This window comes from Spinacia oleracea, chromosome 3 (genome assembly GCF_020520425.1).
Source record: "Spinacia oleracea cultivar Varoflay chromosome 3, BTI_SOV_V1, whole genome shotgun sequence".
NCBI classification, from domain to species: domain Eukaryota; kingdom Viridiplantae; phylum Streptophyta; class Magnoliopsida; order Caryophyllales; family Amaranthaceae; genus Spinacia; species Spinacia oleracea.
In genome coordinates this window covers 90,906,676-90,978,764 of record NC_079489.1, presented here as the reverse complement: position 1 = coordinate 90,978,764, position 72,089 = coordinate 90,906,676, and the positions used below count along the sequence as shown (strand labels likewise).

Here is a 72,089-nt window from a genome sequence, read left to right as displayed (position 1 = left end):
CTGGGTTTTATCGTGGATGTGCAACTAATCTAATGAGAACTGTCCCAAATGCTGTCATTACATTTACTAGTTATGAGATGATTAATAGGTTTTTGACGCAAGTAGTAACTCCTCCAACAAAGACACCATTAGCCCAATCTAAAATTGAAAGATCATAGCAAGCCTCTCTGTAATGCAAAGGGTAAAAAAGAGAATGGCTGCGGTTCTGAGCACTCACATGACCAATCTAGTAGTATAGAACCATCCATCCCTCTGAGTAAAGATCAGTTGACTGCAAGATAATGATAGTTTCAACTCTGTAATGCAGGAAAGAAACATTTTCCAGTATAGAAAGTAAAACAGAAAACAGTTAAAATTGAGGAACAGTTTCAATTTGACAATGAGAATATTTCTCTTTGGATGAATTGTGTTATTCTGCTGGCAGGGAAGCCCTGGTTGAGTTTATATTTGTACTGGATTCCGACTGATGCATAGTTCGCTGAATCCCTGTAAGTCTTCTGTGTATATGATGATGAAGAAATCACATAGAACCATGTAACATATGTTCGGCTTAAAACATTAAGTCTGGCATTCATGTATGTTCGTTTATTGTGTTTGAGCACTTGCACATATGCGGATAGTTTGTTTTATGCAACGTCTTGAAAGTACCTTCAGTCTGAGTTTAACATTTTGCTTGGTTTCCGATGTTGGAAAATTTCTACTTCGTATTAACATTCTTGCTTCATGTTAAATGTTGGAGATTTTCTACTTTATTTTGGTAAAGGGAAGGTATGTGAAATCTTACTTAGCTGACAATACTTGCATAGTATTGCGTTTGTACATGAGATTTCAAAAACAGTTTCACTTCAGAGACTTGACCCTGATGTTGGTAATCTTTTTCATTAAAAGTTGACATTTCATGCAAGATTTCTGCTATGATGAACCTTTAGTTCAAAACGGTAAATCTGGAAATTCAGAACAGGCATATCTGTTCAATGTTAATGTTGATAGAATTAGTGAATGAGCCTTCCTACGTTGTTGTTGATATAAATATATGATTATGCTGTTGTCTGTTGCATATAGGAACGGACTGATATTTTTTCGCATCCACCACCTTCCTTTGTTTTTTGACATCGAGTTTCAGTCCCAACCTTCAATAGATCCTTCTTTCTTGGTTTGTTTTGTTTTGTTATATACTTCGTTGTAAACTTTGTTAACTTTTGTAATCAATTTAGAATTAATTTGTTGACTATTTTCGGAATGTTATTATAAGCTTAGCTATATGTTGCTGTATATTAATTACAGTGTGTTTACACGAATTTTCTAGTCCAGGCAAATAAGATAGAAAATAATGTAAAAAAGTAATTTTATTAATATTTTAATGTTTGGGTACAATCTCTGTATTTGACAGTTTACAAGAAAATAAACTAAGTCCTCTGATTCTGTTCCGCAACTGACGGTGACACGTGTATGACACCTGGATTTGGTTTTGGGTGATAGTCGTCTGATGACGTCAACCTGAGTTTGAGTTTAGAGTGACAGTCGTCTGATGACGTCAACCTGAGTTTAAGTTTAGGGTGACAGTCGTCTGATGACGTCAACCTGAGTTTGAGTTTAGGATGACAGTCGTTTGATGACGTCAACCTGAGTTTGAGTTTAGGGTGACAGTCGTTTGATGATGTCAATCTGAGTTTGAGTTTAGGGTGGCGTCCGCTTGATGATGTCAACCTGAATTTGAGTTTGGCTAAGCAGTGGACACAGATTTGATGTGTTTATTGACTACTTTCAGAGAGAATTCTAAGAGAGTTTTTATGAGCTCTCGAGAATAATAATTTTCTGATCCTCGCTCCTGAAATAGATGAGTAGTATTTATAGGAGATGGAGACATCTTTAATGGACTTGATAGGTTTGGACTCGCGCCCATTTTGTGACTTGAGAGTCTTTAACCCGGTCCACTCGATTTGTTTATTTTGGGCTAACAATACGATCTAGCCCAAATATTTATGACCCAAATTACATTTGATAACTTGGGTATTTAACTTAAGTGGGCCAAAAATAATTAAAATAGATTAATAATATGATATCGGTCCAAATTAATTAATTTGTAATATACTACAAATTTTTATTGTCTACAAATTGCTCCCTCGAGACCATGTCACATACACGACTTGAAGTGTTTGAGCGTGATGGGGTCTCGAACCATCATGACTTGACAGTCTCTCACAATTTTTTTGCTCGACTCGACAGTCTCGAAGTTGCCCGTCGACAAAAACAACTCAACCCTTGGATTGATGAAAGTAGAGTTACATTAGGAATCAAATACTTGGTAATTAATCCAAATAAGGTAGAATTTGCCCAAAGTATATCTTCCTTAAATTTGCTCTTGTTAGATTGTGTGTATATAATCTTTTATGATTGATTTCATACACATAATATAACACGCATAACCTAACAGGTTTGGGTTAGACTATCTATGTTTATTTGATTGATTGAATATTTGATTTATTTCCTAAGTTAGGGTTTGTCTTAGGTAAACTTCTGTACTATAAACCTAGCCGTGGTGCCATGAAAAGGAAAGCAACAGAGAGAAAGAAATCTAACTCCTCCTTGATGTATCTCGCTTAGCCGACAGGTATTTCACGCACTCCTCTTTCAATCTTTCATGCACGCAAATCATAGTGGCTTCCTTTATTTTCATCATAAGATGAAGATTTATTTTTTTTAATTTGCAGCGCCGACCCTTTCTTGATATCAATCCCAAGCAGAGTAACCATCGAGCGGGAACCGTAATTCTAAATCCTGGTTTATCCTTCCGCAACATCTCTTTCCTTGTAAATTTTAAAGTTTATTTCGCCATTGATTGGAATGCAACATTCTGTATGTAGTATGGTAATATCTCCAAAGATGAGTCTGACTTACAATAGAGATTAGAGTAATAGCTGAGCTTCCCTTCCCTTCTTTCATGCCAATCTCAAGCTATACTAGTAGTTCAATACCAGAGAACCGAAATTGATCTTGTCCTATGGTGTGTGCTTTTCTGTAGGTCTTTTGACAAAATATGTTAACCTTAGCTTGTTTATATGATAAAGCAGCCAGTTTCATGTTTTCTATATTTTGCTCGTAGAACAATTCCACCCTTCTTTTTTTAGGCTCTATCATTCTATCTATGATTACGGGTTTAACCCCTTGAGTTCATAATATGCGGACAAATTACTAAGAAAATATCTAACTCTATGAATCATGATGGCTATCTTTAGAGTTTAATCCCCTGAGTTCGTAATATGCGAAACAAATTACTAAGAAGGAATCTGATATTTTGGATAGTGATGGCTCTCTTCTTTTTAGTCGCAAAATCAACAATTAGTTCATTAAGTGATTAAGACTAATCTTCCTTTTCTTCTATTTTGTACAAGGTCTTAGCATGGTTATTAAAATCGCGATTCAAATCATAGAATCTTACGATTCTATGATTACGATTCAATTTACGATTTTACACGATTCTACACTTTTTTCTCGACTAGCGAAAACCTCGTAAATTTGAATCATGTAGAGAAAGTAATTAATAGAAAAATATTGTTAATTATTGCTTATATAACTATTAAACAACTAAATATTTCAATTATTAAGTTTTTTCTTATAATATAAGCACTTTAAATTAAATTTGAGAATAAAATCTTGATTATATCTGCTTGTAGAATCTTACGATTCTACGATTCGATTTTACGATTCGATTCTAAAAGCCCCTACCAATTTAAAGTAGACTCACTATTTTGATAACTTTGGGTCTTAGTACACTCTTTGTTGATATCGACTGCAAGCAGAGTTCCTTAAGAAGAATATCAATTGTTCGACTCGCAATCGGTAAGTATTTTACTCCTTTGATACCGCCTGTGTATGCATCTTTGCTTTTTTTTTTTTTTGAAACAATTGAGACTTATTTACTGGCCTGGCATGGTTATTGTGTTGATCATAGTTTGTCGGACTTTGTATTTTTTATTTTTTGAACCGCCAAACCAAATTCTCTGAAAGTTGAAACCAAGTGTGCCAACATTCCATGGCAATAAACATAGCATATTTGTTTGTGTTGCATTTCAGTTAAGTGCGTCAGCATTATCATCTTCATGGGTTTAATTAAATCAAAAAAATAATGATCCCTTTTTCCTTTGATCAGAGTGTCGGAACTAAACCTTTGACATACGAAATATATCCACGCCCATACATGAACTCTTAATGCCATATATGCTTCCTTGGTTATGCATATTAGTATATTGTTGTTACTTGACTACAAATTGCTCAATTAAGTATCACTTGTATGCCGTTTGTCGCATGAACTTCAAATAGCTAGAGCTTTCCATTAGTTCGACATATTAACTTAAATTTGGCATTACGTACTTTGTATATTTTTTAATTGAGGTGGGAAATGGTGTATCCTTGATACGTTTGACTTTTGTGTGTGCAGGTCTTCAATTTTGACAGACCTATTGTTTCGTCGCCTCGTACTCGAGATACAGTCAGGGATATAGACTAAGTAAGGTGATTGTTGTACACCCTTTTAGACTATATATTTTTTTTTACTTCTACTTTTTTTTTGTATATGTGTTATTTTTTTTTTTTTTTTTGTAGCTTAGTGGAGGCTCAAATGGAAAGAAGGAGGATTTATCGTGATGGGTCATCGTGTTTGCACAGTGAACCCGTCAGGGGTGTCAGGTCATCGTGTTTGCACAGTAAACCTGTCATCCTCAGATGATCCGTTTGAAGACCTGGATGCTTTTTGAAGGAGGATTTATCGTGATGGGTCATCGTGTTTGCACAGTGAACCCATCAGGGGTGTCACGTCATCGTGTTTGCACAGTGAACCTGTCATCCCAGATGATTCGTTTGAAGACCTGGAGACTTTTTGAAGAAGGATTTATCGTGTTTGCACAATGAACCCATCAGAGATGTCAGACCATCGTGTTTCCACAGTGAGCCTGACATCTTCAGATGATCCTTGGTCTCTAAAGGGGAGTTGCATTGCATGTCTTGACGGTATGTCTCCAAAACCTATGTCATGTTGTCAATCTCCTATTTTATTAAAGTGATATACTTCAGTTTGATACTTGTTCAAAATCACTTAATCGTTGTCCAACAAAACAAGTTTGTTTTATTATTTTGCCGTTCACATTTTAGACTCTTGCGGGCCAGGAGTGTAGCAATGAATAATTATTTTGCCGTTCACAGTTTAGACTCTTGCGGGCCAGGAGTGTAACAATGTTTGTGATTTTTTTTTTTTGGTGTGGCTGCACTTGAATGGTTTTTTTTTTTCTTGCTACTCAAGCTGCCTACGTATTTGCAAAATAATTGATAATTTACTTTGCAAGATCAAGCCAACGTAGTTCAACATCCATCTTTTGGTTTTTTTTTTTTCCGAGCGAGCAGTTTATCCTCTTACTTAGGAGTTTACAAAGATTTCACTTTTCGTTAGTAGTACCACTTCAGAACTTGTCTTTGATAGGCTCCATGTGTCCTTCTGCGTCAACGACTTTGTAGGTCATCTAACTACAAGAACTATGTATTTCGCTTGAAAGGAGCATGGTTGAACTTTTTATTGAATACGCATGACAGACGAGCGTTTCTCTAGATCTCTAGGAAAGAGTTGGTGCTTTTGAACTTACTCCAATCTCCAAGCTCTTTTTTTTTTTGGCGAAACTTCGGTACTTGACAGCTTTCTCCAAAATTTCTAGGAATGAGTTGGTGCTTTTGAGCTTACTCCAATCACACAGAATGTTTGTTGAGGGTTGGTGCTCGGAAGCTTTCTCCAATCTTCATGTTTACCATTTTCTCGAATCCCTGATGCTTGATAGCTTTTTCCAGGTCTTCGAATGATGAATTTCATGAAATTCATTCTCCCAATTTGATTTGCGAGGGTAAAGGGATATAATGTGAGTGTTTTCCCATGCCCCCGTCTTCCAGTGTCTTGGGAGCCTCATTGATTTCCTTTTTTTTATCTTATGTCTTATTTTGGTTGGTAAACACCAAAGTACGAACTCTTGCTTTAAGAGGTTGTTGTTCAGTGATGTCTATGTCCTGAGTACGCTTCATGCGGGAGGGAACCACACTTCTTGTGTCATCACTTTCCCTTGTGTCATCATTTTTTCTTGCATCCTCATTTCTCTTCCTGATGCGACTAAGTGCTGACCGTCTTGGTTGGTCGTCAAACATGGATGACGCGCCGACACGACTAAAGAAGAATCCTTTCTTCTTTGTGTGAGGACTTGATAATATTTTCCTCGCATTATTATGTTCACCAAGCCTGTCGAATACAAATGACTGGTTCCTAGTTGCAGGCGAACGCAGTCGATCAAAAACAGAAATCTTTTCTGGCTGATCATCAATTTCAACTTCATTTTCTTCAACCTCTTCTGCAGTTATATACTGTGAAGATGAGGTGTTCACTTTTCGTTATATCGAGATTTTGACTGGTGTGGCGCATTTAAATCCTACCCCCGTCTTGGTTTCTTGAAACCCGTCACCATACTGAAGCAATTTCTTTTGTGTGTCCTTAAGACCACGAGGTTTAGCATCAATGACCTTACCCATAGGTGTTGGGTTTTCAAAATCATATCCCGACTTCGCCAAGAGATTATATGCATTCGGGTCAAACTTCTCTTTATTTAGCTCTTTGATTCCTGCAGAATCCTCAATGGTAGGCGACTTAATGATTTGACTCCTCTTGTCCTTACCAGGGGAATTTTTTTTTTTACTCTTCAAGTCTTGGAGAGCGACTTCATCAAATTTCTTCTCCACCTTTCCTTCGAGTTGAGCGTCTTGACATCCCGCAAATGGCGATTCTCCTTCTTTACGACGCGACTTTGGGATGTACCGCAAGACACGGGCGATCGATGATGCTTTTGTCTTTTGGATGGGTTGAGCGACAACCTCTTTAGTTACCTTTTCCTTCTGAAGTTCTTTCTTCTGAATTGGCGGCTCCTTAGGGATTAAGGATGAATCAACCTTCTTCTTATCACCCTTCTTGCCCGTAGAGTGAATCTGAGACGGTAAAATCTCACTTGACGCTCCTTCATCTTCGAAGAATTTGGCGTCAGCAAAGTAAGAATCAACCTTGGTGAAAGGTTTAACATCCCCGTTTATTTTCTTTTTACCTCCACGATAGTATTTGAGACATTGATGGAGGGTTGATGCGACGACGCCATTTTCATGAAGCCAAGGGCGTCCAAGCAACATCTTATAAGACGTTTTTGTGTCAATCACATGGAAAAGGGTAGATGATGTCAATTCCCCCATGGTGAGTTCAAGGCGTATAATACCTATCGCCCGCTGACTGTTAAGGTTGAATCCTTGGATGACGATCCGACTGGTTGACAACTCATTCGTTTTGATCCCTAAATCAACCATCGTGGACTTCGGCATAATTTTGACAGCGGATCCACCATCGACTAAGATGCGGCCAACTTTTTGTTCACGAATATAGCCAGGCACAAATAATGGTCGATTGTGGGGCTTTGACCCCATGAGCAAGTCATCATCTGTAAAGGCTAAAGATGTGTTGCAAGATAGACACTTAGGCGAATTTTCCGCAGGCTCCCCAGCATCCTTTATCTTGTCAACATATAATTACGGGTGTTGGAGCGCAAGGGCCACCTGTTGACACATTTCCTTAGGCAAACGGAAAATTTGCTTCCAGCCCATATGTGATGACAACACTGCTAATATAGCGGCAACTTTTGAGTCTACCACTGGTTTAGAATGTTGTAAGGTTAATTTTATGGACGTCTCCTCTTCACCGACTAGTTCTTCCTCACCCTCAACAAATGAGACTGTATTGACAGTCACTGCAGTGAAATAATCTTCTTGAAAAAATTGTTCCAAAGTTACAGGATCCAAAGGCTCCTGTTCAAGCATATCGATAGGGAGCACCGTATGTTTGTTAGCACTCCTTGACTTTCTTTTTCCTTTTGAGCGTTTGACGCTCTTCTTGTAATACCCTGAATTTTTAAAACTCGATTAATTATGCTCAAATTATTTTTATTTAGCTTAAAACCACTTTAAATCCTAATTTCGAACCTTATTTTGATTAACGAAGTTTTATTTTACTTGAATTTTTAATATTGTTACACGATTTATTATTTTTAAGGTTTTATAATCTATTTTCATATTTACGAGCTTATCTATATTTTATATCTTATTTTGTCATTTATAAAATAAGTTAACGTTTTTACTATAAAAAAATTTATTCGAAAGCTAAATTTATTTTTATTTGCACTTCAAAGAATTATTTTTGATAATTAATTTTACTCAAGGAAATTATTTTATTTTCAGATTAATGTCCAAAATAAGTAATTAAAGTCTGAAAATTTATTAAATTCCTAAAATACCCTTATTCACTCAAGAAACCAAGAAATCAGTTTCTTCATCCTCTTCTTCTCCTTCACATATCTCCTTGCCATGAAAGTCAAAACTTAACTTTCCATTTGTCATCTCCATTTTCATTCTCAAAGTGATTCAGCAAATTCATTGACACTAATCTGAAATTTAAAGCCTTAGTCACCATGTTTTTGATATTCCTTTGACATTTGTCAACAAAACTTTGCAAATGAGCTCACCTACATACATCAATGGACAATTCCCCATTTCTATAAATAGTTGTTCAGTTAGACTGAAATTTCAAGCAAAAACAACCATCAACGAACAATAAACATCTCAATTTCAATTTCAATTTCAATTTTAATTTTAATTTCAATTTCAATTCTTGCACTCACCACCACCGAATGCCTCGCCGGAAACCACCACCAACGCAACCACCCAGCATCACCCTGACCTCCCAACACCACTTCGACCACCCAGAACCACCGTGCCCAACCTTCCCTTCATCGTCTCTCCCTTCGCGTCCATCCTCTCCTGTCTCCCTCTCCCTCCGCGGCTCCGCGCTCCACCTCCCTCTCCTCCACCACAGCCGCAGCCACCTCCAACACCCACCTCCGACGCGCAGAACCGCCCAGCGCACTGTGCCGTCCCGACCATGCCGCCACCCTTCCTCCTTCCCCTGTTCCGTCGTTCCTGTCCCTGCCCTCCTTTCTGTTCTTTCTTGCGTGAGTTTTAGGAACTGTGTTCCTATAAAGAAGCTTTGGGTTTTATTCTACAATTCAAGTAAGCCCAACTCCTATCTTGGCCCACTTTCTTTACTAAGTTGTTTTACTCATTCTAATATTGTTAGTATGTTTTACTTATTTATTCTAAATTTGTTAATATGTTTTACTTAATATGTATTATTCAAATAAAATTAATATGTTTTAGTTATTTATTCTAATACTGTTATTTTATACAAATTTGGTAATTATTCTAGATTTAAATTTTACCTAAAACTTGAATTTAACTATACGTTTTATTTAATTATTTCATATTTAATTGATTTATGAACTATAAACTAACAACGTTATTTAGAAAATATTAACTTTATAGTATTTGTCGTTTTAACATTAATCCAATAATTTAATCTTTTAAAAGAATTCGGACTCGGAGCTCAGGACGAACGAATCAAGGAAAAAGGCTTAGCAAATTGCGGAATTGAGGTAACGGTTATTGCTAGTACCCGCAATCCCTTCGAAATGTTTTTATGTACTAATGATGTTATGAAAGATTGATGTTTTATGATTTGCGGGATTACAAGTATGATTAGATTGAATTGTTTTATGATAATGCAGCTTTATGCAAAGTATTGATTTAATGAATTATTATTCCTGAAAGAAATGATTTTATGAAATAACGAGATTTAATGGTTTTATTGAACCATCCTGAATGAATGAAATTTTCCCGATTAATGTTCAACGAAAAGAAATGTAAACATGATAAATGAAAGTGTAAGAACTGGTCAAGTTCCCCTGTTATGGAGCCCAGGCTCCCCCTGATAAGAAGCACTGGCTTCCCCTGATATGGAACCAAGGTTCCCCCTGATAAGAAGCACTGGCTTCCCCTGATATGGAACCAAGGTTCCCCCTGATAAGAAGCAATGGCTTCCCCTGTTATGGAGCACTGGCTCCCCCTGTTATGAAGCACTAGCTTCCCCTGATTTGGAACCAAGGTTCCCCTGATAAGAAGCAATGGCTTCCCCTGTTATGGAGCACTGGCTCCCCCCTGTTATGAAGCACTAGCTTCCCCTGTTCGTAGGAGACGTCCTACCATGTTTTCCTGTAATGTCATGACGACCAAAATAATATTATTAAAAGGAAAAAGATTAATGAAATGATGTTCCTGAAAAGATGTTCCTGAAATTATGTTCCTAAAATGATATTTCTGAAATGACGTCTCTGAAATTATGTTTCTGAAATGATGTTTTATTAAATGTTTTACTATATTCTATTCTCCCTGTGTTATTAAATAAAATGAATTGAAATGATGTTACGATGCTAGGGTAACTCGTTACTGATTCTTCGGCTCACCGTTTTGTTTTCTGTTTTAGGTACTGCTGGGGACCACGGAAACGAGTAGTGGCGAGGATTTCACTATTACATTGTTCACCTAAGTTAATGTTAAGTTGTAACAAGTTTAAGTAAAGATTCTTGATTAAGTTACGTACTTTTATTAAGGATTTAAAAAGGATTATTATGTTAATTTTGGAGTTTAATAGCTTATGATTGATGGTTGCCTTGTAATTCCCAAGAGGGAGTTACGACCGTAATGTCCCGACCGAATTAGGTAAATTTCGCTGCTAAGTATGCTTTAATAAGTGAATTAGAGGTCGGGGCGTTACACTTCTTCTTTTGTTGTTTCTTCTTGCGACGAGGGGGTTGCGGTTGTGGCTGGTGTACTTGTTTTCTCGGCCTCTTCCTTGTGACAACCGTCCACCCTTTGTCATCCTCATCATGCGGGGTGACAATGATGCTATGATGTTCAACTGATAACACATCCTCGTGTTGAACTGCTTATCTCATCACCTAAACAATTACTGGCTCCAAACTTTAATTGTACGGTTTGAGCCTGTAGAAGTGATTCACAAGCTGTTGAAGCGTGATTAGTCGTAACCACCTCATCCAGATCAAGAACAATCTTCCCATCCTTAGCAAGTTGCATAATCTTCTCATTAAGAGTTATTCATTTTTCGATGGGATGACTCAGCAATTTATGATACGGGCAGTATTTAGAATTAGAAGTTCTTCCCATTTGCTCGGGTCGCTTGGACTCAGTTAGTTATATGACTTTGTTTTTAAGAAATTCATCTAACATGTCAGGAAAGTCTGAGTCTGGGAAGGGATATTTCTTAGCCTGCAGCTCCTTCAAAGTGGGCTTGTCGCTCTTGGAAAACCTGGAAGACGAGGCTTTTTATTCCTCCTTCGCCTTTCCAGAAATCTTGATAGGCGCTGAACTAGCAGTTAATGACATCGTCTCCTTAGTCAGACTTTTGAAAGGTTTCTCAACCTTAGTGTATTCCTTCTTCTCTTTCTTTGCTTCTGAAGAAGTTCCCTTTTTCTTGTTGTTGAGTGAAATCTCCATATCATGAGCCCTCGTAGCCAGCTCTTGAAATGATCTTGGCTTTATACCCTGTAATATATAAAGAAGATCCCAATCCATTCCATTGATGCACATTTCGACAGCAGAAGTTTCAGTCAGACAATCTTTGCATTCCAGACTCAACACGCACCAACGGTTGATGTACTCAAGGACCGGCTTATCCTTCCATTGTTCAGTTTGCGTCAGCTCAACCATGCTAACTATGCGTTGAGTGATGAAGAATATTGTATAAAATTATGTCTCCATTTGATTCCAACTATCAATGGATTGTGCAGACAGACCATTGTACCAATCAAAGGCAGTCCCTTTGAGAGAACGGACTAATTGCTTAACAAGCAAGTCGTCTGTTGTACCACCATAGTTGCATGTCTCTATGAAGTGTGAGACAAGTTGTTTGGGATTACCCTTCCCATCGAATTGGTTGAATATTGGTGGATGGTAACCTGTTGGCATCCGCAGCTTGTCAATTCTCTTTGTATAAAGTTTGACGTAACGCTGATTGCCATGAGAGCCTCCTTCCAGTTCACTTTTGATAGCTTTGGCTATAATGTCTTGTATTTTTTGAGCACTGACCTTGACAGAGCCACTTGAGTGACTACTAGAGTCTGAGCTATCACCATCACTCTCAGAACTCCCGTGACTTGAAGTGGCGTCTGTATGGCGTTTGTTAAGCTTCTTAGTTAGATGCTTGATTTTAGCATATTTTTCTTCTTCGTCTGTCTTTAGACGTTCGAGAAGAACCCTCATCTCAGCAAGTTTCTCCTCCACATTTTTCGCATTAATCACCATTACAGACGCAATGTATGCATGTGAGAATTCATAGGGGTCTTCAAAACCAGGTGCCTCTTCGAATGTCGCAGTTGGAGAAACACTACCAGTTTCAGAGTTGTTATCTCCGTCATAAAATTCAAAGAGTGGGCTATTGTGGATGACCGTCTTGTCAAAATCCCCAAGGAAGCTTTGCTTCAATTCAAGAGAAGCAACATGATGTTATTCTGATTCAACTGGAAACAGTGAACCGAATACACGGGCTTCATGCGACCATTGAGAGGAAGGTGTGACAAACACCTTAGGAACTGCGGGAAAAGCATGGTGTTTGCGCGCCTTGGTAGGAACACATGCAGTTTGCAGATCTGCTACAGCAGAGGCAGTATTCTTCTTCCTCATTCCTCTTGTAATTATGCCAGTGTTTTGGAACATTGCAACCAATGCTGCAACTCGCTCCTGAACTGTGACAGTTGTCACGTGGGTTGAGAGTCAATTTTCTTTGGATCCATGGAAACAGAGATGAGAGGCAGAGATTGTCCCACCGGGCGTGCCAAAATTTGTTTACACGAATTTTCTAGTCTAGGAAAATAAGATAGAAAATAATGTAACAAAGTAATTTTATTAATATTTGAATGTTTGGGTACAATCTCTGTATTTGACAGTTTACAAGAAAATAAACTAAGTCCTCTGATTCTATTCCGCAGCTGACGGTGACACGTGTATGACACCTGGATTTGGTTTTAGGGTGATAGTCGTTTGATGACGTCAACCTGAGTTTGAGTTTAGAGTGACAGTCGTCTGATGAGGTCAACCTGAGAGTTTAGGGTGACAGTCGTCTGATGACGTCAACTTGAGTTTGAGTTTAGGGTGACAGTCGTCTGATGACGTCAACCTGAGTTTGAGTTTAGGGTGATAGTCGTCTGATGACGTCAACCTGAGTTTGAGTTTAGGGTGTGATGAGTTAAAAAGTGATAACGCAAGTGCACGGCGTCTGTTGTTAGCAGATACTTAGCAAATACGGGTCGATCCCACAGGGAGACAAGTTCTATTCGTTTTTGCCCAATTAAATAAACTATTTCAATAACGAAAGTTGATTTTGAGTATTAACTAGTAAAAATAAAGCAATAATGTAAATGAGAATTTATCGATGAATTAAAGGTCTAGGGCATCTGTTCGATTCACCATGCTTATACCAATCCACGAACACAAATCATTTCGGAAATGAATAAACTAAGCCGAGTAATTAAAGTACATGCTAATCCTACGGTCGGGTCTTAACACTTTCAATTCAACATATGCAATACGATCGCTAACATAATCAGAATTGCCAATTGCACTAGGCCTCTAAAAATATGATCTTTCAATTCTAATTCCTATTAGCTAGATAATCAATCCATGAAATTGGCCAATAACATGAATCAACAATTAGGAACAAATCAATTGGAATTACTCAAGCATAATCTAGAAATTTGCAAACTTTAATGCATAACAATCATGGTATAAACATGTCTTCCCTTACTTAGCCGTAGAAAATGACTACTCGCTCATAATTGAATTAACAAACATGATAGAAATAATAAGCATGAATTTCACGATCAAAGGAAAAATTAAACTTAAGGAACGAAAACATTAGTAATAAATTAAAGCAAAAACAATTCTTGAATTACCTCTAGATTGATGAATTGAAAATTGAAAAGCTAGGGTTCAACAATGGAAAAGGGAAGAATAGAAACTAACGTGAAAAGGAGTTCTAGGAATTCTGAAGGAATTAAAACATTAGGAAAAATAAAAGCATAAGGGAAAATAAATTAATTCCCTTGAATATTTATATGCTTCCTAAATTCTAAACAAAATAGGAAATAATAATAATTACATAAGTTATCATTTAACTGAACGATCGCGAGAAGTGACGCAACGAACCCGCACGGAAGTCAGTTGGGCGGAGAAACCAGCGGCCCCGCTGGTTGGTCACTGGTTTTCGCGCCCAAGGAGAAGAGTTGGGCCTGCGTTGTGAGCCGTGGGCGAATCGGATAGTCGAGCCATCTTGTTTATGTCATAACTCTTGTTCTATAATGCCTATAAGGACGTGTGACCTGTCGTTGGAAAGCTCTTGAAGCCTACTTTCTAGCTCAATCAAAATCGTCTCATTCTGACATGTAGAACTTGAGATCTCATCAAAAGAGTGAACGCTTGTCCGTTTTGATGCTTAGAAAAATAGCGTTTAGCTTCGTTGTTGACTCAAAATTATCCCTAGAGACATGCAATGATCCTTGAGTCAACATTCCATCCGTTCATCATCCAAATCAACTCATAACACTCCGAAAGCGTCCAAATGACCGTGAAATCACCTGAAACATTAAAGAAAACACAAACGGGGCGTAATAGAGTACGACAACGATAACTTATGCAAATGTGACCCTAAATGCAACTAAAATGATATAAATGCCTAATAATGCAACCTAAATGTGCCTAAAATACCCTGTACAAATATGACTCATCAGGGTGATGTCCGCTTGATGATGTCAATTTGAGTTTGGCTAAGCAGTCGACACAGATTTGATGCGTTTATTGACTACTTTCAGAGAGAATTCTAAGAGATTTTTTATGAGCTCTCGAGAATAATAATTTTCTGGTCCTCGCTCCTAAAATAGAGTAGTATTTATAGGAGACGGAGACTCCTTTAATGGACTTGATAGGTTTGGACTCGCGCCCATTTTGTGACTTGAGAGTCTTTAACCCGGTCCACTCGATTTGTTTATTTTGGGCTAACAATACGATCTAGCCCAAATATTTATGACCCAAATTACATTTGATAACTTGGGTATTTAACTTAGGTGGGCCAAAAATAATTAAAATGGATTAATAATATGATATCGGTCCAAATTAATTAATTTAATTAATTTGTAATACACTACAAATTTTTTGTGTCTACAGAGTGTATTGTTTGTTTTGTTAGGTTTATATATGACCTATCTTGTAAACATTTTTGGTTTGACATAAATTTGAATGGTATTTGCATCAGAATTTGTTGTTTTTGTGGTGGAAAGCTTGTATATGCTATGTAAATGTTATTCTGTAAAGTAGTCTTAACAGCCTGTTTGGTAGCCGGTAATAAATGGTGGGTATTGAAATATGTACATGTACTCCGTACCAAGTCCACACCGAGGATTCATACTTGATCTACAATTAGTTAAAGGTTACAGGTAATGGGCCGAAAATGCAGCTGAGAAGGCCCTATTACATCCTCACGACCTAATTGGAATTTGGGATCCATCAAGTATATGCAATTTCTGGATAATATCTTACAGAAACAGAGAAGCAAGTGTCTTTCCCTAGCACAAAATCTCAATTTTCATCCAACTTATACACTTTCATATCCACTCTATGACGACCTCGTCCTCTACCATACGTGCCTGCAACCTCCTCATCCTCCAAATAAAAAATGGAAAGCGTAAAGATCTCCATCCGATTAGATCAAGTGTTTCAAATGTCCCAAACCACACGGAGGGGGTGATACTGAATTAGATTCATGTATTTATCGATCCATGACATGATTCTTCGCCCTCTCACATAAAATTGATTCTTGTTAACAATAATATTTAAATAAATAAATGTGCGGCTAAAATCTCTTTATATTTATTTAGCGTAGTCGACTATAGTCGCCGACCATGCTAAAGCTTTGCATCACCCAAATTAGTCAATTTTATATAATTCCCGAATCCCAAATACTTGAGTTTCCCTGAATCATAATACCAGATGTATCAAACAAAACTGCTGTCCTGATACTAAAACATCTGAAACAGGGAGTTTGATAAGTAGAAGTTGTAACGTTTTAGAAATTTCAATCAAGCGCAAATTCAACTTCGAAGTCGACACAACTCTGAAACGAAAAACATCAATATGGGGTTCTAGGTGTTTTCCGTTGTTCGCCACCAATTCCTTAGACAGGTCTGCCCATTTGTAGCACCCAATGTTTTTGCTTCTCACCTATCTCCCTATCTTTAACCTTGTATCGGGTATGAAACAATTAGCCGAGGTTGATTCATTGTATGGAGAAGACCTTTCCTGAATGCGTATTGGGCTCAAATGCACGTGCACACAACCTGGATTAACAGGTCATTATGATTTTATTTGATTCAAAATTTAAAATTTAACAGAAAAATTAAAACAGCTAAATAAATGGAGATTAGGCTGAAAGTCAAGTACCAACTTAGAAGCACGAAATGACAATCTAACTGTACCGGTGTGCTACCAGCCTGCTGGTAACACCCTCACCCGCGTAAGGTCTGCATACAAACAAGCCTTATCAGCATCTACTGTTCTTACCAGCTACCCTATAATGCTGGTAGCAATAGAATACGTGGCCCATCAAGGAGTCAACGGGTCGCTATCCCTCGGGTAGGACCCATATGATCCGTACACCCGACCCACGCCTATATATACGGGCCTCATTTATTGTAAAAGGTACGCAATCCCAATCATTTTACCCCACCATAAATACGTATCCAACTTAATATCTGACTTAGGCATCCGAGGGAGGATCCTCGAATCACCTCCAAGGCTAGTTTACCAGTGTCATCTGTGCAGGAGTATTCCAAGACAACCACAGATCATACAACCAGCAAGGCCTCTCCAGCCGTTCCTAATCTATACCGGAACAATTGGCGCTAGAAGGAGGGGACTTCCCAATCTTGTGAAAACAACAATCATGGATCGATCTCTCTCCAGTCATCACTCCAGTCAGTAACAAGAAATCAAAAAAGAGTACGAATATTCCCCAATCGGTAGAAACCAACTCCACAACTAAAATTACATCCAAACCGGTCCAAGCGAGTACCGTTGTGGCAGCAGTCAGTTCTGCCTTACCAATACTCAAATCTAAAATAACAGCTCCCTCAGGTTTTGAGAACCCCAATGATGTAGTCATAGAAGACGAAACTTCGCAAGAGGGAGAATAGCAAACCACCCCATCTCCCCCACCCCAGCAAAGCCACATCTCGTCCCTGTCCCAGATGTTTACTCGTCAACAGTTTCTAGACGCCTTAGCATTTATGAAAGCTATGGCAGAGTTGTCCTCGGGAGGCAAGGAGGGAGTTCAGACCATTGCTATTGGCAATAAACGTCCAAGGCCACCGGGACGAAATCTCTTGGTAACCATGGAGCAAGAGATAGTTCTACCGGTAGAGGAGGAACCGATACCTATCCGCAGTGAGCATCCATCTAGGCGTCAGAGACATACTTCCAGGAGAGAAAGAGCATCCAGGCATGAGGAGGCAAGACCCGATCTTTAAGAGCCCCCATCGATGAGTAGAGAGCCCACGCCCTACCACCGCGAGGAGTACATTGTACAATCTCCTCAACCGGATTGGAATAGGTACGACGGATACATATCTCATCAGAACCCAGCTAGACGTACCATCCATCCTAAAGATTCGCCGCTATGCCGAGGCATCCTGGAGCAGCCCATGGAAAAGGTGAAAATGCCGACATGCAAGTGTAACGACACCACAGACCCCGAGAACCACTATAAGGTAATAACGACATGATAGTAAGGTAATAAAATATTAGTGAGCCCATTCCATAAACAAAAGTATGACAATTGAAATGAGACGGACGAAAAACAAAATTGCGATGATTAATTTGGGATAGAGGGTGTAATTTCCTCCCTCCTCCTTCTCTCTCCTAACACTCACGTCAGTAGGTCTCTCTCTCTCTCTCTCTCTCTCTCTCTCTCTCTCTCTCTCTCTCTCTCTCTCTCTCTCTCTCTCTCCCTCTCTCTCTCCTTCATTTTCTTGCGTTGTGAGCCACCAGTAGCACCGCCGGTAGCAATTGTGTCGTCGCTCCCTCCCTCGCGATCCTCCTTCCCCGTGATCGTGCATTTGTCTCTTTCTCTTTTTGTTTTATTTATTTTCTGAATTCATTTCATGATTAATGTTTATTGTTTTTATTATTATAATAATCATGATTTAATTTCATAATTATTATTCAAATATACAAAACAAAATTTCAGATTTATATTTCATGTTTAAAATTAGGGTTTTGCATGAAAATTAAGTATGGTTTTTAGGGATTTTAAAAGCTAAAGCCTGTTAAGGTTTATGATGGGGATATTATAAATGACTCGATAATCAAGTTTGGTTATTTAAATGATTTGTACAGAGGTTTGTATATGATTAAAGTACTACTATTACTACTACTACTAATAATAATAATAAATTAATAATATTTTTTTTTGGCAAGTAAGTGATAATTTTATTGCACACCAAACAACCATTTACAACAAGGCACCAGAAAGCCCCATCAGGCCAAACAGGAGCCAAAGCAACAAAAGGCTAGACACACCTAGCCAGAACAGACCCTAACCCCTAAAGGCTAGAAAACCAATCCATATCTCTATTACAAATTTTCTTGCTAAGTAAGTTTGAAACTCTACTCTTTACTTCAAACTGGATAGTGTTGACAGTGTGCTTGATAACTGGAACATGAGCATTCCAAACTGAGGAGTTCCTTGCCCTCCAAATGTGATAAACCAGGCAAGCTACTGCAGTGTACATAGTTGCCTTCTGAAATTTGCTCTTAGCATATCTGTGGATCCATTTGAGAAGTGCTGCAACTGAGTTCCTGCTGTTTTGGAACCCCAACCAGTTCATAATCTGAGTTTTACAGTGTGCACCAAAGTGACATTCAAAGAATACATGGTTGGTAGTTTCAGTCATTGAACCACAGAGGGGGCAAAGGTCATCAAACCCTACCTTTAACTTATACAATCTGTCTTTTGTTTTCAGCCTATCAAGCATAGTGAGCCAAAGAATAAATCTGTGTTTAGGTACAGAAAGTCTGTTCCACACATAATATTGCCACTGAACTTTGTCAACTTGGTGACACAGAGTAGTGTAGGTTCCTTTGATAGAGTATTTAGTTGCCCTCAACCATTGATGAGACTGGAAATGGGTGTTGCAGTAGTTCTTCACCTTGCATACAAACTTCACAACCCAACTTGCAGCAGCAGGGGGAATGAAGTCATCCCAATTCTTGTCTTTCACATAAACAGCATGGATCCACCTCACCCATAGATTATCTTGTTTTTTAGAGACAGCCCAAGACAACTTTCTGTTAGGTTATGATACATATGACAATTCATAAATCATGCGGAAAAACCATTTAGCCAGGAATACATATTATTTACACATAATCATATAGCATAGTTTAGATGCATACTCTTTGTTGCGTGCCTTCCCTAGCTGCGCCCGAACCGAACAAGAACAAGTCTTTAGGACTCCAAGTGTCGTCCCTCCGTAGATAGTCCACAGCACGTCCGGATCCGCCTTAAGATTGACCAACTAGAATCGCCCTTAAGGTACTAAAGATTTTCGGCACTCTTAGGTAAGAAATGTGTCTGAATTTTCTCTCAAAAACTCACTTTGAATACTTGAATAATCTATGAAAATATGTGACCCTAGGCACGTATTTATAGAGTTATGGAAAGGGTTTTGGAATCCTATTAGGATACTAATTTATTTAATTATAACCCTACTAGGACTCTAATTAAATAATCATTATCTAATAGTTTTAGGATTTAATCACACTTCGAATTCTGATTGCTTCAGGATTCCCGCACATGCAATGCACGAGCACCGTACACCCGCGCAAGCCTTGCGGCCCACGCTAGGCGCACAGCGCTCGGCCCGTTGCTGCGCTCCGCGCGCGCGCGCCCAAGGCCTTGGCTGGGCCTGGCCTTGCGCTGGGCCTGGTCGAGGCTTGGCGTGCGCTGGTGTGCGTTGGCTCGCTGGGCGACGGCCTGGCTTCGTGCTGGGCCTTCGTCTAGCGGGCCTCGTCCGATGCTAATTCGTACGATACGCTTCCGATTAAATTCCCGATTCCGGAATTCATTTCCGATACGAACAATATTTAATATTTCCGATTCCGGAATAAATTTCCGTTTCGAACAAATATTTAATATTTCCATTTCCGGAATTATTTTCCGATTCCGATAATATTTCCGATTCTGACAATATTTCCGTTTCCGGCAATATTTCCGATTCTGGCAATATTTCCATTTCCGATAATATTTTCCGATACGTACCATGTTTCTGTTTCCGGCAACATCTACGACTTGGATAATATTTATATTTCCGATACGATCCATATTTCCGTTTCCGGCAATATCATCGTTTCCGGAGTATTCATTTCTTGCCTGTGACGATCTCAACTCCCACTGAAACCAAGATCCGTCGATTCCGAATATCCATAGATGGAGTATCTAATGCCATTAAATACTTGATCCGTTTACGTACTATTTGTGTGACCCTACGGGTTCAGTCAAGAGTAAGCTGTGGATTAATATCATTAATTCCACTTGAACTGAAGCGGCCTCTAGCTAGGCATTCAGCTCACTTGATCTCACTGAATTATTAACTTGTTAATTAATACTGAACCGCATTTATTAGACTTAACATAGAATGCATACTTGGACCAAGGGCATTATTTCCTTCAGTCTCCCACTTGTCCTTAGGGACAAGTGTGCATTTCCTAATTCCTTTGTCGCTCGATGCTTGCTCTTGAACATAAGGTAAGAGTTGTCATCCTTATTATGTCCAGAGGTGTTCCTCGGTTTCAGAGTTCAACTGATCAAATAAACAGATAATCATAGCCTATGATTCATCCGAGCACGGCCATGCATTTCACAGTTTCTAGCTCTCCGAGTGGCCTTGTACAACTTTTAAGCATCTCATCCCGATTTATGGGAGGACAATCCCAATCTTGCGATCTTGAGATTAGACTTCGTTTGATAGGTGATTACCTGAGCGTTGCCTTTATAGCCTCCTTTTACGGTGCGACGGTTGGTCAACGTCAAAGCAACCAGTTCTCAAACAAGTAATCTCAAATCACTCAGGTATTGAGGATTTAGTGTCTAATAATTTTAATGAAATTTACTTATGACAGATTTTCATCTCTTACAGTAAAGTTTCATAGGTCTTGTCCGATACTAGTCTTCCCAAAGTAAGTATCTATGCAAATGATTATGACATTGCCATGTCCACATAGTTAAAGAAACAGAACTACTAGTCATCTTGCATTCTAATCGTCTAACGTTTTCTATGCGTCCAATTTTATAGAAAACTCCGACCAGGGACCATTTTCAACCTTTGACATTCAAGTTCACTTGATAGACATTTCTTAGTCACAGGACTGGTCCTGACGGTCTATCTTGAATATATCGTCAAATTGAAGGGACTCATCATTTAATAAACCACAAATTAAATGGAAAAATGAATTCTTTTCATTTATTGTGAATGATTAACCAATAATGTTTTACAAAGATTTAAACTCTAAAACTTTAAAACATTAAACAGAGACATCAAAGCCATTCTCCAATATGCTTGATTCCCATAGCTGCAGTGTGCGAGTTGTGCTTCGCCTGCGGCAGAGGTTTAGTTAATGGATCTGATATGTTGTCATCAGTTCCAATTTTGCTTATCTCGACTTCTTTTCTTTCAACGAACTCTCGTAGAAGGTGAAATCTACGAAGTACATGCTTGACTCTCTGGTGGTGTCTAGGCTCCTTTGCCTGTGCAATAGCTCCGTTATTGTCACAATACAGGGCTATTGGTCCTTTAATGGAGGGGACTACACCAAGTTCACCTATGAACTTCTTTAGCCATATAGCTTCCTTTGCTGCTTCATGTGCAGCAATGTACTCCGCTTCAGTTGTAGAATCCGCAATGGTGCTTTGCTTAGCACTTTTCCAGCTTACTGCTCCTCCGTTGAGGCAGAAGACAAACCCAGACTGTGATCTGAAATCATCTTTGTCGGTTTGGAAACTTGCGTCCGTATAGCCTTTAACAATTAATTCATCATCTCCACCATAGACCAGGAAGTCATCTTTGTGCCTTTTCAGGTACTTCAGAATATTCTTGGCAGCAGTCCAATGCGCCTCTCCTGGGTCTGACTGGTATCTGCTCGTAGCACTGAGTGCGTATGCAACATCCGGGCGTGTACATATCATAGCATACATTATTGAACCAATCAATGATGCATATGGAATCCCATTCATTCGTCTACGCTCATCAAGTGTTTTTGGGCACTGAGTCTTGCTTAGAGTCATTCCATGAGACATGGGTAGGTAGCCTCGCTTGGAGTCCGCCATCTTGAACCTATCAAGCACCTTACTGATATAAGTGCTTTGACTAAGTCCAATCATCCTTTTAGATCTATCTCTGTAAATCTTGATGCCCAATATGTACTGTGCTTCTCCTAGATCCTTCATCGAAAAACATTTCCCAAGCCAAATCTTGACAGAGTTCAACATAGGAATGTCATTTCCGATAAGTAATATGTCGTCGACATATAATACTAGGAAAGCAATTTTGCTCCCACTGACCTTCTTGTATACACAAGATTCGTCTGCGTTCTTGATGAAACCAAAGTCACTGACTGCTTCATCAAAACGTATGTTCCAGCTCCTGGATGCCTGCTTCAATCCGTAGATTGACTTCTTTAGCTTGCATACCTTTTTAGCATTCTTTGGATCCTCAAAACCTTCAGGCTGTGTCATAAACACAGTTTCTGTTAAAACGCCGTTTAAGAAAGCAGTTTTGACATCCATCTGCCATATTTCGTAATCGTAATATGCAGCGATTGCTAACATTATCCGAATAGACTTTAGCATTGCAACTGGTGAAAAGGTTTCATCGCAATCCACACCGTGGACTTGCCTGTAACCTTTTGCAACCAATCTAGCTTTGAAAACTTCAAGTTTCCCATCCTTATCCTTTTTCAGTTTGAAAACCCATTTGCTTCCAATGGCTTGGTAGCCATCTGGCAAATCGACCAAATCCCATACTTGGTTTTCAGACATGGAGTCTAATTCAGATTGCATGGCTTCTTGCCATTGCTTGGAGCTAGGGCTCGTCATAGCTTGTTTGTAAGTCGCAAGTTCATCACTTTCAAGTAATAGAACGTCATAGCTCTCGTTCGTCAAAATACCTAAGTACCTTTCCGGTTGAGATCTATATCTTTGCGATCTACGCGGGGCAACATTTCTAGTTTGACCATGATTCTCACCAGATTCTTCTAAAGATCTCTGAGTTTCATCCTGAATGTCATCTTGAGCATTCTCTAGAGTTTGTTGTTCGACTCGAATTTCTTCGAGGTCTACTTTTCTCCCACTTGTCATTTTGGAAATGTGATCTTTCTCCAAAAAGACACCATCTCGAGCAACAAACACCTTGTTCTCAGATGTATTGTAGAAGTAATACCCCTTTGTTTCCTTTGGATAGCCCACAAGGATACATTTGTCAGATTTTGGATGAAGTTTGTCTGAAATTAATCGTTTGACGTATACTTCACATCCCCAAATCTTAAGAAAAGACACATTTGGAGGCTTTCCAAACCATAATTCGTATGGAGTCTTTTCGACAGCTTTAGACGGAGCTCTATTTATAGTGAGTGCAGCTGTATTTAGTGCATGTCCCCAAAATTCTAATGGAAGTTCGGCCTGACCCATCATTGACCTGACCATGTCTAGCAAGGTTCTGTTCCTCCGTTCCGACACACCGTTCCATTGTGGTGTTCCAGGAGGAGGCAATTCTGATAGAATTCCACATTCTTTCAGATGGTCATCAAATTCATAGCTCAGATATTCACCGCCTCTATCAGACCGCAGTGCCTTAATCTTCTTGCCTAATTGATTCTCTACTTCACTCTGAAATTCCTTGAATTTGTCAAAGGATTCAGACTTATGCTTCATTAGGTAGACATAACCATACCTACTGAAGTCATCAGTGAAAGTGATAAAGTAGCTGAAACCACCTCTAGCATTTGTATTCATTGGTCCACCTACATCTGTATGGATTAAACCCAATAGTTCATTTGCTCTTTCTCCAACTTTAGAGAAAGGTTGCTTTGTCATTTTGCCAAGTAAACATGATTCGCATTTACCATAATCCTCTAAGTCAAATGGTTCTAGAATTCCTTCCTTTTGAAGTCTTTCTAAGCGTTTCAAGTTTATATGGCCTAATCGACAATGCCACAGATAGGTGAGATCTGAATCATCCTTTTTGGCCTTTTTGGTATTTATGTTATATACTTGTTTGTCGTGATCTAATAAATAAAGTCCATTGACTAATCTAGCAGATCCATAAAACATCTCTTTAAAATAAAACGAACAACTATTGTCTTTTATTAAAAAGGAAAATCCTTTAGCATCTAAGCAAGAAACTGAAATGATGTTTTTAGTAAGACTTGGAACATGGAAACATTCTTCCAGTTCCAAAACTAGCCCGGAGGGCAACGACAAATAGTAAGTTCCTACAGCTAATGCAGCAATCCGTGCTCCATTTCCCACTCGTAGGTCGACTTCACCCTTGCTTAACTTTCTACTTCTTCTTAGTCCCTGTGGATTGGAACATAAGTGTGAGCCACAACCTGTATCTAATACCCAAGAAGTTGAATTAGCAAGTATACAGTCTATAACGAAAATACCTGAAGATAGAACGACTGTTCCGTTCTTCTGATCTTCCTTTAGCTTCAAGCAATCTCTCTTCCAATGCCCCTTCTTCTTGCAGTAGAAGCATTCGGATTCAGAAGTGGGTTGACTGACCTTCCTCTTTACAGATTTGGCGCCAGTTTGCTTAGTTGGGCTGGCCTTGTTGCCACCTTTCTTAGCATTCCTCTTCTTTCCAGATTTCTTGAACTTGCCCCCACGCACCATAAGCACATCCTGCTTATCACTTTTGAGCGTCTTTTCAGCGGTCTTCAGCATACCGTGAAGCTCAGTGAGCGTTTTGTCCAGACTATTCATACTGTAGTTCAGTTTGAACTGATCATACCCGCTATGAAGAGAATGGAGGATGGTGTCTATAGCCATTTCCTGAGAAAATTGCTGATCCAGCCGACTCATATTCTCAATGAGTCCAATTATTTTGAGAACATGTGGACTTACGGGCTCGCCTTTCTTAAGCTTGGTCTCAAGAATTTGCCTATGAGTCTCGAATCTTTCGACTCGAGCCAGATCTTGGAACATGTTCTTCAACTCACTGATGATTGTGAAAGCATCTGAGTTGATGAACGTTTTCTGCAGATCCGCACTCATGGTGGCGAGCATTAGACATTTCACATCCTTGTTGGCATCAATCCAACGATTGAGGGCTGCCTGAGTGACCCCGTCGCCTGCGGCTTCGGGCATCGCCTCATCTAGGACATACTCCTTTTCTTCCTGCATAAGAACTATTTGCAAGTTCCTTTGCCAGTCAAGGAAGTTTTTCCCGTTCAACTTCTCCTTTTCGAGAATTGATCGAATGTTGAATGAATTGTTGTTTGCCATATTAAAAACTACAATTGAAAAGAATAAACAAATAAATAACCATTCACAGTTTCTCTTAATAAACTTAAATTCTAGCATACATGCATAATTCAATGTTTATTAAGCATTTTATTCAAGTTATTTGTTCCGGCAGGTGTGAATAAAATGATTCCAAGATCCTAAAATCATTGAAGAACTAAGCACAGTTTGTCGACTTAATCCTAAAACATCTTAGGTAAGCAAAAGCCTTTTGCTAACAGTCTAGAAACTATTCTTGGTTGATAGGTACGTCTAAGAACTTATTAGGTAAACCTATCGATTTTGCCACCACATAAAAGGACTCCTTACTTATATCGTTGAGTTTCACCAAAACTAACATGTACTCACAATTATTTGTGTACCTTGCCCCTTTAGGACCAATAAGTAACACCTCGCTGAGCGAAAACTATTACTAGATTGATGTAAAGGATATCCAAGCAAGTGTATATTTTGGCATGGCACCTTTTAACTCAATTTTTAAGTTTGGAACTTAAGGCTCTTACTATGTTGGTTAGATTTTAAGTGAACTAAAATCCTTAATCATGCAACATAATCAAGCCACAATCTTATGCATAATTAAGACATATTTAAAGCAATAAATAACTTAAAGCATGCACAAGATAAATGTGATCTAGTATGGCCCGACTTCATCTTGAAGCTTTGACTTCAAAGTCCGTCTTGAAAATCTCCGTGGGAGGCACCAGTTTCTTCAAATAGGATAAGCTATAACTAATTACAACTATTTGATGGTACGCAGACCATATTTGAATTGAAAAACAGCTTTGGTACTTTAGACCAATTACATTCAAATTAATGGTACGCAGACCATATTTTCTATCCTATTTGGGCCATACTAGTCACTTATAACCTGCAAAACAGTACATATACAATATATACCATTCACCCATTCATTATCATGAATGGCCCACATAGCTGGTTAGTAAAACACATTATGCATCACGTAAACATTTGCAGCAATTAATCAAGGGCACCAATAATCTACCAATTATTCAGTCCTTATTAATTCTAATCAAGTTGTTTTAACCTTAAGGATTTGTAGACCTAATCAAGAGTTTATGACTAAAAGGGCTCCCACTTAAACCAATAAATTCATATGCTTTACTAATTTTAAACATAAAAATGTATTTCAAGTCTAACCGGAAACATGCAAATTTAATTAAAATTTAAAGCTCATATAAATTTATAATTGAATCCAAAAAGTTTAATTTAATTTCAGTCGTATTTAAATTAATTCATGATTTTAATTTTAGTAAAATAATTAGAATAAATAAAATTTATTATAATTACAATATTCAAAATTAAAATCCAAGAAAATAATTTAAATTATTAATTTTAAAAAATAATTAAAATTACGTAAACTGAAAAATTTCAAATTAAACATTCAAAACGATCTAATCGCAGCGTAAACACCCTACGCATCGCACGCCCATGGGCCACACGCACACAGCCATCGCTGGCCATGTGCGCGCAGCCCATGCGCTCGTCGCATAGCTGCTGCATCTTCCATCGCAAGCCATCGCACGCTATGGTGCTCGCTGCGCGCGCTCCAGCGCTCGATGCACGCGAGCCATCGCTCGCTGTGCGCGCTCGCCAGTGCTCGTTGCGCGCGCTCCAGCGCTCGATGCACGCGAGCCATCGCTCGCTGTGCGCTCTCGCCAACGCTTGCTGTGCGCGAGCCATCGCTCGCTGTGCGCGAGCCATCGCTCGCTGGGCGTGAGCCATCGCTCGCTGGGCGCAGCACTCGTGGCACGCGAGCTTGCGCTCGCTACGCGCGAGGCTGCGCGCGCTTGCGCGAGGCAGTGCGCGTTGTGGCTCAGCTCGCTTGCTGCCCACAAGCGACTGCCGTGCCTTGCCTTCGCCCATGCCCATTCATTCATAGCTCGTGGCCCACGACACAAGGCAGGGCTGCTGCCTTGTGCTCGTGCACCATGCCCTTGCTCATTGCATTCGTGCCGCATGGGCGACGAGCTCCCTTGCTCGTCGTCGCATGCCCGCACTATACAACACCCCTTAAGGGTAACATGAAGCGTCCATTGCTTTGTGCGTGCAAGTTATATGAACGAATCGCATAAAAAATTTAAAATTTATATTTAAAATTAATGACAAATTAATAAATAATATTAATTTCATAATTTTAGGGCGAAAAATCGAAAATTTATTATTCAATTGATTTCCGATTATCATGGATTCAAGTCTAGGTCATAAAAATTTAAAATTTATCATAAATTTACAATTTTTATGGTGGTTTTTAATCATAGGTTTCTAATTAAATTATAATTAATTATGAAAATCAAATTAATTCTAAATTATTCTAATTTTCAACAAATTAATCATAATTACAAATTAGATTGCATAATTAACAAGGCTAGGCATTCAAACTTGTTAAAGATATACAGTAGGTCAATCAAAAATTCAAGATTTATCAACAAGAATCGCAAATATTTAATTTAACATCTTAAATTTACGAAATTTTGCATTCGAAAAACTAAAACCTTCGAAAAGTCATAGTTAGGCTTCGAATTTGAGAATTCTGGGTTCGGCAGAAAAATATTGTTTTTGTCAAAATTTTAGAATGCCTTTTACATGCGGAATTGACACAAAAATCACTCGATTTGGATGAGTAACGAAGAAACTGCCGAAAAATCTGCGTACGTATAATTAAATAAACGCAATTTGCAATTAATTAACAATTACGAAAATTAATCACCCCTTTTAATTCATGCAAATTTGTAATATTTAACCATGTTCATGCAATTTAGATTATGAAAATAATAAGGGGCTCGTGATACCACTGTTAGGTTATGATACATATGACAATTCATAAATCATGCGGAAAAACCATTTATCCAGGAATACATATTATTTACACATAATCATATAGCATAGTTTAGATGCATACTCTTTGTTGCGTGCCTTCCCTAGCTGCGCCCGAACCGAACAAGAACAAGTCTTTAGGACTCCAAGTGTCGTCCCTCCGTAGATAGTCCACAGCACGTCCGGATCCGCCTTAAGATTGACCAACTAGAATCGCCCTTAAGGTACTAAAGATTTTCGGCACTCTTAGGTAAGAAATGTGTCTGAATTTTCTCTCAAAAACTCACTTTGAATACTTGAATAATCTATGAAAATATGTGACCCTAGGCACGTATTTATAGAGTTATGGAAAGGGTTTTGGAATCCTATTAGGATACTAATTTATTTAATTATAACCCTACTAGGACTCTAATTAAATAATCATTATCTAATAGTTTTAGGATTTAATCACACTTCGAATTCTGATTGCTTCGGGATTCCCGCACATGCAATGCACGAGCACCGTACACCCGCGCAAGCCTTGCGGCCCACGCTAGGCGCACAGCGCTCGGCCCGTTGCTGCGCTCCGCGCGCGCGCGCCCAAGGCCTTGGCTGGGCCTGGCCTTGCGCTGGGCCTGGTCGAGGCTTGGCGTGCGCTGGTGTGTGTTGGCTCGCTGGGCGACGGCCTGGCTTCGTGCTGGGCCTTCGTCTAGCGGGCCTCGTCCGATGCTAATTCGTACGATACGCTTCCGATTAAATTCCCGATTCCGGAATTCATTTCCGATACGAACAATATTTAATATTTCCGATTCCGGAATAAATTTCCGTTTCGAACAAATATTTAATATTTCCATTTCCGGAATTATTTTCCGATTCCGATAATATTTCCGATTCTGACAATATTTCCGTTTCCGGCAATATTTCCGATTCTGGCAATATTTCCATTTCCGATAATATTTTCCGATACGTACCATGTTTCTGTTTCCGGCAACATCTACGACTTGGATAATATTTATATTTCCGATACGATCCATATTTCCGTTTCCGGCAATATCATCGTTTCCGGAGTATTCATTTCTTGCCTGTGACGATCTCAGCTCCCACTGAAACCAAGATCCGTCGATTCCGAATATCCATAGATGGAGTATCTAATGCCATTAAATACTTGATCCGTTTACGTACTATTTGTGTGACCCTACGGGTTCAGTCAAGAGTAAGCTGTGGATTAATATCATTAATTCCACTTGAACTGAAGCGGCCTCTAGCTAGGCATTCAGCTCACTTGATCTCACTGAATTATTAACTTGTTAATTAATACTGAACCGCATTTATTAGACTTAACATAGAATGCATACTTGGACCAAGGGCATTATTTCCTTCACTTTCCCACTGCTGCTTGATTCCATAACATAAGGTTTCTAAAACCTAAACCACCTTGTGCTTTTGGGAGACAAAGCTTATCCCAAGCCACAGGACCAGGTCTGCTATCATCATAATTCCCAAACCACAGGAAGGACCTGCATATAGCATTAATTCTTTTCAAGATAGCTTTTGGGAACAGAAACATCTGAGCCCAATACACAGTCACACTCATAAGGATAGTATTGACCAAAAGAGCTCTACCAGCAAAAGAGAGATGTCTGGAACTCCAGGTTTTGATTTTAGCAGTCATCTTGTCAATAAGTGAATCACAATCACTAGCTTTTAGCTTCAAGGGGCTCACTGGAACACCTAAGTACTTGAAAGGAAGAGATCCAATCCTGAATCCAGTCAAGTGAGCAAAAGAGGGGAGTTGGTGTTCTGGGATTCCACAACAGTAAAGAGAGGATTTATGGGGGTTAACCATGAGGCCTGTGGTGGTAGAGAAAACACTAAACCCATTCAGCATGAGTTGTACACTATCCTTCTCTCCCCTGCAGAACATGAGAAGGTCATCTGCAAAGCATAAGTGATTAAGCTTCAGATACCTACATCTAGAATGAAATCTGAAAGAGGGGTGACCTCCCACTGCTTGCATAGCTCTAGAGAAGTACTCCATACAGAGAGTGAAGAGAAAGGGGGATAAAGGGTACCCCCTTGCCTTAGCCCTCTTCTGGGGTGAATCAGACCAGTAGGAGAGCCATTAAGGAGAATAGAATATTGGGTAGTGGTTAACCATGTCATGATGAGGTTGATGAAGTGTTTAGGGAAGCCAAGATCAAGAAGAATCTCCTCAACAAAATCCCATTCAACAGTATCATAGGCCTTTTTAAGGTCCAATTTCATAAGACAGTTGGCTTGCAGTTGACTTTTTCTGTAAATCTTGACTATATCTTGGCACACAAGCACATTATGTAGGATGGATCTCCCTGACACAAATGCACCTTGATTGGGAGAGATAATATCAGGCAGAACACTACCTAGTTTTTCACATAGCAGCTTAGAAATGCACTTGTAGAGCACTGAACAACATGCTATTGGCCTGAAATCACCAACAGAAGAAGGCACACTAACCTTTGGCACTAGGGTGATGGAGGTGACATTAATCTCTTTTAGCATTTTCCCAGTATGAAAGAAATCACTGATAGCAGCAAGCATGTCATCTTTGATAATATCCCAGGAACTCTTGAAAAAATGGCTATTGAAACCATCCAAACCAGGAGCTTTATTACTTGGAATGGCATCTAACACCCTTTTGACATCTTTTAGTGAGAAATTGCAGTGCAGTTGGTTGACATGTTCCTCAGTAAGCCTTGGACCTTTATCCATGATTTCCTTTTTGATGGGGGTTCTGGAATCTTGTTTTTTCATAAATAAATCTTTGTAGAACTCTAGAAAGGCCTTCTGAACACCCTCAACTGAATTCACCCACTCTCCAGTGGAGGTCTGAATAGAAAGAATGGTATTGTGTTTTCTTCTCTGCCTAATACTCTAATAGAAGGCTCTGCTATTTTCATCTCCTTGGTCAAGCCAATGAGCTTTAGAAGTTTGGTGAAGGAAAGAGAGGTGATTCTCTTTAGCAGTTCTGTAAGCAGCAGCAACTGCTTTTTCTTCTGTAGCCAGCAAAGCATCTGTAGGGTCTGTGTGTAACCTGTTTTGAATATCAGCAAGCTGATGTTGCAGCTGAATCTTGGTTGCTTCAATGTTACTATAACCAGATTTGTTGAGGACCCTGAGATCCTGTTTTATCCATTTAAGCTTTTGGATTATCCTGAACATGGGACACCCATAGACATATTTTTGCCAGTGCTTCTCTATTATGGGGAGGAAATCAGGGGAAGAAGTCCACATGTTATAAAACCTGAAAGGTTTCTTTAACTGACAAGTGGATAAGGTGCTCAAAACCATTGGACAATGGTCAAAGGTACCCTCTGGCAAATACATAGCTTCAGCAGTAGGGAACATGTCATCCCATGCAGTGTTGGATAACACTCTATCAATTCTAGAAAAGACTCTATTCTCCCCTTCTTGTTTGTTATTCCATGTAAATTGTCTACCAATTGTCTTGACCTGAGTGAGATTGCAGGTGGCCATACAGTTCCTCATTGGCTTGATATCAGCAAGTCTCACTGGTGCCCCAATTCTGTCTTCCATTTCCATGATGGAGTTAAAGTCCCCCATTACTAACCATGCTTGATGGTTTAGGTTGGAAAAAGAAGTCAAGGAGGCCCACAGGGACTCTCTCTCAGTAGGAGTATTGAAGCCATAGATAAAGGTGCAGAAGAAGCCCTTGTTAGAGCTTCTTGGGGTAACACAGGTGTGAATCAGTTGACTTCCCATATGGATGATGTCTATTTGAAAAACATCTGGATCCCAAGCTAGAACAATTCTACCATTGTAATGACAACTTAAGTTGGTGGTGAAACACCAGTTAGGACACACTGTGAGATACAGTTTACCCATTTTTGGTGCTTTCACCCTTGTTTCCAGAAGGCTAAACAACTTGATGTTGTGAGATTGAATCGATTGTCTCACTGCAATTTGTTTAGAGTGTGTGTTTAGCCCTCTGACATTCCAACATAGAACTCTATCCATTAGACATAGGGGATGTCACCCCCCTGTCTAATGGACTCCCAATGTTAACCTGTAACTCTCTTTCTTCATGATCTTCTGCAGTTCCAGATTCAGACATTGTTTGAAAAGAGTTAGTAATCACCACTGGCTTCAGTTGCTTGCTAATGGTCTTGCTGAACTTGGTAGCTTGAACAAACTCATCCCCTGGTAAAACAGGAGGTGGAACATGGACAACACTTGGCTTAATTGTTTTTTTCACCCACACTCTCCTTACAGGACCAGTTTGTTTCTTATTGCAATGTTCATGGGTATGGCCCATGCCCTTACATGCAGAACAAATGGTAGGCAACCAATCATAACTGACTGATTGATTGATCATGATTCCTATTTCATTCCTGAAGTGAATCACAGTAGGGAAATCTTGATCAACTTGAACTTCAATCAAGACCCTAGCAAACATCAGTTTGTCTCTATTTTTTGTGGCTTGGTCAACTTTGATCAATGACCCAAGTTGACCCACAATCTTGCCTAGACTCTTCTCTCCCCAGTACTTAACATCCAACCCATGTAATTGTATCCAAATGGGCAGTTTCTTGATTGGTTCTTTGCAGAAATTAACATCAGCAGACCAAGGTTTCACCACTAATGGTTTAGAATCAAAAACCTGAAACCCTCCCTGCAAAACTTTGGAGCAATTCTCCATTGTTGTGAATCGAACCATATAGATTCCCTTCCCCACCTGTGAAACTTTATCTACTCCATATTTCCCCCAGATTCTTCTCACATATCCCTCCATCACATTCTGGGGTGGATTAGCACCAATCACATAGCATACCACAGCTGACTCCCAATAAGCAATTTCATCTTTAATGTCATCAAATTCGATTTGAACAATTGAGGGTTGATTATTAGGATCAGTATTATCATCATTGTCATTATTATGCACCTCATTGTGTTCAATCTCATTAGCACAGTCATTCAGAGAATCTAACAGAGTATGGCTATTCCCGCCAATATTTGAATGTGATCGAAAATGGGTACGAACATCCTTACCGCTGTGTAATCCACTCAGCCACGCATTAAAGTCACCTTTGATCTGTGATTGTTGTTGCAAATCTCTCAGGCTTGCTTTTGGGGTCAAAATCTGATTGAAATCATCAAATTGATTTTCTGGGTTTGTCGAGTGCTCAGAGATGTCATCGGAATCCTCCATTGCAGCACCAGTATCTAGCTTGGGATTGGGTCGCACCTTCAGTGAGACCGTCGCTGTCTTATTCTTGGACTTGCTTCCACCATTGTTGTGTTTCTTAGCTTGCTTGCGTGTGTTTTCCATGGCGTCGAAGGAGGAGGTCTCCTCTTCGAACCCGCGCAAGAGCCTTTTTTATAAATTAATAATATTAATAATTCAAATAATAATTTTTTTTTAATAATAATAAATAACTAAATAATAATAATTGTTATTATCATCATTAGTATTTTTATTTTTTTTTGGTGCGAATGAGCCACAAGGGCGGGGGATGAGAATCGATCACAGGATCACCTGGAAATGGGATGGAAGCTCTAACCAACTGAGCTATCCATCACCCTCACCCTCATCATTAGTATTATTATAATCATTACTTCGTATAATAAATCTAAATTGTATTAAATTAAATTAGATTAAATTTTACTCAACTGAGCTGAATTTTTCTAAAATTCAACAAAAAAAAAGAATAGGGCCTTAGCGACCCGAACATGTCTTGTACCAGAAGTAAACCGGTCAAAATTGTATCCGAATCCGACATACACCCGATCCAAACTTATTCCGAACAAATCAAACCGATATAAAATCGTTTTAAAATCCAACTAGTAAACCAAGATTGACCTGCCAAGTTACCCGAACTGAAATCGAGATCAATTCGAAACAATTTATGACCAAACTTCATCCGAACCAAAGTTATCCGAACAGATCGGGAACGACCAGAATAAAAATAATGACTCAACATAAACGATTTTGACGTCACCAAACCGTTTATAACTTATTCGATAAGCCGAATTCACAGTCCTAATTAAAATATTTATGGAGTAATATTTTCTGTATAAATTCGAAGTCCAAAATAAAAAATAAAAAATAAAAAAGTCCAAAAATAATCCAGCCCAGAAGAAAAAGCCCACGAAATTCTTTCAATCCCAGCTCTATAAATAAAGAAGGACCCCTCTCAATCTCTCATAAATTTCATCCAAATTATAACTCAACCTTGACAAGTGCCACCGTTTTACTAGAGAGCGGGAAAAGTAAACACTCAAACGTAAGAAATATGATCACCGAAACTGCCATTAACAACCGCAATTTGGATGGTGCAGGCGTGTGCACGTAGCTCTAGGTGCACCGGGATTAAAACGACCAACATTAAACACAAAACGCGCGTTTTCATTAAATTCCCAGAAAAAAGAACAATGCCCTTGCACAAAAGAACACCCCTGAACAAAAGAACATTAAAGGCTCTGTTCTTTTCAGTTATGTTTATCGTGTTTTTATTTGATTTTTGTTATTTTTGCGATATATATTCTTCTGGGTTTTATGTTTTGAATTCAAACTGTGAAGAGGAGAGAGAAAGTCTAGGTTTTCTAAAATGGGTTTTAGAGAGAGAAATTAATGAAAATCCCCAAAAATTCGTTGATTTTTCTGCTTCAACATCAAATTAAATTGATTCTTCTTCTTCAAATCTGAATTCTACAGCTGATAATCAGATTTTGGGAGGTAAAATTTCAATTTTGTAATAACAAATGGCATGTTTTGATGATTTTGATTTTGTAATAGTTGTGTTTTTGATGATTTTGACTATTTTGATTTTGTAATAATCGTGTTTTGATGAATTTGATGATTTTAATGAATCAAATTATGTAATAACACGCTGATTTCGTTGAAATCGTTGATTTTGAAGATTTTGATTATGTAATTACGATTTTTTCCAGAAAAGAACAGTTTTACGTATTAAAAGAACATATGCTCGAATGAAAAGAACAGTTACATTATGCTCGTATTAAAAGAACAGTTTCATTATAGTAGAAAAATAGACCATTTGCGTTTCATAATTTGTTCTTTTATTTTATTGTGTTCTTCTTTTTTATTATTTTCAATTTTATTTGCATTTCATAACTTGTTCTTTTTATTTTATTGTGTTATTTTTCTTGTTACTTTTTATTTATCCTTTGTTATTTTGATTGCGTTCTTTTTCTTGTTTTTATACATATTAACCTATTATTTTTTCAGATATTATGAATAATGTGCTTGATAATTCATAACAGAATGATGAAAATGATGATTCCGAATCATATGTTATTGTGGGACAAAGTACTTGACTTGTTCTTTTAGTCTCTATATTTGTTCTTTAAGACTTTTCATTTGTTCTTTTCATAATACTCTGTTAAAAGAACAAAATAAAAACACGTGCACGGTTCTCATTATGCACTCCTTTAACAATTTTTCTTTTCTCCTTCTCTGTTCTTCAATTCTTTGATTCTACTTCCTATTTGTTCATTTTCTATTTTTCAGCAACTATATATATAATAATTGTACTTATGAGTCATAACCATTAGTCATTTTAGAAATACATTTTAGAGAGAGAGAGAGAGGGGAGAGGATTTATATTCTCTCAACATAAGAGAGATTTTTCGAGAGAGAAAGAGTGAGATGGTAAATGAAAGAGTAAAAAAATACATTTTCTCCTTATTCTCTCGCTAAAATTCCTTCTGAATGTTTCTCGTTTGTTGAAAATGAGTGAATTAAGAAAAACACTAGTTCAATGTTGATGCTCCTGATAAATGTTGATCAAGTGTTTAAGGTACGTTTCCTTGTTTTTTCATCTAATGTTCTTTTCGGATTGTTATGTTCTTTTTCACAACTTTATTTTTACGGTGTCATCAACATAGTTTGTTCTTTTATATCAACGTACATAGATTGTTAAAAAAGAACATATAATGGTTTGAAAATAACAAATAACACTTAAAAAAGAACATAGTCTGATTCGTGGTAAAAGAACAAATATACTTTTTTAAAAAAATATAGATTTAGTTTTAAGTGCATCAAAAAATCGTCGTTTTGTCTTTTTAATTAGAACATAAAATCGTTTGAATAGAACAAATAACACTTAATAAAAGAACATAGATCTTATGTGTGGGATAAAAACAAAAATACATTTAAATAAAAATATAGATCTAGTTTTAAGTGCATCAAAATATCGTCGTTTTCTTCTTTTTAATTAGAACACTAATTGGTTTGATAAGAACAAATACAACTAATAAAAGAACATAGATTTGTTGTTCTTTTCGTCCCTTTCATTCTGTTCTTTTGTTTGATAAGGAAAAAGAAAATGATGTTCTTTTTTCATGTGTTCTGTTCTTTTTTCTTTTTTTATTGTGGTTTTATTTTTTTTTTAGTTTTTGTTATTTTATTTTTCTTCTAATTTTGTTCTTTGTGTTTTGTAAAAAAGTTGTTGTTCTTTTTTATAATTATTTTGTGTTCTTTTTAATTTTTTTACAGTTTTTTAATATTTAATAATATTATCGATAATATGTATTTTTTTTTGTTTTTCTATTGCATTTTTCACACGATGTTCTTTTTGAAAAATAGTTGTTCTTTTTATAGTTATCAGGAGAGAGAATATGTTATTTTTATTTTTGTACATTTTCTTTAGTTTTTTGACATTAGTGTTCTTTTCAGGTTTAGTTAATGTTCTCTTTGTTTACTCTAGTTCTTTTTGTTTAGTTTTTTATGTTCTTTTTCTTTTTTTTTGTTTTTTGCGTTTTCTTTTAATATTTTTGCGTTTTGGTGCAGGTGCACGTAGATCTACGTGCAGGCCCCTGTACCATCCACGTGTTGTTAACAACCACTGGAAAATCAATCCATGCAACATGACTACCAGGATCACTGGACGTAGCCGATGCCGAAACAGATGGGCGGATTTACCGCCGGAACTGCTAGAGAAGATCGGAGAACACCTCCAATCTCGCATTGACGTTTTCCGTTACAGAGCCGTTTGCACGTCATGGAGGTCTACCATTTCTCTCTCTTCTCCTTCTTCATCCACCTCCAATTTCGACGCTTTCATGTCTCCCGTTACTATCTGCCGCCTCGAACACCAAAACCACCGTAGCTCCGCCTGTTTGGTCAAGGTCGTCCAAACACCCCGAGGTAATTTCGAAGTTTTAAACCCTCTTACCATTCCCAAACCGGATTTTATTCTTGGTAAGACTCTTAATTTGTTGGAATATCGGTTGTTTGAACTGGCAAAAGGTTTGCATTTTGATTCGAGTTTTACAAGTGATGATTTGAATGTTCAGAAAGCTGTTGTGTTTCGTGATTGTGGAGTTGTTGCTATTTATGATTTTGGGAAATTAGGGTTTAGAGTTTCTGGGGATAAAAAATGGACTGAATTGGGGAAAGCTATACCTCGTTATGATGATATACTGGTGTATCAGGGAGAATATTATGTGATGGATAGATTTGGTATGGTTTCCTTGATTGATAAAGCTATGAATCTTGTAAAATATTTTCCCCCACTTAATTCTTTGGCGAGTATCGGTAAGCAGAAAAATTTGGTTGAATCAGATGGGAATTTGTATGTAGTTGATACTTATTTTGGTGGGCGTAATATTGTGGACGATGATGGGGATGTAATTGGTAGTAAACAAGAAAGGGTAGATATGAAAGTGTATAAGCTAGATGAGAAATGGGGGACTTGGGTTCTAGTTAATTCGTTGGATGACCGAATATTTGTTCTTGGAAAAGATGTTTGTTTCTCTGTTTCAGTCAATGATTTTCCCGGCTGTGAAGGGAATTGCATATATTTGATTGATTCTTCATATTTGGAAGAAGATTTGGACGGTTATCGATTTGATGATGAAGAAATGGAATGCACTTGTGATAGTCTCTTTAGACCATATTGAAGGAATTATGTCCTTAGACATTTCCGGCAATTACTAAATATAAATTAGGAATTAATTATGAAGATAATAAGTTAATTATTTTAGTAATCATATTTGCTTGCTAGAGAATAAATGTGATTAGCAGGACAATATTGATTGGACCTACAACTAAAATATATTAATCCTATAAGGTCACACATATAAGCATTTATTGGAATGGGCCCAAAAGGCCCGATGGCAACCGGTCTGTTAACGGAAGAATGTTGGGCTTTGGTTTTGTGTTAACCTAAAACTCTCACATTATAATAGTTATAATGTCAGGGATTTAGAAATCACGTTGATTCAATATCTGACAAAAGGAAAACACAAAAACCCTAATTCTAATTCTCTAAACGCCGTACATCCTAAACAAAGCAAGAGACAGATTGTGATCGTTCTCTTCCGTACTAGCATACGTGGGATTCAATTCGTGCTTGTGGACTGAGTAGAGGAGCAACAAGTGGGGCTCTAAGATCTTCGAAGCTTGCATACGAACGGGAGAACACGCTTCAAAGGTGATTATTCTTTCGACTTAATCTGATCTATACTATTGTTATGCATGAGATCCTGTGATAGATGTTAGGAAATTGTTTCCTGAAATTCCGCTTTATGCATCTATATGTTCCTACAGTGGTATCAGTTTTAGCCTCTTGCATAATATTTTATAATCATGATTGTATGCAACATTATTATTTTGATTCAATTAAGGGAAGATTTATTTATGGCTTGAATTTGCAAAATTAATATATGATATTAATTGATTGGAATCATTAAATCGTGATTTAATTAATTTTTGCTCAAAATAAATTTATAAAATTCCGAAATTTTTATCACAGGGTCGAAATTAACTGTTAATATCTCATAAAAAATTTCGGATTTTTTAAAATTAAATTCGTCGGATTTTAAATTATTTAATGGTTAATAAGATTAATCATGGAAATAATTTGTTAACAATTAAAGATTTGATTTTTAATTTGTTAAATAAATCTACTGATTATCCCCTAATTTTTATACAATAGCCGAAATTTTTTGGTAATTTTTTAACTAATTTTCGGAATTTTTGTATATTAATTATTGAATTTGGTTAATTTTTATGTTTAATTCTATTAATCATAAAATTTAAGGATAACAATTAAAATTTTTGATTTTATTTGTTAAGAAAATTCAATAGATCTTCCTGGTAATTTAATTCGAATTTTTCGAATTATAATTGTTATTTTCTTGAATTATTTGAATAAAATGAGATAATTATGCCTTAAATTTTGAATTCTTGTTAGATTTAATTTTAATAAAGAGTTTAAATTGAAATCTAACTTCTAACAACCCTAAAATTCAGTTTAAGGATTGTTAATTTATTCAAATTTTTTTGCCATTATTTTCGGATAATTAAACCCTAATTAAATTGTTAATCTTTAACAAAAGTTGAATAAAGATTAATTTAATTTAGGTAATTGTTACCCAAATTAAAATAACAACCTCCATGGCTGGGTGGCCACCACCCGCGACGGTGGAGCCACGGTGGAGGGATAATTAGGGCGGCATTCCGGCGAGGCAGGGGCGGGTCTCATGCCTGCCTGCTGTTCTCTTGCTTTAAAACAATAAAATAAAATAAAAAATTAAAAAAAAAAATAAGAGAAAAGAAGAAAGGGGATTTTTCAAAATCAGTTTGAGTACTTGAATTAAAAGTCCAATTGAATGTATCAGCTCTTTTAAATCAGTTTTGGAAGTTGGAAATACAATTAATTTCCAAAAAGTTTGAGTAATTTGATTTTTTTTTATTTTTTTTTTTAAATTGGAAAATCAGATCTTCGTTTTGAGCATAATTCGTAATTTTCATGAATGCAAATTCTAGATTAATGAGATTATTCTAGCCATATTTAAATAGTAATTGAATTAAAATAATGTTAAACTTAAATTGTTTAAGTTTTTAGTATTATTTTGGAAATGTTATTTGCTTATTAATAGTTAATAAGTAAATAATTTTTGTCTAATATATTTTAATATTATATGCGTGTATGGAATATTATGATATTTTGTTACAGGCAAGTGACTAGTATGGCCCAAAATAGGATAGAAAATACGATATGCGTATCGTTTTGTATTCTTGTAAATTTTGAAATACGATCTGCGCATCGTTCTGTATTGTTGTAATTTAATTTAAAAGTTTAAATTAGATTATAAAGTTCGTATTATGAGTTCGATGAAGTAAGAAGGTTCAATCAAAAATTCAAGGATGGAGATCCAAGAAAGATGAACAGGAACCCAAGAAGATTTGAGCTTATTTTATAGGGGCCATACTAGGATCACATTTATTTTTATGCATTTTATATTGCCTTAAAATGCTTATTGAGTTTATGTATGTGGTTATTTAAAGCAATGTGTTCACTTTTAATTAACCAACATAGTAAACTTAGGTCCCAAAATAATATTGAGTTTAAGTGCTTTTCCATACAACACCTATAAAGCCTTAGATCATGAGTAATAGGTTCTGCCAAAGCAGGGTGTTGCTTATAATTCCGGGGATAGTAGGGTAGGTTTTTGAAACTTACATGTTAATGTTTGGTTTAACTCAACAAAACTATCAAAAGACAAAGTTTTGGGTTTTGAAGCTAAGAGATAGGAAAATACAAAGAGTTGTTAACCTGTCTACCAAGAGTTATAATCAGTTATAATTAGTAAAATGTTTACTTACCTCGAATACTATAAATTAAAGTAGCAGGGCCAAAGTCCGTTTGATTGTAGTGGGAGGGGATCTTGGTTAATTCTTTATTCAATGGGGACTTCTAATTTTGAATAAAGGGTAGTAGTGAATTGAATTTGTTTAATTGCTACTTTTGATAAACATTATATTGAATCTTGCTTTACTTTTTATTGTAGTTATCATGTCTGGTGCAAACAACTCTACTTTTAACTTGCGCCCTCTAATTGAAAAAGACAAACTGAATGCTACCAACTTCCTACAATGGCAAATGGCTGTGAGAATTGTTCTCAGAGCGGAAGGAAAAGAAAGTGTTCTTGACAATCCTCTACCTGAACCCTTGCCAGAAAATGCTACTGCAGCTCAAAAGCGAGCTAGACAAACTCTAGAGGATAACTCCTTGCAAGTAACATGCTTGATGCTTGCTTGCATGGAACCAGAGTATCAAAAACGTTTTGATGGTCTGGATGCCTACAGCATAATCCAGCAACTGAAAACTTTGTTTCAAAAAAATGCTAGATTGGAGAGATTTGAAGCAAACTGCAAACTTCTGGATTCCAAGTTGGAAGAGGGGAAGCCCGTTGGTCCGCATGTGTTCGATTTGATTGGACATTTTCAGACCATGGAGAAATTGGGTTTCCCTTATCCTAAGGACCTGGCAACTGACATAGTCATCAGATCCTTGCCTGAAGATTTTCATAACTTTAAGTTGAACTTCTACATGCAAGGAGGGGAGGCTACCCTGCAAGAGTTGCATGGTTCACTAATTCAGGCTGAGAGAAACTTACCAAGTAAACCTAAACATAAGGATGTTCTAATGGTTAGTAAAGGTAAGCAGTTCAAGAAGAAAGGGGCTCCCATGAAGAAGAACAAGGGCAAGGTAGTTGCCAATGAGAACTCTTCAACCAAGCCAAAGGCCACTCCCAAGGCTAAGGTAGCTTCTCAACATGAGTGCTACCACTGCCACAAGATTGGTCATTGGAAGAGGAACTGCCCCAAATATCTGGAGGATAAGAAGACTGGTGCTTTAACTTCAGGTATCTATGTTAGGTTATGATACATATGACATTACATAGATCATGCGGAAACAACCATTAACCCAGGAAACATATTATTTACACATAATCATTTAGCATAGTTTAGATGCATACTCTTTGTTGCGTGCCTTCCCTAGCTGCGCCCGAACCGAACAAGAACAAGTCTTTTAGGACTCCAAGTGTCGTCCCTCCGTAGAAAGTCCACAGCACGTCCGGATCCGCCTTAAGATTGACCAACTAGAATCGCCCTTAAGGTACTCAGAAAATTCGGCACTTTTGGGGCAAGATGGGTGTTTGAATTTTCTCTCAAAAAACTCACTTTTGAATACTTTGAAACTTGTGTATAAATTATGACCCCTAGGCCTTTATTTATAGAGTTATGGAAAAGGAATCGTAATCCTAGTAGGATGCGAATTAATTGGAATTAGAATTCTACATGAATTCTACTTAATCAATTTATCCAATAGGAATAGACATTTAATCATACACTGACTCTTGCAGATTCAGGAATCTCGCATGAGCTCAAACTCACACACACACGGCAGCCACAAGGGCTGCCCACGCATGCGAGCAGCAGCCCACGCAGCGCGGCCCACGCATGCGTGGCCTTGTGCGCGCTGGGCTGTGGCGTGCGTGCTTGCTGGGCGATGGCCTGGCTTCGTGCTGGGCCTTCGTCCGGCAGGCCTCGTCCGATGCTAATTCGTACGATACGCTTCCGATTAAAATTCCATTTCCGGAATCTATTTCCGATACGAACAATATTCAATATTTCCGATTCCGGAATTAATTTCCGTTTCGAACAAATATTTAATATTTCCGTTTCCGGAATTATTTTCCGATTCCGGTAATATTTCCGATTCTGACAATATTTCCGTTTCCGGCAATATTTCCGATTCTGGTAATATTTCCATTTCCAACAATATTTTCCGATACGTACCATGTTTCCGTTTCCGGCAACATCTACGACTTGGATAATATTCATATTTCCGATACGATCCATATTTCCGTTTCCGGCAATATCATCGTTTCCGGAGTATTCATTTCTTGCCTGTGACGATCTTAGCTCCCACTGAAACCAAGATCCGTCGGTTCCGAATATTCATAGATGGAGTATTTAATGCCATTAAATACTTGATCCGTTTACGTACTATTTGTGTGACCCTACGGGTTCAGTCAAGAGTAAGCTGTGGATTAATATCATTAATTCCACTTGAACTGAAGCGGCCTCTAGCTAGGCATTCAGCTCACTTGATCTCACTGAATTATTAACTTGTTAATTAATACTGAACCGCATTTATTAGACTTAACATAGAATGCATACTTGGACCAAGGGCATTATTTCCTTCAGTCTCCCACTTGTCCTTAGGGACAAGTGTGCATTTCCTAATTCCTTTGTCGCTCGATGCTTGCTCTTGAACATAAGGTAAGAGTTGTCATCCTTATTATGTCCAGAGGTGTTCCTCGGTTTCAGAGTTCAACTGATCAAATAAACAGATAATCATAGCCTATGATTCATCCGAGCACGGCCATGCATTTCACAGTTTCTAGCTCTCCGAGTGGCCTTGTACAACTTTTAAGCATCTCATCCCGATTTATGGGAGGACAATCCCAATCTTGCGATCTTGAGATTAGACTTCGTTTGATAGGTGATTACCTGAGCGTTGCCTTTATAGCCTCCTTTTACGGTGCGACGGTTGGTCAACGTCAAAGCAACCAGTTCTCAAACAAGTAATCTCAAATCACTCAGGTATTGAGGATTTAGTGTCTAATAATTTAATGAAATTTACTTATGACAGACTTTCATCTCTTACAGTAAAGTTTCATAGGTCTTGTCCGATACTAGTCTTCCCAAAGTAAGTATCTATGCAAATGATTATGACATTGCCATGTCCACATAGTTCAAGAAACAGAACTACTAGTCATCTTGCATTCTAATCGTCTAACGTTTTCTATGCGTCCATTTTTATAGAAAACTCCGACTAGGGACCATTTTCAACCTTTGACATTCAAGTTCACTTGATAGACATTTCTTAGTCACAGGACTGGTCCTGACAGTCTATCTTGAATATATCGTCAAGTTGAAGGGACTCATCATTTAATAAACCACAAATTAAATGGAAAAATGAATTCCTTTCATTTATTGTGAATGATTAACCAATAATGTTTTACAAAGATTTAAACTCTAAAACTTTAAAACATTAAACAGAGACATCAAAGCCATTCTCCAATATGCTTGATTCCCATAGCTGCAGTGTGCGAGTTGTGCTTCGCTTGCGGCAGAGGTTTAGTTAATGGATCTGATATGTTGTCATCAGTTCCAATTTTGCTTATCTCGACTTCTTTTCTTTCAACGAACTCTCGTAGAAGGTGAAATCTACGAAGTACATGCTTGACTCTCTGGTGGTGTCTAGGCTCTTTTGCCTGTGCAATAGCTCCGTTATTATCACAATACAGGGCTATTGGTCCTTTAATGGAGGGGACTACACCAAGTTCTCCTATGAACTTCCTTAGCCATATAGCTTCCTTTGCTGCTTCATGTGCAGCAATGTACTCCGCTTCAGTTGTAGAATCCGCAATGGTGCTTTGCTTAGCACTTTTCCAGCTTACTGCTCCTCCGTTGAGGCAGAAGACAAACCCAGACTGTGATCTGAAATCATCTTTGTCGGTTTGGAAACTTGCGTCCGTATAGCCTTTAACAATTAATTCATCATCTCCACCATAGACCAGGAAGTCATCTTTGTGCCTTTTCAGGTACTTCAGAATATTCTTGGCAGCAGTCCAATGCGCCTCTCCTGGGTCTGACTGGTATCTGCTCGTAGCACTGAGTGCGTACGCAACATCCGGGCGTGTACATATCATAGCATACATTATTGAACTAATCAATGATGCATATGGAATCCCATTCATTCGTCTACGCTCATCAAGTGTTTTTGGGCACTGAGTCTTGCTTAGAGTCATTCCATGAGACATGGGTAGGTAGCCTCGCTTGGAGTCCGCCATCTTGAACCTATCAAGCAACTTATTGATATAAGTGCTTTGACTAAGTCCAATCATCCTTTTAGATCTATCTCTGTAAATCTTGATGCCCAATATGTACTGTGCTTCTCCTAGATCCTTCATCGAAAAACATTTCCCAAGCCAAATCTTGACAGAGTTCAACATAGGAATGTCATTTCCGATAAGCAATATGTCGTCGACATATAATACTAGGAAAGCAATTTTGCTCCCACTGACCTTCTTGTATACACAAGATTCGTCCGCGTTCTTGATGAAACCAAAGTCACTGACTGCTTCATCAAAACGTATATTCCAGCTCCTGGATGCCTGCTTCAATCCGTAGATTGACTTCTTTAGCTTGCATACCTTTTTAGCATTCTTTGGATCCTCAAAACCTTCAGGCTGTGTCATAAACACAGTTTCTGTTAAAACGCCGTTTAAGAAAGCAGTTTTGACATCCATCTGCCATATTTCGTAATCGTAATATGCAGCGATTGCTAACATTATTCGAATAGACTTTAGCATTGCAACTGGTGAAAAGGTTTCATCGTAATCCACACCGTGGACTTGCCTGTAACCTTTCGCAACCAATCTAGCTTTGAAAACTTCAAGTTTCCCATCCTTGTCCTTTTTCAGTTTGAAAACCCATTTGCTTCCAATGGCTTGGTAGCCATCTGGCAAATCGACCAAATCCCATACTTGGTTTTCAGACATGGAGTCTAATTCAGATTGCATGGCTTCTTGCCATTGCTTGGAGCTAGGGCTCGTCATAGCTTGCTTGTAAGTCGCAGGTTCATCACTTTCAAGTAATAGAACGTCATAGCTCTCGTTCGTCAAAATACCTAAGTACCTTTCCGGTTGAGATCTATATCTTTGCGATCTACGCGGGGTAACATTTCTAGATTGACCATGATTCTCACCAGATTCTTCTAAAGATCTCTGAGTTTCATCCTGAATGTCATCTTGAGCATTCTCTAGAGTTTGTTGTTCGACTCGAATTTCTTCGAGGTCTACTTTTCTCCCACTTGTCATTTTGGAAATGTGATCTTTCTCCAAAAAGACACCATCTCGAGCAACAAACACTTTGTTCTCAGATGTATTGTAGAAGTAATACCCCTTTGTTTCCTTTGGATAGCCCACAAGGATACATTTGTCAGATTTTGGATGAAGTTTGTCTGAAATTAATCGTTTGACGTATACTTCACATCCCCAAATCTTAAGAAAAGACACATTTGGAGGCTTTCCAAACCATAATTCGTATGGAGTCTTTTCGACAGCTTTAGACGGAGCTCTATTTATAGTGAGTGCAGCTGTATTTAGTGCATGTCCCCAAAATTCTAATGGAAGTTCGGCCTGACCCATCATTGACCTGACCATGTCTAGCAAGGTTCTGTTCCTCCGTTCTGACACACCGTTCCATTGTGGTGTTCCAGGAGGAGTCAATTCTGATAGAATTCCACATTCTTTCAGATGGTCATCAAATTCATAGCTCAGATATTCACCGCCTCTATCAGACCGCAGTGCCTTGATCTTCTTGCCTAATTGATTCTCTACTTCACTCTGAAATTCCTTGAATTTGTCAAAGGATTCAGACTTATGCTTCATTAGGTAGACATAACCATACCTACTGAAGTCATCAGTGAAAGTGATAAAGTAGCTGAAACCACCTCTAGCATTTGTACTCATTGGTCCACATACATCTGTATGGATTAAACCCAATAGTTCATTTGCTCTTTCTCCAACTTTAGAGAAAGGTTGCTTTGTCATTTTGCCAAGTAAACATGATTCGCATTTACCATAATCCTCTAAGTCAAATGGTTCTAGAATTCCTTCCCTTTGAAGTCTTTCTAAGCGTTTCAGGTTTATATGGCCTAATCGACAATGCCACAGATAGGTGAGATCTGAATCATCCTTTTTGGCCTTTTTGGTATTTATGTTATATACTTGTTTGTCGTGATCTAACAAATAAAGTCCATTGACTAATCTAGCAGATCCATAAAACATCTCTTTAAAATAAAACGAACAACTATTGTCTTTTATTATAAAGGAAAATCCCTTAGCATCTAAGCAAGAAACTGAAATGATGTTTTTAGTAAGACTTGGAACATGGAAACATTCTTCCAGTTCCAAAACTAGCCCGGAGGGCAACGACAAATAGTAAGTTCCTACGGCTAATGCAGCAATCCGTGCTCCATTTCCCACTCGTAGGTCGACTTCACCCTTGCTTAACTTTCTACTTCTTCTTAGTCCCTGTGGATTGGAACATAAGTGTGAGCCACAACCTGTATCTAATACCCAAGAAGTTGAATTAGCAAGTATACAGTCTATAACGAAAATACCTGAAGATGGAACGACTGTTCCGTTCTTCTGATCTTCCTTTAGCTTCAAGCAATCTCTCTTCCAATGCCCCTTCTTCTTGCAGTAGAAGCATTCGGATTCAGAAGTGGGTTGACTGACCTTCCTCTTTGCAGATTTGGCGCCAGTTTGCTTAGTTGGGCTGGCTTTGTTGCCACCTTTCTTAGCATTCCTCTTCTTTCCAGATTTCTTGAACTTGCCCCCACGCACCATAAGCACATCCTGCTTATCACTTTTGAGCGTCTTTTCAGCGGTCTTCAGCATACCGTGAAGCTCAGTGAGCGTTTTGTCCAGACTATTCATACTGTAGTTCAGTTTGAACTGATCATACCCGCTATGAAGAGAATGGAGGATGGTGTCTATAGCCATTTCCTGAGAAAATTGCTGATCCAGCCGACTCATATTCTCAATGAGTCCAATCATTTTGAGAACATGTGGACTTACGGGCTCGCCTTTCTTAAGCTTGGTCTCAAGAATTTGCCTATGAGTCTCGAATCTTTCGACTCGAGCCAGATCTTGGAACATGTTCTTCAACTCACTGATGATTGTGAAAGCATCTGAGTTGATGAACGTTTTCTGCAGATCCGCACTCATGGTGGCGAGCATTAGACATTTCACATCCTTGTTGGCATCAATCCAACGATTGAGGGCTGCCTGAGTGATCCCGTTGCCTGGAGCTTCGGGCATCGCCTCATCTAGGACATACTCCTTTTCTTCCTGCATAAGAACTATTTGCAAGTTCCTTTGCCAGTCAAGGAAGTTTTTCCCGTTCAACTTCTCCTTTTCGAGAATTGATCGAATGTTGAATGAATTGTTGTTTGCCATATTAAAAACTACAATTGAAAAGAATAAACAAATAAATAACCATTCACAGTTTCTCTTAATAAACTTAAATTCTAGCATACATGCATAATTCAATGTTTATTAAGCATTTTATTCAAGTTATGTGTTCCGGCAGGTGTGAATAAAATGATTCCAAGATCCTAAAATCATTGAAGAACTAAGCACAGTTTGTCGACTTAATCCTAGAACATCTTAGGTAAGCAAAAGCCTTTTGCTAATAGTCTAGAAACTATTCTTGGTTGATAGGTACGTCTAAGAACTTATTAGGTAAACCTATCGAATTTGCCACGACATAAAAGGACTCCTTACTTATATCGTTGAGTTTCACCAAAACTAACATGTACTCACAATTATTTGTGTACCTTGCCCCTTTAGGACCAATAAGTAACACCTCGCTGAGCGAAAACTATTACTAGATTGATGTAAAGGATATCCAAGCAAGTGTATATTTTGGCATGGCACCTTTTAACTCAATTTTTAAGTTTGGAACTTAAGGCTCTTACTATGTTGGTTAGATTTTAAGTGAACTAAAATCCTTAATCATGCAACATAATCAAGCTTTTGATCTCATGCATTTTAAGACATATTTAAAGCAATAAATAACTTAAAACATGCATAAGATATTTGTGATCTAGTATGGCCCGACTTCATCTTGAAGCTTTGACTTCAAAGTCCGTCTTGAAAATCTCCGTGGGAAGCACCATTTTCTTCAAATAGGATAAGCTATAACTAATTACAACTATTTGATGGTTCGCAGACCATATTTGAATTGAAAAATAACTTTGGTACTTTAGACCAATTACATTCAAATTAATGGTACGCAGACCATATTTTCTATCCTATTTGGGCCATACTAGTCACTTCATAACCTGCAAAACAGTACATATACAATATATACCATTCACCCATTCATTATCATGAATGGCCCACATAGCTGGTTAGTAAAACACATTATGCATCACGTAAACATTTGCAGCAATTAATCAAGGGCACCAATAATCTACCAATTATTCAGTCCTTATTAATTCTAATCGAGTTGTTTTAACCTTAAGGATTTGTAGACCTAATCAAGAGTTTATGACTAAAAGCACTCCCACTCAAACCAATAAATTCATATGCTTTACTAATTTTAAACATAAAATTGTATTTCTAGTCTAACCGGAAACATACAAATTTAATTAAAATTTAAAGCTCATATAAATTTATAATTGAATCCAAAAATTTAATTTTAATTTCAGTCACATTTAAATTAATTTATGATTTTAATTTTAGTAAAATAATTAGAATAAATGCCATTTATTATAATTATAATATTCAAAATTAAAATCCAAGAAATTAATTCAAATTATTAATTTTAAAATCAATTAAAAATTACGTGAACTGAAATTTTCAAATTAAACATTCAAAACGATCTAATCGTAACGCAAACACCCTACGCGTTGCACGCCCATGGGCTGTACGCACACAGCCATTGCTGGCCATGTGCGCGCAGCCCATGCGCTCGTTGCATAGCTGCTGCTGTCCCATACGCAAGCCTCCGCACAGCGCCCACCGCACGCGAGCTATCGCTCGCAGCGCGCGCGCGTTACCTCGCTCGCTGGTGCGCGAGATCGCTCGCTGGTGCGCGCGAGCCATCGCTCGCTGGGGCGCTGCATCGCTCGCTGGCGCGCGAGATCGCGCGCTGGCGCGCGAGATCGCTCGCTGGTGCGCGCGAGTGATGCTGGGCGCAGCGCTCGTGGCACGCGAGCTTGCGCTCGCTGCGCACGAGGCTGCGCGCTGTTGTGCGAGGCAGCGCGCGCTGTGGCGCAGCTCGCTTGCTGCCCACACGCGACTGCCTTGGCTCGCCCCTCGCCCATGCCCATACGTTCATTGCTCGTGGCACACGACACAAGGCAGGGCTGCTGCCTTGCGCTCGTGCACTACGGCCTTGCTCATTGCATTCGTGCCGCACGGGCGACGAGCTCCCTTGCTCGTCGTCGCATGCCCGCATTATACAACACCCCTTAAGGGTAACACGAAGCGTCCATTGCTTCGCGCGTGCAAGTTATTTGAACGAATCGCATAAAATTTAAAATTTATATTTAAAATTAATGACAAATTAATAAATAATATTAATTTCATAATTTTAGGGCGAAAAATCGAAAATTTATTATCCAATTGATTTCCGATTGATATGGATTCAAGTCTAGGTCATAAAAATTTAAAATTTATCGTAAATTTACAATTTTTATGGTGGTTTTTAATCATAGGTTTCTAATTAAATTACAATTAATTATGAAAATCAAATTAATTCTAAATTATTCTAATTTTCAACAAATTAATCATAATTACAAATTAGATTGCATAATTAACAAGACTAGGCATTCAAACTTGTTAAACATATGCAATAGGTCAATCAAAAATTCAAGATTTATCAACAAGAATCGCAAATATTTAATTTAACATCTTAAATTTACGAAATTTTGCATTCGAAAAACTAAAACCTTCGAAAAGTCATAGTTAGGCTTCGAATTTGAGAATTCTGGGTTCGGCAGAAAAATACTATTTTTGTCAAAATTTTAGAATGCCTTTTACATGCGGAATTGACACAAAAATCACTCAATTCGGATGAGTAATGAAGAAACTGCCGAAAAACTGCGTACGTATAATTAAATAAACGCAATTTGCAACTAATTAACAATTACGAAAATTAATCACCCCTTTTAATTCTTGCAAATTTGTAATATTTAACCATGTTCATGCAATTTAGATTATGAAAATAATAAGGGGCTCGTGATACCACTGTTAGGTTATGATACATATGACATTACATAGATCATGCGGAAACAACCATTAACCCAGGAAACATATTATTTACACATAATCATTTAGCATAGTTTAGATGCATACTCTTTGTTGCGTGCCTTCCCTAGCTGCGCCCGAACCGAACAAGAACAAGTCTTTTAGGACTCCAAGTGTCGTCCCTCCGTAGAAAGTCCACAGCACGTCCGGATCCGCCTTAAGATTGACCAACTAGAATCGCCCTTAAGGTACTCAGAAAATTCGGCACTTTTGGGGCAAGATGGGTGTTTGAATTTTCTCTCAAAAAACTCACTTTTGAATACTTTGAAACTTGTGTATAAATTATGACCCCTAGGCCTTTATTTATAGAGTTATGGAAAAGGAATCGTAATCCTAGTAGGATGCGAATTAATTGGAATTAGAATTCTACATGAATTCTACTTAATCAATTTATCCAATAGGAATAGACATTTAATCATACACTGACTCTTGCAGATTCAGGAATCTCGCATGAGCTCAAACTCACACACACACGGCAGCCACAAGGGCTGCCCACGCATGCGAGCAGCAGCCCACGCAGCGCGGCCCACGCATGCGTGGCCTTGTGCGCGCTGGGCTGTGGCGTGCGTGCTTGCTGGGCGATGGCCTGGCTTCGTGCTGGGCCTTCGTCCGGCAGGCCTCGTCCGATGCTAATTCGTACGATACGCTTCCGATTAAAATTCCATTTCCGGAATCTATTTCCGATACGAACAATATTCAATATTTCCGATTCCGGAATTAATTTCCGTTTCGAACAAATATTTAATATTTCCGTTTCCGGAATTATTTTCCGATTCCGGTAATATTTCCGATTCTGACAATATTTCCGTTTCCGGCAATATTTCCGATTCTGGTAATATTTCCATTTCCAACAATATTTTCCGATACGTACCATGTTTCCGTTTCCGGCAACATCTACGACTTGGATAATATTCATATTTCCGATACGATCCATATTTCCGTTTCCGGCAATATCATCGTTTCCGGAGTATTCATTTCTTGCCTGTGACGATCTTAGCTCCCACTGAAACCAAGATCCGTCGGTTCCGAATATTCATAGATGGAGTATTTAATGCCATTAAATACTTGATCCGTTTACGTACTATTTGTGTGACCCTACGGGTTCAGTCAAGAGTAAGCTGTGGATTAATATCATTAATTCCACTTGAACTGAAGCGGCCTCTAGCTAGGCATTCAGCTCACTTGATCTCACTGAATTATTAACTTGTTAATTAATACTGAACCGCATTTATTAGACTTAACATAGAATGCATACTTGGACCAAGGGCATTATTTCCTTCAATCTATGTCATAGAAGTTAATTTAGCTACAACTGCTTCTTGGGTATTTGATACCGCTTGTGGATCTCACATTATTGGTAATGTGCAGGGACTAAAAAGAAGTAGGAGCTTGAGCAAAGGCGAAGTGGATCTCCGAGTAGGCAATGGAGCAAGAGTTGCTGCTTTAGCTGTAGGAGATTATAGTTTACGCTTGCCTTCTGGTTTAATATTAGAACTTTATAATTGTTATTACGTTCCAGTTATTACCAAGAACATAATTTCTATTCCGATTTTGGATTCGGAAGGTTTTTCATTTCAAATTATGAATAATTGTTGTTCAGCATATTTGAATGGTATGTTCTATGTCTCTGCTAAATTATCAAATGGTTTGTATGTACTAGACTTACAAAACCATATTTATCACATAGAAAACAAGAAACACAAACCAAATGATTTGAACCCTACTTACCTATGGCATTGTCGATTAGGCCACATAAGCTCAAAGCGCATAGAGAAACTTCATAAGGATGGAATTCTCAAATCATTTGATTTTGAATCATTTGAAGTATGTGAGTTTTGCTTAATGGGGAAAATGACAAAATCTCCTTTTACAGGCTCAAGTGAAAGGGTCAATGATCTTTTAGCCCTCATACATACTGATGTGTGTGGACCTATGAGTACTTTGGCTAGGGGAGGGTACGGGTATTTCATTACTTTTACTGATGATGTGAGCAGATTTGGATATGTTTACCTCATGCGACATAAGTCGGAATCCTTTGAAAAGTTCAAGGAATTCCAAAATGAAGTACAAAACCAACTTGGAAAGAAAATTAAAGCATTGCGATCCGATCGTGGTGGTGAATATTTATCTCAAGAGTTTGGTGATCATTTGAAAGATTGTGGAATACTTTCGCAATTGACTCCACCAGGGACACCACAATTGAATGGAGTTTCCGAAAGAAGGAACCGAACTCTATTAGATATGGTTCGGTCCATGATGAGTCTTGCTAACCTTCCTGCCTCATTTTGGGGATTTGCGCTTGAAACAGCGGCATTCACACTCAACAGAGCTCCGTCCAAAGCAGTAGAAAAGACGCCATATGAGATGTGGACTGGAAAAGTTCCAAAATTGTCTTTTCTAAGGACATGGGGTTGTGAAGTTTATGTAAAACGTTTACTTTCTGATAAGCTTTCACCCAAGTCCGATAAGTGTCTTTTTGTGGGTTACCCAAAACAGACTAAGGGATACTACTTCTACAACCAAAGCGAAAACAAAGTGTTTGTTGCTCGCGATGGTGTCTTTCTGGAAAAGGAGTTTATTTCCAGAAAAACAAGTGGGAGTAATGTATATCTCGAAGAAATTCGAGATGAGCAACAAATGGATGAGGTTCACACCTCGTCAGAGACGACCCAGCATGAAAATGCTCAGGAGGCGGTGCATTCCATTCATGCGCCTTCTACCGTCCCACTTGGAGATAATCCATGCGAAGTCCCTCAACCTAATGAGGTGGAAACTTCTCCTGTTGTTCCCCAACGTAGGTCTAGTAGGACTGTCATTCCGTCAAAGAGATATATTGATTTCCTTTTGACTGAAAGTTCTGAAATAGAGATTTTAGAACATGAGGAACCTACTAGCTACACAAATGCTTTGACGAGTCAAGACTCCGAGAAATGGCTTGAAGCCATGAGATCCGAAATGGATTCGATGTTTGAAAATCAAGTATGGGACTTGGTTGCTTTGCCTGATGGGGTTAAACCCATAGGTTGCAAATGGATTTTCAAACTGAAAAAGGACAAAGATGGAAACATTGATGTCTTTAAGGCAAGACTAGTGGCAAAAGGTTTTAGACAAATTCATGGTATTGACTATGATGAAACCTTCTCACCAGTAGCCATGCTGAAATCCATTAGGATAAATCTTGCGATTGCTGCCTTTCATGACTATGAGATCTGGCAGATGGACGTTAAAACCGCCTTCTTGAATGGGTTCTTGAAAGAGGATGTGTACATGACACAACCACAAGGTTTTGAAGATCCAAACAGTCCAAGAAAAGTTTGCAAGCTTAAGAAGTCCATTTATGGGCTTAAGCAAGCATCCCGGAGTTGGAACCTCAGATTTGATGAGGCAGTCAAATCTTTTGGCTTCCTCAGAAATGAAGAGGAATCTTGTATATACAAGAAGTTGAGTGGGAGTAGTATTGCTTTCCTAGTCTTGTATGTGGATGACATACTTCTCATAGGAAACGACAAGACCATGCTTGAGTCAGTCAAGGAATGGCTTAAAAGTTGTTTTTCCATGAAAGACCTAGGAGAAGCTGAATACATCTTGGGAATAAGGATCCATAGAGATAGATCCAAAAGGCTGATTGGACTTAGCCAAGAGACTTATATTGATGAGGTTCTTGCAAGGTTCAAGCTGGAAAACTCCAAAAGAGGTTTCATTCCCATGCAACATGGCATTTCACTTGGCAAGACTCAGTGTCCTTCGACACCTGATGAGGTCAAGCGCATGAGTAATGTTCCTTATGCCTCTGCAGTAGGGTCCATTATATATGCCATGGTATGCACTCGACCGGATGTTGCATATGCTTTGAGTATGTGCAGCAGATACCAGTCAAACCCAGGAGAGGCGCACTGGATGGCAGCAAAGAATATCCTTAAGTACTTAAGAAGGACTAAGGATGATTTCTTGGTCTATGGTGGAGATAATGAGTTGGTTGCCACTGGATACACCGATGCAAGCTTCCAAAGTGACAAAGATGATTTCCGATCACAATCTGGTTTCATATTTTGTCTCAATGGAGGGGCTGTGAGCTGGAAGAGTTCTAAGCAGAGTACCATCGCAGATTCTACAACAGAGGCTGAGTATATTGCAGCAAGTGATGCAGCAAAAGAAGCTGTTTGGATCAAAAAGTTCATTAGTGAACTTGGTGTAGTTCCTAGCATTGAAAATGGCATTGAGTTGTATTGTGACAACAATGGTGCCATTTCCCAGTCCAAGGAACCCAGATCGCACCAAAAATCCAAACATGTGCTCAGGAGATTCCATCTTATTCGAGAGATCGTTGAAAGAGGGGATGTGAAAGTAAGAAAGGTTCATACTGAGGATAACGTGGCTGATCCTCTGACTAAACCGCTTGCTCAACCTAAGCATGAGAGTCATACTAGGTCTATGGGGCTTAGGCATATGGGAGAATGGCTTTAGTTTGTTTACTTTATGTTTACAATTGTAAAGACATTTATTATGCTTTGAATGTTTATCAATAAAAGTTCATTCTTATTTAATTGTTTGGTTTAGTATTAAATAAAATGTCCAAATAACTTGTGTTTTCAAATAGGATTATCGAAAACGTTTTGATAATGGAACCCTATAAAGTGAACTGAAATCACAACTTATTAAGTCCCTAGTCTAAATCACTAAATTGGACATAAGTGATTTATGTGAAGACTAGCATGTAATTAATTGATAGTCTAGTTCCATGGGCTATGGAGACATAGGGATGTCTAATTGATTATATGGATGTATACTTGATGCATTGTGACTTGACCTAACTAGATTCTAAAAGTAGAATCAAACTTCTATATTTAGTGGATTCCTTAGACATGAGTATGTCTTAATAACCACGAGACAATTAGTTTAACTTTGACGCTGTTAAACGCCGCGCCGTAAAAGGAGGTTATAAAGGCAGTGATCAGGTGGGCTAAGAATTGAGTGGGAGTTATGGTCATACAAGAGTGAATAAGTCCTCCTATTTGATAGGAATGGTGTCTGGGCCTCTTGATGAGCGAGAACTGAAAATTGCATGGCCATGCGGAATGGGATTAAAAGTTAATCTTTATTTGAACAGTTCGAACTCGGCGATCAAGAAACTAGAATTTGAGAATAACAGTGTGTTATCAAATTTTGGCATTAAGAGACTTAAGGAATTTAGCATTGCGTTCTTGTCTTCGGACAAGTGGGAGATTGAAGGAATTATGTCCTTAGACATTTCCGGCAATTACTAAATATAAATTAGGAATTAATTATGAAGATAATAAGTTAATTATTTTAGTAATAATATTTGCTTGTTAGAGAATAAATGTGATTAGCAGGACAATATTGATTGGACCTACAACTAAAATATATTAATCCTATAAGGTCACACATATAAGCATTTATTGGAATGGGCCCAAAAGGCCCGATGGCAACCGGTCTGTTAACGGAAGAATGTTGGGCTTTGGTTTTGTGTTAACCTAAAACTCTCACATTATAATAGTTATAATGTCAGGGATTTAGAAATCACGTTGATTCAATATCTGACAAAAGGAAAACACAAAAACCCTAATTCTAATTCTCTAAACGCCGTACATCCCAAACAAAGCAAGAGACAGATTGTGATCGTTCTCTTCCGTACTAGCATACGTGGGATTCAATTCGTGCTTGTGGACTGAGTAGAGGAGCAACAAGTGGGGCTCTAAGATCTTCGAAGCTTGCATACGAACGGGAGAACACGCTTCAAAGGTGATTATTCTTTCGACTTAATCTGATCTATACTATTGTTATGCATGAGATCCTGTGATAGATGTTAGGAAATTGTTTCCTGAAATTCCGCTTTATGCATCTATATGTTCCTACACATATCGTCAAAGTATGAGTGTTGCTGCACTTTCAAAATAGGATACTATGTCTTTCGTGTCTTCAAATTGAAGGATCACAGCATGAGAGACATTCAAGGGTCACCTAGCTTTAAGCGATTATTCTCTCCGCCCAATGATTGTTTCTGCTCAACCCTGTCTTTCCCCTAAAACCGGATTCAAATATTGTGTTGTATGTATTACAATCTCCCCCTTTTTTATTTTATTGCTTTCCTGCTTTGTTTGGCTAATTATAGTATATGAGTACTTCTGTATGCATTTAAGAACAACTTACAGCTCTTTGGCAGAATAGCTAGTGTTGCTGATTAATTGTGCTCCCTGGAGGAAAAGCTCATGATTCTACAATCAATTTGGATCGTATAGGAAATTAGTTGTAATCTTCTGTAGCAGTATAATCTAGTCAGTATAGATTGAACAATGGAGAAAAACTTAATCTTGTAATTATTGTAAAGCAAGTTTGTGTAAGCACTAGGAATAAGCACAATAGTGAGACTTAAGAGCATGTTTTGTTGATTCGCCTAAAGAGTTGATGCTTGTTGTAAGAAATTTGAATTTTATATATAATCCATTCCTTTCAGGTCTATTTCTCTGTTTCTGTATTCTTAAATTGCCATACACAAATGACAAATTATAACTTTCTTGAGATCTGCATTAGCATCAGATACCATTGTTCTGTGTTTCATAGACATCACATTGCTTGTTGAACGTCAAATTCAAGTGTATCAATAATTGACTCGCATACAAATGAGCAACAATCATCAAATGAGTAATGTATTACCTTAGGTACACTAATCTCTAACTGTACCCGAGTACAAGATTGAGGTTTTCCTTTTAACTTGATTTGAATTTTATAACGAACGAAAAGGAGTAATTCACTTAACTAGTTAACTGGCATGGATGGATTAATGGGTAGTGCAACTAGGTTACCCCATTACATAAGTATGCATTTTACGTTGTATAATGGAAAATGCTAGTATGAAAAAGTATAAAGTGACAGAGATTCAGTGAGGAAACAGATGAGGTGGTGCATCAGATGGATATCCTTCTGGAATAGCACCAAGCACAGGACGCCACCCCCGCTTGAAAAACCGTATACGAAGACCTGCTGATGAAGCAATACCTGCTCTATTTATCCCCTGTCTAACTCTCCGGTTTCCATGACCGCCACCCCTCATCTGCGGAGCCAGAATATCATTCGATTTCTTCTCTTGAAACATAATAACTTTATCATCATCATCATCATCTACCATTGTATTATTATTATCAAACAGGTTTTTTGAAGATGACATCAAGTCTTTCAATGTGTTTTTGCCAATTTCTTCTACCTTGTTTTTAGTGATCCCCTGCCTCAACATGCTTCGCCGGGGATGTGGCTTCCAGTCGCTGTCGATGGGACTCAGAAGAAGCATCCCTAGAGTCATCCGGCGCCGCCCAAGGTGGTGCAATAATGGTTTGCGAGTTGGGCTACTGCTCACTCCGCATTTTCTGATCATCGCCATTTCTTTCTTCTGTCTCTCTCTCTCTTTCTGACTGACTCTTTTACTTGTCTTGTCTTGTCTTGTCTTGTCTTGTGTTATGCTTTGTGTGTGTATTGTTGTACTGAAACTGATTATATATACAACTGTTGTCCTAGGTTGAATAACGTTTTCTAGGGAATTCAAATTTGAATTCATCAACAATGATTGTAAAAGAAGTTGATCATGATTTATGAGAGTGAGGGGAAAATGGTGATTGTGTCCTGAGATTAATGTCTCAATTTCAAGTACCAAAGTTTATCTCACTCTTAAAAAGTTTATGCACGCTCAATCATTCCTACTTTTTGGATCTATACTCTATAGTATTGTCTCACAACAAGCTTAACTTGATTATTTGAGAGGGTTTTGAAAAGTGAATTGCAACGACCATTGTTACCCAAAACCAGTTCATCAGAATTCACATTCTACTTGATGGTTGATTTATTTTGGTGTAAAAGGCTTGTTTTGATGCAGGGATTGTTCCATTAATGATAGTGTTTTGAGACGAGATGAAGTGGGTGAGAGGAGGGAGAGGGGGGTCACAGACTCACAAATTCCGTGCAATACCATGTAACTTGACAGTAGTAAATTACACTTTAGTGCATGTTCAGTAGTAGGCGGTAGTAAATGACGCTAAAGATAATGTGTTTAGAGGAAACAATGTTTAACTCCAAACACATGCACCGCCGTGTCTGCACCTGCTGCAGCACAAATTTTACTGGACAGTGGACACTTCTGTCAAATGCAATGGTTTTCACAAATGTCTCAGCTTACAAAATGCTGTTTAAGGAATCTGTAGTGAAATCTCAGAAGAGTAGGAGCATCATAAGTGTCAAAAAACCCTGTCTATTGCATTCGAAAATAATTATGACAAATCAGCATCTGTTTTATCGTGTATAGCAGTGAAAACAGGTAAATGAGACACTAAAAATGAACTCTGAGTCTCTGGTTTATCCTGCAGTCTCATCTGCTGGCTGTGGGTGTGATGGAGTTGCTACTTCCCCATTTATACATGGCAGAATTTGGTGATTGTAGGTTTTCCATATTCCTGAATAGCCAAACATCGTTCTCTTCCTTTTCCTCTGCTGCCTTACGGACTTCATAATCTGCACTCTCAATCCTCTTCAGCGTTTCTAAAACCTCATCCATGGAGGGCCTGAAATCTTTTCTGTGTTGCAAACACTGAAATGCAAGCTCCGCCACCAAAGTAGTCATCCTCTTTACCTTATAATTCGAGTCAAATCCTAGGCGTTTATCAACTAACTCATCAAATGCACAACACTGAATTCTCTTCATTGCATAATATGACAAGTTGATTTCATCTTCTTTCCTGGTTAAATCAACAGCTGGCAATGATGAAATGAGCTCAACAAGAACAACCCCAAAGCTATATACATCACTTTTATCAGTCAACTGGTAACATTGATGGTACTCAGGATCAAGATATCCAGGAGTACCTTGTGGAGCAGTGGATATATGAGTAACATCCATTGGGAAGAGTCTTGATAACCCAAAATCTGCTACCTTAACACTAAAGTTGGTGTCTAATAGAATGTTTTGGGTTTTAACATCCCGGTGTATTACATCTGAGGCATGGAGATAAGACAATGCTGTAGCTGTTTCTATAGCAATCCTCATACGGACAGGCCAAGTGAGTGTTCCACAAATTGATTGCTCACCATTCAAGTGATCAGCCACTGTACCATTTGAAACATATTCATACACAAGGAGGAGTTCTCTGCTTCGACGTGAAGTGCACCCATAAAGGGTTACCAGATTCTGATGACGCAAACAGGCAAGGATTTCAATCTCATTCATGTACAGTTCAAGCTGCCTGCAGTTTCTCTCATATAGGCGCTTTACTGCGACTTCCCTCCCATCTACTAGTTTCCCTGATCAAAATATACCAGTCTTAAAAACAAACTTGAGGCAAAATAAGGAGCTTAAAAACTCTTTAAATACATAATCTTTCTTACCGTAATAAACAGTTCCAAAGCCTCCGTCTCCAAGCTCTCTAGTTGGATCAAAATTATTTGTTGCTTCTTCGAGTTCACTGTAAGAGAAGACTGGAACACTAAAATACACCTTGCTCCCTTCAATGTTTGTTTTCATTCTCATAGTTTGCTTACCAATGTTCCCGGAACCCATTCCTAGTGATCTGAGTTTCACTTTCTTTAGACACCAGAATAGCAGCCCAAGGACTGTAACAACAATGATTCCTCCTGAAATGCCTAAACAAGGAAAATGCTTTCTACTTTAGTTTTTCATTATCACATTCAACTTTTTATTAAATTTCAATAACAGTAGACAGAATATTACCTAATCCCAGTAGTAGTCTGAGTTTCCTCCTTTCTGCATAGGATTCATTACATTAGTCATTTTTCAATCATGCCATAAGTGATAAGTTTACCAAAAGACTTGGTATATATAAGTATAAGTTGCAAACAGGCATTCTATTAGACACAAATATATATATGATCCCTTTTATAACTTACCTTTTCGCTTGTTGATGCAATGAAATTTGTGATTTTTGAGATCCTGACAACGGCCTCCTCCAGTAACACAGCGGGAACATTTGTCAGACAATTCCAGCATCAGAAACAGCGGATACTGAAAAGGCTTACAGCTAAGAAAACTTGTGACATCATCTGAGTGATTACTGTGATAAATGCTGAAATTAGGACAAGCAAGTATACGGGGAACACTGTGATTCCTATTAAAGGTCTTGTGACACTTCCACAGTGTAATATTATGCAGGTTTGTGAAGATGAGAGAAGTAGATTTGGGAAGGTGAAACGTACTGCCTTGAAAGACATGACATCTGTTAGAAGTGGCGACATATTGGAGAGAGTAATCACTGAGAAGGAAACTCTTGTTATTCGAAAAGGTATTCTTGATTCTATACCAAGGTCCTGTGGATGATAAACCAATCGTCGGAAAAGTATCAGTACAGTTGATCACACAAATCCCACAACGGGGGTTGAAGGCTGTGGTGAAGGGGTAACTGTACGTACCAAATTCTCCACACTGAAAGGTAGATGGACAGACATGCTCCTTTTCTTCTTCAGCTGAAAGATGTAATACTACAAAGTTACAGACAAGAAAAATCAGGCCAACAGAAGCGGAAGCCATCTCTACACCCCACCCCTATCAGACAATAACAAGTCTGTAATGTAAATATACTACTCTCTCCGTTCCTAAATCACTTTCACTTTCAAGATTTAACTTTCACCAGTTAATTCTCTCCATATATGTACATACAAAAACATTACTCCTTCCGTTCCTTATTATTTTTCCTGTTTTTTTTATTGGGCGTTACCTAATACTTTTCATGTTTCTATTTTTAACTCTATATTTTTCTCACTTTTCTATAAATCATGTTTCTATTTTTAACCCTCAAAATCTTGTTTTTTCCCACCTAACCATCCCCACATCCACTTATTTTTGTGCTTTTACATTAAACAATCATTTACTTTCTCTCATTCCCCATAAAAATGTATAACGATTATTGTTTTCTTACACACATGAGAGTATGAAATTAAATAAATATTTTTCGACAACAATTACTTAGATATGAGTAGAATTTTTTTTTTCTTGGTGCAGTGAGTTAGAAGGGTCATACAAATTACAAAAGAGGAAGATAATACAAACCCTATAACCTATTGGCTATTAATCTATTATAAACATGTTTCTAATTTTAACCATTAGGCCAAGAACTCTGTAGCGCCGGGTAATATCATTATTCAATAATGTAAAATGCTTAGTTTCTAAGGTTCGTTAAAGACGTACTTGACTTGGAAATCATTGTATTGACTTGGTGGATAATGACATAGACAGAAAATGCAAAACAATTAATGTTTATGGGTTAAGTGGGTCCCATTGATGTTGAGTTTCACTCTCTTTCTAGTTTCTAGTGTCTATGGAGGACTATATTCTAGAATTGTTAATAAATGTGTGACTTTTCTGATACGTTCAAAAATTAGTATGATTTTAAATGAATGCATTCACAAAGAGTGGAGTTTATCATTTGTTTGCATTATCATCGGTTCATCACATGAACTTTCCTCATTTTTGTTTTTATCACCCGCTTGTCCTTCTCAATATTTTTTTTCCAATGAGCTAGTAATACAAATTGTAAATGAAAATGGGAATGGACCTTTAAAATATATCGTATACAAAGGCCTTGTTTGGTAGATAGAGGTTTTGGAGAAAATTAGAGGTTTGGACCACTATTAGAGGTTTGACTAGTCAAATACTCTCAGTTAACTACTAGATTAATAGTTCAATGTGATCAATGTGTGACTGTGTGAGTTGAGTTCGAGTCAAGTTATGTTAGATCGTCGGATTAACTAGTTGGTAAGCCATGTTTTAAGAACTCTAGGTGGCAAGGTGTTCTACGGAGCATTTGACTAAAAACTACTTCGTAAAACTATTTGATTAGAAAGTAAATTTTTTTTTTATTGGAGAGTATAATTAATAATAGTAAAATATAACTATTTGATTAAAAAGTCTAACACTTGTTAAAATATTGGTTTAATATATAAGACTGTCATACATAAGTATATTTTTTTTTTTGGTGCGAATGAGCCACAAGGGCAATATAAATTACAAATGGGGGCGGGGGATTCGAACCTGAGACCTATTGTACACAGGCCCTCAGTCTTAACCACTAGGCCAAGACATCATTGGTATACATAAGTATATTCATAACTCTATGTAGGAATAGTATTTGCCACTAAACATTGGAGGTCGTTGTGTTGAGTATCCCTCTTCTAGTTTCTCCGTAGTGTTCATAGCTTCAGAATCGTTTTTCCCGTCAGCGTTACCTGCAGTTTAAAGGGTTCTGGCTCTGATACCAATTGTTAGTTTTACAGAGTTCCTCAAGAGGGGGGCTGAATTGATATTTTACGTATTTATAAAAATTAAACTACTAGGAACAGATATAGTAAAATATGCAAGCAAGATTTAGCGTGGAAAACTCTCTAGGCCCAATAGAGAGGAAAAAACCACGGCCCCTTTGGGGACTTAAACACTTTCACTAATTAGGCAAAACAACTCAGTTTCTTTACAAACCTAATCTACTCGGGCCACAATCTGCCAATCGCCTCTGATTGCAGATGACTAGGAACAACCCTCTGTTCCTTCCCTAATGGAAACAGTCCCTCAACTGTTCCTACTCACTGATCTCTCGTGAGATCTTCTCTCTTGCTCAAGTAAGCCTGACTCAGGCTTATCATACAATAACTCAACACTTTAATCAAACGAATAAGAATTAATTAACTACTAACAGACGATATAAGACCAAGTAACAAATACTGCTCTATATGGGAACAGGAACATACTTCTTTAAAGATTAAGACTTTAAGGGTGATACCTGAAAGCTTCCGGTTGATGTAAATAAGTCTGATAAAAAGTTTCGCAAAGAACATAGGTTGTATTTATAAGAATCTAAGTGTTTACCCTAGATTCAAATCCAACACAGTTTAGGACTCTTTTTAATAGATAGATTTTCGCAAATACTACTTCTAACGTGTTTAGGTAAAATCAATCTTTTCGTATTTGAGAGTTATATGTTAACTCAAATTCAAGAGTATAACTTCAAACAAAATTGTAAAATCAGTTTAAAAACTTTGACGTTTATCTTTTTTGTAAAATTAAAACTGATTTATTTCGTTTCACGATATAACTAGGACTCTTCAAAATACTCTGTTCCCATACTAAGCTTGTACTAAATTACGCTGGTCTTATACCTTTCGACACTTATAGAATTTGCTTGTTTTGATCCTTCACTACTACAAAAATAGGCGAAGAGACCTGTCAAAATATGCCAAAGAAACCTCCTTTGGACAGGTCTCTATCTCACAGGTCTCTTTGATAAAGAGACCCCCTCTAATAAAGAGGTCTCTTATTAAGAAAGAAAAGACCCTTTATTAGAGAGAGGGGGTCTGTTATACTAGTGATGCGAAAAATAATTTAATAGAGGAAAAGACCCATCTTTAGAGAAATGGGGTCTCTTTGCTAAATAAAATAGACCCATCATTAAAGAAAGGGGGTCTCTTTGTTAAATATATTCAGATCCCATATTGAAGAAAGGGGGTCTCTTTGATATTTAAACATTTTTTTATTATGAAAAGTGGGAGACCAATTTTTATAGACAACGGGTCTCTTTTGACCTATATTTAATAAAAAAAAATAGCATTTATACACAAAAAGGGAAGCGTCAAAATAAATTATCATAATAATTAATATCACGTACAATAATTTACAACAATAATTTACAACAACAATAAATCCTACATATATACAATTAAGCCTGGTTAAAACTTCAAATGGCATTAACCCTTTTCATACCATCTACATTTTCCTAAGTTGTCTTTGCTCCTGCATAGTATCTAATCCACAAGCACACCCTTGATCTCATCTACATTAGTTTGCAGAAGTAGGCACTAGGAGCTCAAAGAAACAACTACAAAGAAACTAAAGCAGGTGAGAGATTCGGAGGATCAAAAATTTACAAGCCATAATCATAAAGCCGGATATCACTGATTCACAAGCCAAAATCGTGCAACTCAGATTAAAAAAGCAGAACAAGAAGATAAACTGATCAGCACAAAATTGCAGAACTGAATCAGCAGTATAGAAACTCAATTTATGTTAGTAGATAAATCAATGTACACAATAAAATTCACCACCTGGTTTGAAAATAAGTTAGCTCATGCTCATTAAACGAAAGCGTAACACCAATTAAAAAAAACTCGGTGCAGTCAATTCACTACTTTACAAGCCATAATCATAATCCAAAGCTTTTCTGAAGCTGAATACAACATAGAAAAAAGTGCTTTCTCACAAACGAGGTATAAATTCATGCATTCCAAACCAATACATAAAATGTGGACAAAGAAAACCTCTACAGAATAAGTTTCTGGTAACATGACTGAGACAAAAAGGAAAGGAAAAAATGTCTTTACTTAAGTTAAAAAAAATTTAGCAGTATGTTTAGCAAGCGGGAAGGTCATTCGACTAAGATAAGCAGCATGCTGACTTTACCTTGGCTGAATTAGTAGGTCCCTTTTCAACCAATCCCAAACACACAGTTGCTGACAGAAACCCAAGACAATACATCCATCGGTGTACCAAACAAAGAAGAAAAGCAGGAAAACATCACACTAAACAGACCGCATCATAAATTAAGCCTCTAAACAACTAAAACCAGCATAGATTTTACTTCAATTACTGGCCTAGAAAGTTTTAAAGTTCTTAAGAATTATGCCTTGTACGAAAAAGCCAGATACTTTGCTTGCATATGTTGTTAAAACCATAATTTTCCCAAGCAAATTGAAAAGCTAACCCAAAATTAACTACATCCCAAATCTCAATCTTGTTGGTTCGACAGACATTCAACCAGGTATTCAGACAATTACAGACACCCATAACTTATAACTAACATTATGAAAGATAAAGGTTTCTGGACCAGATTCCAAAGTCAAACTAACATTTCATCTGCTTTTAGTAATAGATTATCCAAAAACAAGAGTGACAAAAGTTATGATGTTACGACAAAACTTGGAATCCTATAGGAGGAACATACATTCAACCAGGTATTCAAACACAAACTTGAACAATATTACTATCCATAATAAGTCGAGTTTTCTACGAGATTTCCTAAATACACATCCATTTATAACAAACAGAAAGACGCTAGTCACGCTACAAATATATCAGGCTGCAGAAATTATATCAACCCAACAAATAAAACCAGTCTTGAGCTCACAGCAGAATTCAGCACCAATGTAAGCAAATTGAAAAATCTGTTATCTTGGTTTTGGGGGGTACACCAAATGGCTTTCAGATTTATGTTAAAAATACAGATACTGGATACTGCTTACCATCAGACGTCTTCTAGTATACTGATGGCTTCCCTAAGTTTCTTTAGTCGTGTACCTTCACCTCTACTTGCACAGGAGTGCAATGTCTGATTGAACCTGTCACCAAAATCAAGAAAGCATTGTTAACGATGAAGAGATAATCTGACTGAAGAAAAGGCCAGGGGCTAAAATATGTTAAAGATTTAGCTCTCCAACGCCTGAGAATGACTATAAAACACATCTACAAGCTGAAGACCAAGTGAAACTCTTCCAAACATTTTGAGTTCCATCTTGATTATCACAACAACCAATTCCCTAATAGGAACTACATCCACGCCGGTTATGACGTTCACAACAGTTGATACACCATCATATTAACTAGCCTAGGCATAAGAAGGAAGGGATGTATTCTTCATAATGGATAAAGTTATACTATAACTTCAAGAGAAGCAATGACAAAAACAAGGCAAGTTGGGTTTACCTTGACACTGAACTTCTTCTCTAGCTCCATGACCAACCCGATGTGAATTTTGCGCTTTTCTCAATCTGTATGGAACATGGACAACAGTAGGCTTCTTGTTTTTGAAATGTCAACCTGACTGCATAAAGGTAAAAGACAACCTTATTAAACCTCAAGGAAGCCTAATTTTCATGGAATCAAACAAAAAACTATGTAGCAATTACGAAGCAAAGTTGATAAACAGATCCTTCAACTCATTTCCCATATCCTTGTTGTTGGTCTCAAGGTCAAATATTGCTTGCAAATTATAAATCCACATTTCTAGCTTTGCCACAAATTAATTCTCAGTTGATCACATCACAATTTCCAGAATTTACCTGAGCAAGATTCTCCTCAAGGTCAGTTGGGTCAACACCCCTTTATTTTTGAATCTTCCTCGAAGCAGTAAACATCTGGACAGTGTTGATTTACACACACAAAAACATTAATCAAATACTGCAATTTTAAATTTTAACGACAATGCTATCGTATTATCCAGTATTTAGTTGTTTATAACACTTGAATCCAAATGACACAATTCAGTACTGAACTAAACCTAAAAATCCGTAAAATGTCTTTAATTCCCAAACATTGAAAATGCATATGCAATATGGTATGCAACGAATTGGGGATCATCATACTTTTCAACTTTCACTACCATTAATCCCCAACTAAAATAGACATCCTTAATTTTCACACAAAAAACCTCAAATTCCAATCACTACGCTAAAATTGGCAGCTATAGTATACCGTTGTGCCAGCCACAAAGACAATTAAACTAGTAACACTCCTGCCAACAATCAAGAAAAACTATCAAACTCCAGATTAAAAATTCAATCTTGTATTAAGTAATATCAGCAAAATTAAGCTAACGTTCTAACAAGGTTCATGCTTCAAAGTGACTTGATTTACCTCTCAGATTCATACTTTTGAACTTCTTTTTCTACTTATTCCTTTTCTACTAGATTGAGTGATTTTTGGTAGTTGGATTTGTTTTCATGAAAAACATACTAATATGGAATTTATGAGTTGATTAATGGGTCGTGTGAAATTGGGGAAATCAAATAGAAAAGGGTTTCATTCAACAAACGACACTTGCTGCACAAACAAACCGAAATTCAATCATTTTCCCATTAGTTCCTCAATTACCTTCAAACCACGAAACTTTTAAACCAATATGAATTCCTAATTCAACTCAAACCCGCTTGAAGATCAATTCCTTAAAACCCTAACCTCACACAACATACCCGTACAGTAAAACAAACCCTAAATTCCGCAAAACACATAACATATAAGAAAAAAGCAACACAAATGCGGCAAAATCAACAAAAAGTTCACACGAAATCAACAAAAAGAATAACAAAAATCAATGATTGAATCTAAAAAATTACCAACCTGGAAATTATGAGAGCAGTGAACTTTTGTAGCTCGAGAAGGTTGATGCCATAACTTCTTCAGGTACAGATCTGTGAGATTATCCAGTACTGAAGAGCCTACATCGACGAGTTCACTCTCTTGCTTCTCTGATCGAGAGGGGCGGTGGGGAAATTGGGAGAGGAAGAGAGATGGAGAGGAGAGAGAGGTTTTTTTTTTAATGAAAAATAGTTGGGAAAGAGACCCGGTAACACAAATAAGGGTCTTTCCCTTTTCTGCATTTGTTTGTACATGGGCCCATTTAATATAAGAGACCCGTTATTTAAATTAACGGGTCTTTAGTTTATTTCTCTTTATTTTTCGGAAATGAATGGTGGGCCCTTTGACATAAAAGAGACCCGTTAAATCAAATAACTGATCTCTGGTTTCTCTCATTTTATTTTCAGCGGAAAAATGGTGGGACCTTAGTTTTATTAGAGACCTGTTAACTTTAAAATTAGATCTCTTATATTAAAGAGACCCGTCATCTCGACTATAGGGTCTTTTATTGAAGATCTCTTTGCCCATTTTTGTAGTAGTGCTTGATTTAATCTTGCCACGTACTTTGAACTTGATTATTTCATATCTCCCTAGCTTGCTTCGGTTTTGCATTTGTTCTTCTTAGATATTAACCTGTTCCTGACATTCTCCAAAACGAACCATTAGTAGAAGGTAAGCTTGTCATCATCAAAACCAGGAATCAACAATTTCCCCCTTTTTGATGATGACAACCTTACAACTTGATAGGAGTAAATAACTAAGGAATGAGATATGTAACCTGACAATCCAGAGTCAAAAACTTAACCAGGAACAGATGTGTCGCGTAGGTGGTAAACCCAAGTACAAAAACAAATATAATTGAACACAAGTTGTCCTCTCAATATCTTCCCCCTTTGGAATTATCAAAAAGGGAGCAGGGAAAAACGTTGAACCAAAAGAGAAGAAGAAGAAGGAGGATATGGGAATAATATTACCCTAGCAAGCAGATAGTCATCATGCAGCTCAAGTCGGTCAACGAGTTTGACCGCACCCCTGCAAGCAGAACAAGGTAAACGCAGCATATAGCACAACACAAGCAAAAATTCTACAAGTCAGAGTGGGGCAACTATCAGAACGTAAGAAAAGCGCACTAATGAGCATTAGTCATAAACTTGGCGCATCCAAAAACCAACAACAAAAATAAAATTGTTCAAAGAGCCAGCAAAAAAAAAGATAAATTGTTTGATAGACAGCAGATTATATGGGGTAGGGTAAGCAAATTTTGTGTAGCAGGGTCAGGTTTGGGGAGATCCAGGAGCAGCATCCTCAGCACGTGTCACCTCCTCGACGATCATGTCATTCAGGCGCTCCGTCATATCGTTGAAGAACTCAGCCTGATCTTGGCTCACCTTGTTGATCAACTCCTGCAAAGATGAAACAGCAGACAACAGAACTGCATTGTCCAGCTGCAATTGATCCACTTTGGCTATCAGGAGTTTGACAGAATCATCTGGTGAGGGTGCAGCAGATTGGGTTTCTCCATCCTTGTCTGATTCAGAGTCCTCAACCCTGTATACTGGAGGCATTTCCTTAGATGAACTGGCAAGACGGCTGCTGCGACGAATGGGCTGAGTAGACACAGGAGAGAGATGTGGCTTGTTGATAGGTGAAGTGGCTGGCATTGAGCATTTCTCTTTTGGGCATGCAGAGTGTGACATCTCCTCTAACTGGCCCTCCTCTTCCTAACAGGGAAAGGCCGCCTCACCTGCGTCTTCTGAAAACTCCTCTTCATCATCTACATCCTCCTCTCCCTCATCTTCCTGTGGGGTGGCTTCTTCAACACTCGACTTCCCAACACAGACCACCCCATCCACCACACTTAGACTGATCCCATTTAAGCAAGCTTTGTTAAGAATGTGGGCTGGTGTATGTGGTTCAGCAGTGTAACGAGTAAGGTCCACTCCTACCTTTCGCATAATGAAAGTAAGAAGAGAACCATACCCGATCATGTTGTTTTGGGAGATGGAGTGAGAGAGATGGGAGATAAAAACAACAGGAAAGTTAATTTGGCGTTGGGATTCTAGGAGAAAGATGTAGATGAGATCTAACCTGCTAGCCAAAGCTCGCTTGTCATGACGCGGAACCAGACCCCGTCGAACAACATTGAGAAGGACCTTTTGAAACGGAGTCAGGACAGACTGATTGAGAGCTTTATAGTCGCACCCCCAAGCTCAATTTGGCCCTTACCCTTGTGATAGACCTCCTCACCCAAGACGGGGACCTTGAACCAGGAGCCCAAATTTTCAGCATCAAAGCTAAATTGTTTCCCATTAACTTCAGAATGACAAACCCCTTTTTATTGACGAAATTAGAGAAAAATTCCCCCATTGCTTCTGGATACATACTAGCTTTTGAACAGACCTCAAAAAGATGAGTCCATCCCTGAGATTCTATTGTCTCCATTAACTCGACGAACCCGACTTCACGACACCACACAAAATCAATACTGAGACCAGGGAGCATACGATCGGGGGGAAAATAGAAGAATTTGGTGGGTTCAAGTTTGACCTTCTTCTCCATCGGAAGGTGAGGTTCCCCCTGAGTTAGTGCGGCAACTTCCTTTTTCATTACCAGCTTCCTTTTGGTGGTGACCTTTGCAGTGGATTTCACAGCGGATGGTTTGGGAGTTGGTTGTTTGGGAGGCATTGTTTGAAGCGGTATGACGGTGATAATTGGTGTGGAAGGAGAAGAGGAATCGGTAGGGTTTGGGAATTGGAGTTTGTAGAGTGTCATGATTTTATAGGGGTGGGTGTTGCGATTTACTAGGAGAGTTAAGATGGGATTTCAAAATTTAAATTTGGGGATTTGACGAGAAGGAAGGGATGTTCCGTGAGTTTTTATAGACGGAATGATTTGGAAGTTGAAGGGTTTTGTATGGCGAATCAGAGTGTGGGAAGCGTGTTTGAGTGTATAAAATGGAATAGTAATGCATGTACCGAGTTTTGTAAGATTCGATGAATCAAATTAAATGCTTTCCATTCATTTTTAGTATTCCCACTTAGACCTCGAATTGAATGCAAGTATTGGGAAAAAGTGCGATTACCTTAATAATGTGCAGACGTGGCTGTGGTAATGCACAGCTGGATTTTGCAATCTGAACCTGATTGTTAGTCCATTCAGAAAATATGGTGCATAACAGAAACGAAAAGATAATTAAAAACATATATATATATATATATATATATATATATATATATATATATATATATATATATATATATATATATATATATATATATATATATATATATATATATATATATATATATATATATATATATATATATATATATATATATATATATATATATATATATATATATATATATATATATTTTTAATATTTACCAGTGAGGTTAGAAAATTGTTAAGGACAACAGGTATCATTGTATTCGTATCATACCAAGTTCTAACCTGAGCTTGTCGTGTCTGTCCCTGTTAAGTGGTTTGGTCAAGATGTCAGCTACTTGATCTTCTGTGGGACAGAATTCAAGTTTGACTAGTTCCTTTTCCACATAGTCTTTTAAAAAGTGATGTCGAATGTGAATGTGTTTGACCCTTGAGGGGTGCACTGGGTCTTTTGATATGCAGATTGCACTTGTGTTGTCGCATAGGATAGGAACACATTTTAATTTCATACCAAAATCTCTAAGTTGTTGTTTGATCCATAGCATTTGGGAACAGCATGAAGCAGCAGCTACGTATTCAGCTTCTGTAGTGGATAATGCCACTGTGTTTTGTTTCTTT

At 37.9% G+C, this 72,089-nt stretch overlaps 3 protein-coding genes and 2 long non-coding RNA genes across 7 annotated transcripts in view; 4 read left to right on the top strand and 1 right to left on the bottom strand.

The window, feature by feature from the left end:
• The window catches only part of LOC110801053 (nicotinamide adenine dinucleotide transporter 2, mitochondrial), a 22,188-nt gene extending 21,535 nt beyond the window's left edge, over window positions 1-653 (top strand). For both annotated transcript variants that reach the window (XM_022006366.2, XM_022006367.2), the window contains exon 9: window positions 1-653. This exon is cut by the window's left edge and continues 106 nt beyond it. In XM_022006366.2, coding sequence (XP_021862058.1) covers window positions 1-158 — 158 coding nt within the window. In that variant the 3' untranslated portion in view covers window positions 159-653.
• Window positions 654-3,848: 3,195 nt separating this feature from the next.
• LOC130470437 (uncharacterized) lies at window positions 3,849-10,585 on the top strand. The gene is made up of 4 exons (XR_008930734.1): window positions 3,849-4,512; window positions 4,603-5,007; window positions 9,484-9,548; window positions 10,436-10,585. It is a non-coding gene; the product is annotated as an uncharacterized lncRNA (long non-coding RNA).
• A 26,696-nt stretch (window positions 10,586-37,281) lies between these two features.
• On the top strand, window positions 37,282-38,329 carry LOC110801073 (F-box protein SKIP23). Its single transcript, XM_056839370.1, has one exon. The coding sequence runs from the start codon at window positions 37,295-37,297 to the stop codon at window positions 38,327-38,329; it is 1,035 nt and encodes a 344-aa protein (XP_056695348.1). The 5' UTR covers window positions 37,282-37,294.
• Window positions 38,330-56,673: 18,344 nt separating this feature from the next.
• Window positions 56,674-57,595, top strand: LOC130470436 (uncharacterized). Its single transcript, XR_008930733.1, has 2 exons — window positions 56,674-57,184; window positions 57,289-57,595. It is a non-coding gene; the product is annotated as an uncharacterized lncRNA (long non-coding RNA).
• A 1,761-nt stretch (window positions 57,596-59,356) lies between these two features.
• LOC110801060 (LEAF RUST 10 DISEASE-RESISTANCE LOCUS RECEPTOR-LIKE PROTEIN KINASE-like 1.1) lies at window positions 59,357-61,766 on the bottom strand. Of its 2 annotated transcripts, XM_022006380.2 has the most exons (5): window positions 61,541-61,766; window positions 61,022-61,438; window positions 60,846-60,878; window positions 60,503-60,757; window positions 59,357-60,418 (listed from the first exon to the last, which is right to left on the bottom strand). In XM_022006380.2, exons 1-5 carry the CDS (start codon window positions 61,656-61,658, stop codon window positions 59,490-59,492), a joined length of 1,752 nt encoding a protein of 583 aa, XP_021862072.2. In that variant the 5' UTR covers window positions 61,659-61,766; the 3' UTR covers window positions 59,357-59,489. The 2 variants fall into 2 exon arrangements, with proteins under 2 accessions (XP_021862072.2, XP_021862071.2); XM_022006379.2 differs by having other exon boundaries at window positions 61,022-61,764.
• Window positions 61,767-72,089: the final 10,323 nt, after the last annotated feature.

Bases quoted from the DNA above. Each gene is read 5' to 3' on its own strand.
- LOC110801073 (XM_056839370.1), top strand. From the start codon at position 37,295: ATGACTACCAGGATCACTGGACGTAGCCGATGCCGAAACAGATGGGCG.
- LOC110801060 (XM_022006379.2), bottom strand. From the start codon at position 61,658: ATGGCTTCCGCTTCTGTTGGCCTGATTTTTCTTGTCTGTAACTTTGTA. The intron at 60,879-61,021 runs GTAAGTTATAAA...AATCCTATGCAG, and splicing joins TTGCATCAACAAGCGAAAAG to AAAGGAGGAAACTCAGACTA. The intron at 60,419-60,502 runs GTAAGAAAGATT...TATTTTGATCAG, and splicing joins CTTTGGAACTGTTTATTACG to GGAAACTAGTAGATGGGAGG.